Source organism: Eubalaena glacialis, chromosome 4 (genome assembly GCF_028564815.1).
Source record: "Eubalaena glacialis isolate mEubGla1 chromosome 4, mEubGla1.1.hap2.+ XY, whole genome shotgun sequence".
Taxonomy (NCBI): domain Eukaryota; kingdom Metazoa; phylum Chordata; class Mammalia; order Artiodactyla; family Balaenidae; genus Eubalaena; species Eubalaena glacialis.
Genome location: NC_083719.1, coordinates 176,793,793 through 176,848,969, shown reverse-complemented (window position 1 = coordinate 176,848,969; position 55,177 = coordinate 176,793,793). Strand labels below are relative to the sequence as shown.

Below are 55,177 nucleotides of genomic sequence, written 5' to 3'. Positions count from 1 at the left end.
AGCAGGCAGACTCTCAACCACTGCGCCACCAGGGAAGCCCCCTAAAATTTTTATCATGTATTATGGTCATATTCATAATACAGTGTTGAAAACATTGTTCCATTTTTTTAAAAAAACCACTTACCTGTGATCATAGGCTGATATGCAGTTTCTCCAATTACGAGAGAGAAGCATACTGTATGGTAATGTAATTCTTTGAAAGCAAAGTTATAAAACAGTAATAAAATTTACACATCATTAATTTTATATTAAATATCACTCACTTTATACCTAGGTAAGGATAGGCTTTCCACTTCCATACAAGTCTTGCAGATGATAATAATTAAGAGATGATGACAATAATGACACAAAAACATCTCATACAGTTCTTGCCACACAGTTATTAGATTTTTCACATGAAGACATTCACACACATACAATAAAGTCAATTAACTGTACAGTATGATGAATATTTACTATTCATTAAGTGGAAGTGAATCATCATAAAGGGTCTTCATCCTTGTCTTCACATTGAGTAGGCTGAAGAGGAGGAGGAATAGGAGGGGGTGGTCTAGCTCCCTGAGGGATGGCAAAGGTGGAAGAGGTGGAGGAGGTGGAAGGGAAGGCAGGAGAGATATAATTTCATGGAAATACATTGTAATTTCTGTCTGACTCTTTTGCTTATTCATTTCTCTAAAAATGTTTCATTCATTTCTAAAAAAATGTTTCTATAGTACCAATTCTTCTTCCACCATTTGCTTTAGTTTCAGTGCCTGTATCATAGAAGGGTCCATGTCAAAAAGAAGTCAAAAGCAGTCTTTTTTTTTTTGGCTGCGTTGGGTCTTTGTTGCTGCGCGTGGGCTTTCTCTAGTTGCGGCGAGCAGGGGCTACTCTTCGTTGCCATGCGTGGGCTTCTCAATGCAGTGGCTTCTCTTGTTTTGGAGCATGAGCTCTAGGCACGCGGGCTTCAGTAGTTGTGGCGTGTAGGCTTAGCTGCTCCGCATGTCGGATCTTCCCAGACCAGGGGTCAAATCCGTGCCCCCTGCATTGGCAGGAGGATTCTTAACCACTGCGCCACCAGGGAAGTCCAAAAGTAGTCTTGAATAACTGAAAATCTTTGATTGTCTAATGTCAGTTTGTTTCTGGCACTGCTTCTTCTACATCTTCATTGTCTGGCAATGATTTGGAAGCACTCATCTCCATCAAGTTATCTGTTAATTCCTCTGGTGTGGTGTCTACTAGATCTCGAATTTCTCCAAAATTCATATCTTGAAACCCTTCACCCCCCCACCGAATTTTTTTTGCCATACCCACAATCTCTTTCATGATTTCCTTGATTTGCTCTGTCGTAAGTCTTGTGGGGTCATGCACAACATCTGGACACAGTTTTCTCCAGCAGGAATTTATTGTTTGGGCTTTCATGGCTTTTTCTATAACAATGATGGCATCTTTGATGGTGCAATACTTCCAGACTTTCATGATGTTCTCTCTTTTGGGGTTCTCTTCCATAGCTTTGACAATCCTTTCCAGAGAGTGGTGTGTATAATGAGACTTAAAGGTCCTTATGGGGACTTCCCTGGTGGTCTAGTGGCTAAGACTCTGTGCTCCCAATGCAGGGGGCCTGGGTTCGATCCCTGGTCAGGGAACTGGATCCCACATGCCACAGCTAAAGATCCCACAGGCCGTAACTAAAAGACCCTGCATGCCGCTACGAAGATCCTGAGTGTCGTAACTAAGACCCGGCACAGCCAAATAAATAAATAAATATATTTTTTTAAAAAAAAGGTCCTTATGACTGCCTGATTTAGAGGCTGAATTAGAGACCTTGTGTTTGGGGGCTAGTAGACCACTTTGATGCCTTCAGTGTTGAACTCATGGGGTTCTGGGTCATCAGGGGCATTGTCCAATATCAAAAGAACTTTAAAAGGCAGTCTCGGGACTTCCCTGGTGGCACAGTGGTTAAGAATCCGCCTGCCAATGCAGGGGACACGGGTTCGAGCCTTGGTCCGGGAAGATCTCACATGCTGCGGAGCAACTAAGCTCATGCGCCACAACTACTAAGCCTGAGTGCCACAACTACTGAAGCCCATGTGCCTAGAGCCCGTGCTCCGCAACAAGAGAAGCTACCGCAGTGAGAAGCCCACACACGGCAACAAAGAGTAGCCCCTGCTCACCACAACCAGAGAAAAGCCCACGCGCAGCAACAAAGACCCAACGTGGCCAAAAAATAAAATAAAATACAATAATAAGATAAATTTTAAAAAAAGTATTTCATAAAAAGTGCAAGATTTCCGTACCTGCTGGCATAGCGGCAGCAATGGCTTAAGGAATATCCTTCTCTCTTTTTTTTTACTATGGTCCTTATGCTGGACTCATTTATCTTGAAATGGCAAGCAACTGCAGCTACAGACCTAAATTACAATATATATCAAGCAATTCAACTTTTTCTTGTAATGTCATGATATAATAGGGAAGAACAAATCTGACTCCATATTGGATCTGTTTCTTTTACTTTTACCTTGCTATTCTATTGCTTCTGCTACAAGTTAATCACTAAAGGGATGTTGCCTACAAGCTTAAAGTATACATAATGGCCCATCTCTGGGAACCCTGCCTCCCATGTAATGAGCGTTAAGCTAAAATACCTTTGTTTAGCTCACAGAAAACATCCTGGTGAGGCTTACCTGTGAATGGATGCAGGAAGGAAGAAATTAACACATTCCCTTCAGAGTCTGACTGGAACCAGGAAACGTTTGAATTTATCCCCTTCCCTTTTCGTGTAAAAGAAGCCTGAATTCTAACTCAGGGAAGATGGTTCTTTGGGACACTAGTCCACCATCTTCTTGGTCTGCTGGATTCCCAAATAAAGTAGCTATTCCTTGCCCCAACAACTAATCTCTTGATTTGTTGGCCTGTCGTTCAGCAAGCAGTATGAGCTTAGACTTGGTAACAGTGACTTTTCTCTGCTTCTTGGGAGCACTTCCAGCATCACTAGTGGCACTTTCCATGGGTCCCATGGTGTTATTCAAGGTTTACAGTATTGCACTGAACACAATGAAAAATACTCAAGAACCACAAAAGAACACTTTTTACTGCCATATGCAATTCACTGGAGAGACGAACTGCACACGTGGAGATGATTAGCATCACATGAGGTTTTTTTTAATTTTTGGCTGCACCATGCGGCTTGTGAGATCTCAGTTCCCTGACCAGGGATTGAACCCAGACCACGGGTTCAATTCGTTGCAGTGAAAGCAACGAATCCTAACCACTAGACCACCAGGGAACTAGCATCACATGACATTTTATGGATACTCACACCACTTGAGCTCACCAAAATAGCATCAAGAGGTGGCTACAAAATTATTAGAATAGTATATACTACAGTTAATTTATGTAGTTTTGATTTAATATGGCATGTTTCTGTTTGTTTACATTCCTCTCAATTGCAAATGGTGCTATGTATGGTCTGTGTGTGCATAAGTTGTTTTTTTTTTGTATTACTAGTCTTTTTAAAAAATTTTATTGGAGTATGGTTGATTTACAATGTTGTGTTAGTTTCAGGCATACTGCAAAAGTTTTGATAAGTTTTAACTTTTTATAATAGATGTGTGTATATTTTGTGGTAGTAAATGATAAAATAGACTAGTACCTACATTTAATACATTCGTGACATACCTAGCTTTTCCTTAATTTTTTCAATATTTCCAGGCTACATGGTTCATTTGCAAGTTTTTTCAAATTGTTGCAAATCTGCAAAGTTTTTTCCAATATATTTTTTGGAAAAGATCTGCATATAAGTGGACCTGTGCAGTTCAAACCTATGTTGTTCAAGGGTCAACTGTACTTTCTATGAGTCTACTGAGGTGATCATGACATTTTTGCTTATTACTGTATTAATACATTATATTGCCTAAGTTTATTTTGAGATATTAACTCAACCTAGCATCCCTGAAGTAAATCCAACTTAGTCAGGCTGTATATTTGTGGTTAGATGATGCTGGATTAGGTTTTCTAGTATGGTTGATTTTTTTGGCATCCATTTTCACAAGGAAAATTGGTTTCTTCATTTTTTAGTAATACCTTTGTCTGGTTTTAGAGTAAGAGTAATACTGGTCTGATAGAATGAGTTTGAAGTGTTGTGTTGATTCTATTTGTGGGGAGGGTTTCTGAAGAATCATATTAAACCTATGAATGATTTGGAGAATTCTATGGTGAAGCCATTTGGGCCTGGGCTTTCCTTTTGAGTAGTTTTTGCTTAGTAATTCAACCACATCACTTGTATAGTCAGAAACTCTATTTTTTTCTTGAGTTATTTTCTGCAGGATGTATATTTCTAGGGATTTGTCTAGTTCATCTAAATTATCTAATTTGTTGCCATACTGTTCATTGAATTCCTTTATAATCCTTTTTATTGCTGTAAGGTTGGTGGAATAGTCTTTTCTTCTGTCCGATTTTCGGAATTTGAGTCTTCTTTTTCTTTCAGTCAGTTTAGCTAAAGATTTGTCAATTTTATTGATTTTTTTCAAACACCCCACTTTTGATTCATTGATTTCTATATGCTGTTTCTATTCTCTATTTTCTGCTCTTTTTTATTTCCTTCATCTCATTGTGGGGGGGTGTTGGTGCTCATCCTTTCAAGTGTGATAAGGTGGAAGGTGAGATTATTGGTTTGAGACCTTTCCTCACTTCTGTATGGATTTCTTCTTTGACACATTGGTTATTTAGGAGTATTTTTTTTTTCATATTTGTGAATTTCTCCAGTTTTTCCTAAGTTATTGATTTCTAATTTCATTCCATTGTTGTCACAGAGCATAAAAGTATTTATTCTTAGTATTTTAAATTTATTGAAGTTTATGTCCTAGCATTTGTTCTACCCTGGAGGTTTCATATGCACTTCTGAAGAATATATATTCTGTTGTTGTTGGGTGAAGTGTTCTGTAGACGAGTAAGGTGTACTTAATTTATAGTGTTTTACAAGTCTTTTATTTCTGTGTTGATATTTTGCCTAGTTGTGTATATAATATTCAAAGTGATATACTGGAGTCTCCATTTACTGTTGTTTTTCCCTTCATTTCTCTTTTGCTTCATTTATTTTGGCACTCTGTTATTAAATGCACATATAAATGTTATAGCTTCCTGATGAATCGAACTTTTTCATGATACAGCCTTCTATATCTCTAGTAATATTTTTTCTTTTAAAGTCTTTTTCCCTCCTGGTATTATGAGAGTCTCTCCAGCTTTCTGGTGGGTGTATTTACATATATATCTCTTCCTGATCCTTTTACTTTCAATCTTTCTTTGAATTTAAAAGCATTTCCTATGGAGAGCATATAGTTGCCTCTTTTTTTGTCTTAAACATACGGTGATAATTTCTGACCCTTGATTGGATTATCTTACCCATTATATGAATATTATAGATATAATTCCAATTATACCTGCATTTTACCTTTTTTCCCCAACAGTTCTCATGACTTTTTCAGTCCCAACTTCGCTTCTTTATTGATTTCTTTTCCATTAGGTTGAATATGTTGAATGTAGTATTTTACTTTTTAAAATAAATTTTTCCTAAACAAACAATAGGACAGGCTTCACATAGTCCCTGAGGCTTAGACCAGTGAGTGGGGTTGCAAGGTCTGGAGAGAAGAGGTGAGGAGGTAGGTGAGCCAAGCCTGGGGACCAAGTCTAGAGGCAGCCTTGGAGTCAAAGGCACTGCTTTGGAAATGGTCCTTTATGAACACAGGAAAATGGAGAGATTTAGTGCTGTAAACAAGGAGGAAAGAGACTTAGGGCTTTGTGGCATTTTAGGGTCCAATGGGGTCTGTGCAGTCCTGTGGCTTTTCCCCCATGTTTTATTATTGTGGTAAAATACACATAACATAAAATTTACCATCTTAACCATTTTCAAGTGTATAGTTTATTGGCATTTACATTTATACTGTTGTATGACTATCACTACCGATCTCCAGAACTCTTTTCATCTTCCAAGATTGAAATTCTATGTCCAGTAAACAACTACCCCCTCCACTCTGCTCGCTCCCCTGCAAACCACCATTCTACTCTCAATCTCTATGCATTTGACTTCTCTAGGTACCTCATATAAGTGGTATCATACAGTATTTGTCTTCATATGAATGGCTTACTTCACTTAAAATAATGTCCTCAAGCTTTATCCATGTTGTAGCATATGTTGGAATTTCCTTATTTTTTAAGGTTGAATATTATGCCATTGTATGTATATACTACCTTTGATCATCCATTCATCTGTCTATGTACATTTGGGTTGCTTCCACCATTTGCCTAGTGTGAATAAATGATGCTAAGAAGATAGGTTTACAAGTATATCTTAGAGATTCTGCTTTCAACTGTTTTGGGTATATACCCAGAAGTGAAATTGCTAGATTATATGGTGATTCTGTTTTTAATTTTTTGAGGAACTACTTATCTTTTTCCATACTGATTGTACCATTTTTATATTCCTACCAACAGTGCACAAGGTTTCTAATTTCTCCACATTCTTTCCAACACTTCTTATTTTCTGTTTTAGTGTTTTCTTATATTACTCATCTTAATGTGTGTGAATATACCTTTATTTTAATAGGAATCATTACTGTTGCCCTCACAAATGCTGGATGGTGTCTGTATCACACCTACTATTTATATTCATACCTGAGCAATTCCTGAAACAGTGTTAATTTAATTTGTATTAGACGGTGGAAACATAAATAATTCCTGATGACATCCTTAATCATGGAGGCCTCTACCCTCCATAGAGGAAATACACAACACACCTCTGGTTCCCCTGTTATCTTACATTCATTGTGAACTTTCCTTCAAAGCTCTTATTTCTGATTGACTGACTGATTGATTGGATGCTGTTTTTTTCTTTCCTTTATTATGCTTCCAGGAAAGGGAGAGCAATAGATACAAATAAGGCCATGTCTATAAAGCTAAAGACAAATTGAACTGGCTCCAAAAATTCATTTTAATGACATTGCAACAGAGTCAGATGTTCAATGGGGCCATAACAGTCCATCCACATGTTTTCATAAGGTTTTTGCCCAGGGCTTGAAATGGGAGAAAGAAAATATCACTGGTTTTAACAATAAATCTCTTCCAAATGCAACTTCTTATTTTTTAAAATTAATTAATTAATTAATTAGGTTGCATCAGGTCTTAGTTGCAGCAGGTGGGCTCCCTAGTTGCGGCTTGCCAGCTCCTTAGTTGTGGTATGCAAACTCTTAGTTGTGGCATGCATGTGGGATCTAGTTCTCTGACCAGGGATCAAACCCCGGCCCCCTGCATTGGGAGCACGGAGTCTTAACCACTGCGCCACCAGGGAAGTCCCACAAATGCAACCTCTAATTCCCTCTTTTAAGTAGCAAAAGCTATTATCTCCTTTTACTTTCTACTCCTAACCAAAAATATCTAAACAAGTTGTAATTACTGATAACCCCAACTGTATCATGCAGATAGACAATGCAATGACAAAATCCCAGCATCCACAGAAGCTTCTGAGCAAACCAGGTTCTTCCTCACCCTTAAATATACACAGACCCTCACAAGATGTTGCCAAATGTCAAACATTATATGGGAGTCAGAGTACGTTACTTTCAAATAGGAAAAGAGATGAGGCAAAATATTAAAAATGAATATTGTATGTGGGGATACTGAATCTTTTAATATCTTACTTCCGATTTATAAACCAAATTTTATTGTTTGTTAACAGTATTTCTTTCCCCACAAACATAAAAGCACCAGAATTGTAAGAACTTGTTTCATGCTACTATATCCAGACCATAGAGGGTCTTGATTAATTTTGTGCTTAATTACATAAGTTTTGACTCTAGAGTGACGGGTGGAAGAGGGATCGTCAAAAGTTAACATTAAGACTAGGTCCCTCAGCACTGGACAGCTACATGTAAAACAATGAGATTAGAACATTTCCTCACACCATATACAAAAATAAACACAAAATGGATTAAAGACCTACATTTAAGATCTGAAACCATGAAACTCCTAGAAGAGAACATAGGCAGAACACTCTCTGACATAAATTGTAGATATATATTTTTTTGGATTTGTCTCCCAAGGCAAAAGAAATAAAAACAAAAATAAACAAATGGGACCTAATTAAACTTAAAAGCTTTTGCACAGGAAAGGAAACCACCAACAAAACGAAAAGACAACCTACTGAATGGAAGAAAATATTTGCAAATGATATGACCAACAAGAGGTTAATATTCCAAATATATAAACAGCTCATACAACTCAGTATCAAAAAACCCCAAACAACCCAATCAAAAAATGGGCAGAGGAACTAAATAGACATTTCTCCAAAGAAGACATACAGATGGCCAAAGGCACATGAAAAGATGCTCAACATCAGTAATTATTAGAGAATGCAAATCAAAACTACAATGAGGTACCACCTCACACCAGTCAGAATGGCCATCGTTAAAAAGTCTACAATAACAAATGATGGAGAGGGTGTGGAGAAAAGGGAACCCTCCTACACTGTTGGTGGAAATGTAAGTTGGTGCAGCCACTATGGAAAATAGTATGGAGGTTCCTTAAAAAACTAAAAAGAGAGCTACCATATGATTCAGCAATCCCACTCCTGGGCATATATCCAGAGAAAACTCTAATTTGAAATGACACACATACCCCAATGTTCATAGAAGCACTATTTACAATAGCCACGACATGGAAATAACCTACATATCCATCGACAGATGAATGGATAAAGAAGATGTGGTACATATATACAATGGAATACTACTCAGCCATAAAAAATGAAATAATGCCATTTGCAGCAACATGGGTGCACCTAGAGATTATCATACTAAGTGAAGAAAGTCAGAAAGAGAAAAACAAATACCATATGATATCACTCATATATGGAATCTAAAATATGACACAAATGAACTTACCTATGAAATAGAAACAGATTCACAGACATAGAGAACAGACTTGTGGTTGCCAAGGGGGATGGGGGTGTGGAGGAGGGATGGATTGGGAGTTTGGGATTCGCAGATGCAAACTCTTATATATAGAATGGATAAACAACAAGGTTCTACTGTATAGCACAGGGAACTATATTCAATATCCTATGATAAACCATAATGGAAAAGAATATCAAAAAGAATATATATATGTATAACTGAATCACTTTTTACTTCTGGTGATTTCAGCAGAAATTAACACAACATTGTAAATCAACTATACTTCAATTAAAAAAACCCCCCCAAAACAAAAAAGCAAAACCCCCAAAGAAACAGCCCGCTTTCCTCAGCTACTGCTAAGGCGGCTCAGCCCTTCAGAGGAAGCTAAGGTCCGCATTGGGGACCAGCGACTAGCATCAGGCCGGGCAGCACCACACCTAGCACTCACTTGCACTGTGGCCTCCACTGCCTTGTAGCCTACCTGCACCTACTCCTGCACCTACTCAGGTGACGATCACGGAGGATAAGATCAATGCCCTCATTAAAGCAGCTGATGTAAATGTTGAACCTTTCTGGCCAGGCTTGTTTGCACAGGCTCTGACCCATGTCGACATGGTGAGCCTCATCTGCAATGTAGGGGCTAGTGGACCTGCCCCCTCCACCACTGCCGCCCCAGCTGAGGAGAGGAAAGTGGAAGCAAAGAAAGAAGAACGTGAGGAGTCTGATGATGACATGGGCTTTGGTCTTTTTGACTAAACCTTTTTTGTAACATGTCCAATAAAAAGCTGAACTCTTAGAAAACAACAAAAACAGCACAATCAAAAAATGGGCAGAAGACCTGAACAGACATTTTTCCAAAGACATACAGATGGCTAACAGGCACATGAAAAGATGTTCGGTATCCCTAGTTATTAGATAAATGCAAATCAAAACCAAAATGAGATATCACATCATACCTGTCAGAATGGCTACTGTCAGAAAGGCTACAAATAATAGGATGTAAAGAAAAGGGAACCCTTGTACACCGGTGGTGGGAATGTAAATTTGTGCAGCCATCATGGAAAACAGTATGGAGGTTCCTCAAAAAATTAAAAACAGAGTTGCCATATGATCCAACAATTCCACTCCTGGGTATATATCCAGAAAAGATGAAAACACTAATTTGAAAAGATACATGCACCCCAATGTTACAGTAGCACTGTTTAAAGTATGGAAGCAACCCAAGTGTCCATCAACAGACGTATGGATAAAAAAGATGTGATATATATATATATATAATGGAATATTACTCAGCCATAAAAAGAATGAAATTCTGCCATTTGCAGCAATATGGATGGACCTAGAGAATATTATGCTTAGTGAAATAAGTCAGATAAAGATATATACTGTATGATATCACTTATGTGTGGAATCTAAAAAATAATACAAATGAATGTATATAGCAAAACAGAAACAGACTCACAAATGTGGAAAACAAACTAGTGGTTACCAGAGGGGGAGGAGAGGGGGGAGGGGCAACTTAGGGGTATGGAATTGAGAGATACAAACTACTATGTATAAAATAGATAAGCAAAAATGATGTATTACATAGCCGAGGGAATTATAGACATTATCTTGTAATAACTTTTAATGGAATATAATCTATAAAAATACTAAATCACGATGTTGTACACCTGAAACTAATGTAATATTGTAAATCAACTATACCTTAAAAAAAAAACACTAGGTCCCTCAGCAAGGAAGGCCTGGTTTGAATAGTGGTCAGCCTTTGTCCCTTGCTAGCATGTATGTCTGACATTTAATCTAAACGTGTACACCTCAGTTGACTAAATGTGTTAAAATAATCAAAGAGAACAGTTTAGTTGATCTAAGCAAATTTATTTCATACATCATGAAGCAGGCGGTCTCTACTCTCAAGAGTCCAGAGAACTGCAAACCAAGGAACAGGGCTGCAAGCTTTTGTAGAGGAATGCATTCAGGGAATAAGGAAAGAGTATGTATGTTCAGTTCATTGGCAGGGCTTGCGTATCTGAACTTATATGGAACAAAGTAATCGTTATAGATCCTTGGCAGTTAGAGATTGGCTGGCTGGCTGTACTGCATTTCCAGTCAAGTAGCGCATTTACAGGAACAGGAAAGTTATCTCAGTTTTGGTTTATGTTTTGATGTGGCAGCTCCAAATTGGGCCTAGAAATTTACTTCCACAAAACATAATGAAAGTACTATGGAGTCTGCTAAGGAGTGAATTTGTGTGTTATGACTAAGCTACTGTTTGGAAACACTTAAAAAGTGTCAACTACACAGTAAGAAACATTTAAATGTTTAGATAATATGTGAGAAAGGAAAAACAGCACTGGACTGGTCCACTCAACAGTAAACCAAGTCTTACTCTGTCGAAGGGAAAAATGTCACAAACCTCCACCATCAGACAATGCTGTTGCGTGACCATGCTTGATAATACAAGACCAAGGAAACTTTATAATCATTTCTCTAAAATGGTAAAAGAGAACATAGTATCTGCAACAAAGATGACCAAATTCTCAACGATTATGATCACCAATCACAGAATTACATTTACCTTCTCACAGCATCCAATAGAGAGCAACGTCTTGCTTCATCAAACATCAAATCACTAACACTAGTCCAAATGCTATAAGGGTGCTCAAAGCACCCTCTTACCTGTACACATAGTCATTTATCGCTTGTGGTCATGCCTATTACTGCAAGTCAACACATAACTCTCTGTGACTACAGGTGTGTCTTGGTTTTCTTTGGCAAGAGGGTACTGACAGAAACATGTCTGTGATATTATGAGTGAATTAGAAGTTAGGTTAATCACACAAATTTAAACTGTATAAGAACAAAAATAAATTTTCCTGAGAATAAATTTCCCGAACTTGTATTACATACTAGTATTGACTCAGAATGTATAATGATTAAATGAAGAAAATTAGAGTGGATCTTAAAATCCATAATTGAAGGGGGATATTTCAACATATGCTCCCAGTAAGTGAAAAATAAAGATAACATTTGTTAGTATATAGTAATTTGTAAACACAGCTAATAGAATATTTATAAGAAACATCCACATAAGGTTTTGACCAAAAAAATTGCATGTTGTTATTGGTTTTTTTACAGTATGAGAGGTAAGTTGAATTATTCTTATGATTTTGAATTTTGTCCCAGGCTTTTTAAAGCTTTTTTCTTGCATTTTTACTTATTTATTTATTTACTTTTACTTTTTTTTTTTTTTTGGCCACACTGTGTGGCATGCGGGATCTTAGTTCCCCAACCAGGGGTCGAACCCATGCCCCCTGCAGTGGAAGTGCAGGGTCCTAACCACTGGACCGCCAGGGAAGTCTCTCAGGCTTTTATTTTTGCAGCTTATCTGCTTATAACGTTTGAAGCATATATACATTTTCTCTTCAAATGTAGATGTACATATAAAATGTCTATCCTTAATGCTCAAATCCAACACTTACCCATCTTCTGGTTGAAATTCCAAGGTTCAGATAATGTCTGATCAGGGAACTTGAAATTTGAATATTGTTTATGGAAAATAAGATGCATATGGTTTATGGAAAAATGAAACCAAAATGCATATGGTTTATGGAAAAATGAAACCAAAACAATTTTAACAACGTGAAACCAAAATGTTTATGGTTTATGGAAAAATGAAACCAAAACAATTTTAACAAAGAAGTGAAACAAGGGAGCACATGTTATTTAATTTCCACATTTCTCAATTTTCACAAGATTTGAGGTAAATAGGGCTTCAGTGTGACATTTCTTAAATAGGAATTTTAATGTTTGCCCTAGCTGTAGGTTGGGGGCTTTAATATCCTCCAGTGTCCTTGTGTTTTTCTCCCCTGCTGTGTTTGGGTATCTCTAGAAACTCATTAGTAAGTAGAGTCTGGGTCTAGTATCTGTTTTTTTAATCCACTGTTTTTCTACTGGAGCCTTGTTGATATGGTGGGAAGGTATGCGGGTGGGAAAAGGTTCTTTTATGTTAGGATTAAATCTGTAATGTTTTGGTGGGACAGAATCCCTGGACTATGAACTTCAGAACAGGTTCTTAGCATGTATTCCTCCTTTTTGTCGGAGAAGAAACCTGAAGGGTCAGGGAGTTGTCTGACTGCTCTTTCTCCAATCAGATTAGGCATTGGCAAATCAGTTTCCTTTGAGGAACCACCTAAGTTACAGAGAATGGAACGCTTTGTGAGTATATCAAAATGCTTCCCTCCAATTCCTGCATGAGACAATTTTTGCCAATCTTCTCAGGAGAACCTATTTGGACTCCTGCAAGAAAAATTCACAAACTTTGTGTGGGGGGGAGTGGTCCCTTAACTTCCTCCTCTTAGAGCTCAAGCTAGTTCATATTGTGTCCAGCAATTTATCTATTACAGTTTATATGTTCCCAGAGGATGCTGGCTCCAGTGGCTTCTCTTCTCAGTAATGTAATTCTCTATATCCACCAATCACTTGTTTTTGGAGCACTGGTTTGCCATATAACCTCAAATATCTCATGGATATATGAAGAGGTGTTGATTTTCAGTTTCTTCAGCATTTTTTTCTTGTTCTAAAGATGAGAATGTTGACTCCAAGGTCTTTTCAGAACAGAAACCATTCATTCACTTGTGTTGCTCTGTATTTTTCTCTTGTGAGATGATACCATTTTCACATAGACTGTACTGCAAGTGACCACGTGGATGGTTTCTTTTGTGACCAATGCATTCAAAAACATTATCACACTGGGATCTCTGTATTTGGATGTCTTATCCTCATCTTCTCAAAATTCCCTCTCCTGTCACCTCTGCATCAATAAAGACATTTTCCACGGGTTACCTTCTGTTTTACTATTGCCCTTTTGGGGGGCAGGATTAATACCCTACTGAAAATGTCACCACATGCATCAAGGTAATAGAAATATGTTTATTACTCAAAGGTACTTACTAAGGAGAGTAGGGCAAGGGTAAGTGGGTTGAGGTGGCTTGTGCAAAGGTTAATGGCTTGGCCCTTTAAGGTGTATAGGGGTAGAGGCTACAGGTCTTCACAGTTTGACCCTCGTACCCACTTACACAAAAATAAAAGGGGCATGGGTCACCTTTCCTAATTTGTTTACCCCTTGTGGGCCAAGCAGGGTGAGCAGGTATCTGGAGCCAATTAAGAGTCAAACAACAAAAATGAGGTCAGGGTCTTTATTAAAGTTGACTCTTAGCTTTGTTAACTGAATGATGCCACATCTCATTTAAATGATTTTGAATCTGAATATAAATTAAAAGTACATTAATATGTACTTGTGTAAAGCACAAGTACATATTACAATTAAGATGACAAAGCTTCAAAAGAACATTTGAATCCAGTTGTCCCAGTGTATGGAGAGCTCCAGTAAAGTGTTTAAGTATGATTCCAGAACTACATTCAAATATTTTCATAATGTTATTTGTCTCATTTGTTGTGTTATTAGTGGCACCTTGCCAGTGTAGCCAACATACACACTGCAAGCGGCCCTTTTAGGGCAACAGAATTCTCTGGCTAATAAACAGTCCAAAGCCAAGTGTTCATCAGCTACCATGGCTGCTAGAGAGCTGTCCTTCATGGAAAACATCTCAAACATTACCTGTATGTTACATGTATTTTGAATAAGTTTTGGACATTTCACGATTGGCATTAACAATGTATTTGATATCATGTGTGCATAGGTCAGTACCAGTGCCTCCCATGACATTGAGCATGTGAGTACAAATGGTAGGAAAACAGCACATTTGTGTTGGATGGGCCAGAGGAGTTTTAAAGGAGGGTGCCCAAAATGAAATATTGACCTGCAGGGTACACGATACAGGTGATGTTGGGAGTGGGATATAAATGTGGTGGCCAGGGTGCACTATTACAATAAAACAAAGACAGAAATGTCTAGTATAGAAAGGCCTCTATTTCTCTACTTAGAAGGTGCCAGTAGATTTAATGATCAGAATGAAGTAGTTGGCTCCAAAGACTGGGGATTGAATGTAACTAAAGCCTAGCACAGCAGAAAGACCTATTTAGAAGAAAGTAAGATTTGTCTAGGTAAACCATTAGGCCATCTTCTGAGGGTTGTAGCTGGGGATCTTAAGAGAGGTACAAGGTCCACTGAATACTTTTTTCAAGAGCCCAGTGCTTTGTATTTTGAAAAATGAGTCGATACTATTCAGTATTTTCTAGAGTGTCTTGGTGAGTCCTTATGTTTTGGCTTCAGCAGGTTATTTATAATAGAATGAATAATTTGTCTATATACAGTTTCTTAAATGGTCCCATCAGAGCAAGTAGTCCAGCAGAGGCAGTAAGGGGCCCTACAAAGTCTATTTGCTGTCAGGTGTAGGGAACACTTCCTCAGCTTGGACAGTAGATGCATCAAAATTATATTAGCAGTGGTGCCTTTTCTTTTCTTTTCTTTTATTGAAGTAGAGTTGATTTACAATGCTGTGTCAATCTGCTGTACAGCAAAGTGTCAGCAGTGGTGCCTTTTCCTACATCAGGTGCATTAGTCAGTCACTAAGTTAGCCACGGCAAAGGAGGGAAGTCTCTTGAATTTTTTTTAAAAATTTATTTATTTATTTATTTTTGGCTGCGTTGGGTCTTCACTGCTGCACCTTAAAGGCTTTCTCTAGTTGTGGTGCATGGGCTTCTCCTTGTGGTGGCTTCTCTTATTGCAGACCATGGGCTCTAGGTACGCGGGCTTCCGTAGTTGTCGCTCGCGGGCTCTAGGCGCGCAGGCTCAGTAGTTGTGGCGCACGGGCTTAGTTGCTCCGCGGCATGTGGGATCTTCCCCGACCAAGGATCGAACCCGCGTCCCCTGCACTGGCCGGCAGATTCCTAACTGCTGCGCCGCCAGGGAAGTCCTGTCCCTTGAATCTTGCTTAAACTTTATGCTAGAGACCTCTAAATGGTTACTGATTACAGGAGCTCACATGGCCAAGACTAATACTGTAAGATCTCAGGTGTAGGTATGTGTCTCAGAAATACGAGTCAATTTGTCATCCTGAACAATGAAATGAGCCTCTGCAGATTGAAGCAGTATGTGTAGAGTAAGCAGTGACCTTGATTTGTACTTGGGTATTTGAGGTGATATAGTCCCAGAGTTCTTTTGCTCAAAAGGGTGACCTTGGATAAGTTGTTGCTATTGGATGGATGAGACAGCTAGATCATTGTCAATGGCCAAAGAATCTGTAATAATGTGCAGATGAGTTTGATTCTTGGCCAGGGAATTCTCTAGTGCTAGTGCAATGGCCTGGTGCTTGACTAATCCATCTGATGCCTGGGTCCAGTTTTTGATCAGAGGTGCCTGTTTGATCTAAAGACAGAACACAGCATCTCTGTAGTAGACTCCATCAGATTTGGTGGCAGCACAATGTCCATAAAAATATGAACTCCATGGTAACTCACGTGCTTCTGACTGATTCTCAAAGACACCAGTATGTCTAGAAAGGTGACATCTTCCAGAATGGATTACATCAATCAGAGGACAGGGGAACACACATCCTCTTTGGGTGGGATTATGTTGGAGGTGCCAATTTTGGCTCTGTTTTTTAAGTACCAATTTATGTTCAGTGAAGAGGCTTCTGATTAGAAAGCGTGAGGAGTCCTGCATTTATGACCCAAGGACAAGCGAAAAGCTGACTTTGGAGGATCAACTCCGTTTACAAAAAGACTCTGTCAGTAGTAGTGGCTTCTGTACTTGTGTGCAGCACTGGCTGAGAATAGTTTCTGGTACAAGAATGCCTTTGGCAATTTAAATCCACCATGGGTGATTTAAAGACTCTAAGATGCATAACAGGAGGCTGCAAAAGCCTCTATGGTAAAGGAGTGTGGGGAGGGAGACATGAATGAACTGTTAAGTTTGAAAAATACTAGAGCCATTTATTTCCCAACTGTAAGTGTTTGTGAATAAGTAAGCAAGCAGATCTGATAAACATGCAATGCCTGTGGTCTCTGTGGCTGATGCAATGTGCCCATGACATGGGTTCTGCCAATTGCTTCTGTCACCCTCGCAACTCACAGCCCCAGGTATTGTCTCAGATAAATTTTCCAGAGTGGAATACGCATGGATTTCTAAAGATGTTTCCAAGTAGGCAGGCACAAGTAGGCTTGAGTTGGGAAACAATGATCTGGAAATGGTCTATGGATGGCCAAGGAAGGAAATCATGCTGGTTTACACGAATGAGGATGTCCCCAGGCAGATCCCACTTGGGACACACCTTTATGTTTCAGAACCACAGTATTTCCAAAGATCTGTCTGAGGAATCTGACTTACTCAAAGATAGATGCGGGAGCCCTCTCTCTTCACTCTTAGTTATGTGAGGAGGTGATGAGAGGAGGACGGGTGCAGCCCTAGTGAGTGTTAAGACAGGGTTGTAAGAAAGGCCTGTTGTGGCCCATGTCCTTCTTCCCCAGCCCTTCAATTCTTCCTGGAAGGATCCCAGAATGGTGGGAAAAAAGGCTGAACACATAATCAAAGTTCAGGAGAGTTTAACCATCTCCTAGCATATGAAGGCATTTGTGTTATTCATTTCCTCCCTCCCTCCCATCTATCAATCTATCTATTTTACATATTTATAAAACTTTATAAAAACTCACAGCTATTAATTTTTTAAAATTAAGGTATAGTTGATTTGCAATGCTGTGCCAATCTCTGCTGTACAGCAAAGTGACCCAGTTATACACATATAGACATTCTTTTCCATCATGGTTCATCACAGGATATTGAATATAGTTCCCTGTGCTATACATTAGGACCTTGTTGTTTATCCATTCTAAATGTAATAGTTTGCCATCCACCAACCCCAAACTCCCGGTCCATCCTCACAGCTATTACTTTTGTCTCCTACTCTTACACAACACATGCTGGAAGTCCAAGCATATGGAAATGAAACCTCTGAATAGCAAAATGGGCCAATGGATCACTGATGCACAAGACTTTCAACCACTCCTGCAATAAAAAGACATTGGAAAATTTCTCATTTCTCCTTTTATACTAAACTAGGATATTACCCGAAATAATACCCTCTCTCTACAGCTCACCTCAATTATTCCTTGGATGACTGCCTCTAAATATCCACAGCTTTTTTTCATGTTTCCACTGGGAAACCACAGCAGACTTGCACAGTTATCACTCTACTCATAGGATAAACTCAGGATGGGCTAGAACAGTGCATATGAATGTGTTTCCCTAAACGGGAGGAACTCCGTGATTTAATGGGGTAAACACTGTGTTGCTTAGTGTGTAAAGGAGCAAAATGAAAATGCCAAATACTGTAACATTTTAGAAAATGTAAAGGTAAATGAAAATTCCCTCAAATGACGTGGCCCAAATTAATAAGAAGTCCCAAGATCCAGGTAACAATGTCCAAACTCATGAGCACATATTCTATATACAAAATGTTTAACAGTTGCAAAAACGAAGATGAAACATGTCTGTATCTTTATCTTTATGGGGAATCTTTACTGTGAATCACAGGAATACAGGATTTCTATACTGGTGCAATCTATTTAATTACACAGCCAAGCAGTTCTTGAAAGAGTGTTTAAGATGTATTATATGGTAGAAATTCAGTGATCAATAATGACATCATCATTCACTGAGGCACCTACCCTCAGAGAAAAGATATATACACACCGCAGGTTCCCTATTTTCTCACATTATTGTTTTACATTCCATCAAAGCCCTTATTTCCATCTATAAACCAAAGCTTTACCATTTACCATATCTCTTTTCCCACAAAAATGTAAGCACCAGGACTGCAAGAACCTGTTTGTCTCATGCTGCTGTATCCAAATCCTACAGTGCCTTGATTATTTGTGCTAAATGGGGTACGCTGACTCTAAAGTGCATGGCAATGAGGGATGTTGAAACATTAGCATTAAGAGTATAGTCGACCCAGCAATCCCACTACTGGGCATATACCCTGAGAAAACCATAATTCAAAAAGAGTCATGTACCACAATGTTCATTGCAGCTCTATTTACAATAGCCAAGACATGGAAGCAACCTAAGTGTCCATCATCAGATGAATGGATAAAGAAGATGTGGCACATATATACCATGGAATATTACTCAACCATAAAAAGAAACGAAATGAGTTATTTGTAGTGAGGTGGATGGACCTAGAGTCTGTCACACAGAGTGAAGTAAGTCAGAAAGAGAAAAACGAATACCGTATGCTAACACGTATATATGGAATCTAAGGAAAAAAAAAAAAAGGTCATGAAGAACCTAGGGGCAAGACGAGAATAAAGACGCAGACCTACTAGAGAATGGACTTGAGGATATGGGGAGGGGGAAGGGTAAGCTGGGACTAAGTGAGAGAGTGGCATGGACATATATATACTACCAAATGTAAAATAGATAGCTAGTGGGAAGCAGCCACATAGCACAGGGAGATCAGCTCAGTGCTTTGTGACCACCTAGAGGGGTGGGATAGGGAGGGTGGGAGGGAGGGAGATGCAAGAGGGAAGAGATATGGGGATATATGTATAGGTATAACTGATTCACTTTGTTATAAAGCAGAAGCTAACACACCATTGTAAAGCAATTATACTCCAATAAAGATGTTAAAAAAAAAAAAAAGAGTATAGTCTCTGAGAAAAAAAGGCTTGATTGCAACAGTGGTCCTGTCTTTCTCTCTTGCTAGGTATGTGTTCTCTCATAAATTACCTAAACTTACAAACATCAGTTGAGTCATAAATAAGATATTAAAAAAGACTTGAACTTCATAGTAAGGGGTGTCTAATACACTGTAAGAAATACATCAGGGTTTGGATAACAAGTAGGAAAGGCAAAAGCTGTTCCAAAGGACAGGGAACTGGCCTGCATTCTTTGCAAGGCCAAGTCTTTTGCTGGTGAAGAGAAAAATGTCACACACCACCTTCATCAAAGGTATTCGTTGGGACTTCCCTGGTGGCGCAGTGGTTAAGAATCTGCCTGCCAATGCAGGGGACACAGGTTCGAGCCCTGGTCTGGGAAGAGCCCACATGCCGCGGAGCAGCTGGGCCCGTGAGCCACAACTATTGAGCCTGCGCGTCTGGAGCCTGTGCTCTGCAACAAGAGAGGCCGCGATAGTGAGAGGCCCGTGCACTGCAATGAAGAGTGGCACCCGCTTGCCGCAACTAGAGAAAGCCCTCACACAGAAACGAAGACCCAACACAGCCAAAAATAAATAAATAAATAAATTAATTAAAAAAAAAAAAAAAAAGGTATTCGTTGACTATGATGGACCAAGAAAAAAATTAGGGTATTTTGTAACCATATCTCTAAAAATGATAAAAGATAAAGTTCCAAATAATAAAAATGACCAGTATACCCCTCTTCTTTCTAATGTAACTGGGGCTTCTTATGAATTAAGTTTAGCTCCACTACACTGTTTTTGCCTTCTAGAAAACAAGGATTATGATAACGAAAGAAAGAATAAAGCTACCCTCCTCACGGCACCCAATACAGAAAAACGTCTTGCTTTCTTGGGTAGCAGTCAAATCCTCTAACACAAGCCAAACTCCTATAAGAAGAAGTCCTTCTGAGCATCCTGTACTATTATACCTCACATCACTTAATGGTTTGTGCTCATTCTTATTAGAATTCATTACACCCCTCTCTTTGACTACAAGTGCAATCCTGTAGGTCACTGACAAGAGGGGGCTTAAAAAAAAAAACATGATTTAAGTATTTGGTACTAAGAATAAATGAGAAATTAATTTCATAGTAAATATCATAACTACAAAAGAATAAAAAGTAAAATTTGCCTGAGGAAAACGTACCTGAACTTGTATGTACATAATCATTTATATTTTAAGTCAATTTTAAGTGAAAGAAAATTGCAAAGTTTATCTGAAAATACATAATTATAAGGGGATATTTTAATATATCCTGTCAGGAAATGAAATACACGATAATATTTGTTAGCATTGGACAGCTTAGAAAACAGTTAATAATATATTTCTATGAAAGAACTATAGAAGCATTCCTGTAACAAAAAATATACATAGTTTAGTCACATACAATCAAACAAAATTGAAAACACTGAGGTATTACATTGAGCTCCAAGAAACAAGAAAAACTCAGTCTCCTGACAGGAGAAAGGTGCTTATTCTCACATGGAAAGACCAAATGAAGGCAGCCAGTGAACACTGCAGTAGAGAAAAAACTCCCATGTCATTCTTTTTGATTACACCATTGCAGATGTCATGGTGAATCAGGAAAACATACTCACTAGGACTGTTAACAGCACAAGGTGTTTCCTACACAAATCAGACCTTATATGGATATAATCTAGAGAAGAGGGGAATCAAAGAATACTCCCAAGCACGACAATCTGATTAGTTTCCTGGTGGACACAAGAGGCCCTGGAGAAGCTGAATTTTTGATGTGGATCTTGGGAAGACATCAGTTGAAACCAGAGCTCTCAGAAAAACTGATATCATACAGTTATTTGTGGTTTTGAGGATACTCTTGACTGGAAGGGCAAAAAATATGGAAAATGGGCTGGAAGATGGTATACCTGAAGCTCCTGTGCATCTGTCTCTCTCTATATGTGAAATCTGACTACTGCCTTCCTCACTTCTGCCTTCCAAATCTCATGCAAGTCAGACTATTGGTGGATTCTAACAAGGAACCACAAAGGGGATGAGTTCTGGAAAATCTAGTTCCTAACATTACCTCCATGGGGGATAACTCCAGCTCTAGATTTTGTTGCCCTATCAGGCCTCTCTTCTTAATTCAAAGTCTATTCACCAAATTATAGTCAGAAGGAAGGACATAAAGCAAAGGCCCAAATACGAAAATAATAATTCACATGGAAACTATATTCTTTTATAAGTGAGGCACACATAAGTATTTATTCAACTGTTTATTAGTATGGAAAATGGAAAAAGGCTCTTATACTCTTCACCCCCCCCCAAAAGGAGCTTTGTCAGTAAGAAAGGTAAATATATATACTGGACTAGGATATCCAAGAACTGCCACAAGGCCATTAGGAAAATCCAAATACCAAACTGTCATTTTTCAGTGGCCCCTTAACATAGAATAAAACATTATAAAACAATGTTAACCTAACTGCATTATTAGAAATACACTTCAATTCACCTATGATCCAACAGGTTTCAAACAGGAAAGAGAAAATATAATTAACTGATTTAAAGAAAAAGCACTACCTATTAATCTTATGTACTGCTATGGAAACATATGACTTATAAAATCATCTCACCTTGTATTCATTTCTGAGAGTAATTACTAGAAATCCACTGTCCAATGGTGCACTCTAAGAAAAGAGGCTTGATAAAGACAACATATTTACAACTTTAATAACAACTCTTTCCTATTTTCTGGAACGTTACACATAGATTAATTTCCATCAAGTTTTCTCATGTTACTTACATTTATATTCTTTTTCACATGTAAAGATGTGGGCTCACTGAACTCTTTCCCAGGCTGTTTAACTCAAGAGTTTTTGTCCAGTGAGTCCTTTCATCCTTTCAGAACTGGGATGACTCAAGGCTTTCCAACATTCTTTACATTTATATGGTGCCTCTCCAGTGTGTGTTCTCACACGTCTTCAAATGGTTTGTGACAAATGAAGGGTTTACCACATTCCCTCCACTCTGATCTTTTTCACATCTTCAAAAAAAACCTCTGATAACATCTGAAGGCTTTCCCACATTCCTTACAGTCACAGGGTTTCTCTTCAGTATGAGTTCTTTTGCGCATTTCTAATGAAGTGTAATCTCTGCAGGATTTATCACATTGCTTACAAGGTTTCTCTTCTATGGGAGTCCTTTCATGTGTTTTCAAACTTTGAAAATATCTGAAGGCTTTCCCGCCTTGTTTACACTGACAGGCTTTCTCTCCAGTGTGGCTTCTTTCATGTTTTCAAAGTGAAGTTGATCAACTAAAGGCTTTTCCATATTCCTTATTCATAGAATTTCTTCTCAGTATGAACTCTTTTGTGCTTTTGGAAGGAAGTGTAATATCTGAAAGCTCTACCACATTGTTCACATTCATAGGGTTTCTCTCCAGTGTGCAGTCTCATGTGTACTCTTAAGGTCTGGTGATGGGAGAGGGCTTTCCCACATTCCTTGCATTCATAGGGTTTCTCTCCAGTATGAGTTCTTCCGTGTGACTGTAAGGAATTGTAATAACTGAAGGCTTTACCACATTGTTCACATTCGAAGGGTTTCCCTCCAGTATGAATTTGTTTGTGTTTGTGAAAGGAAGGGTAATATCTGAAGGCTTTACCACATTGTTTACATTCATAGGGTTTCTCTCCAGTGTGCAGTCTCATGTGTATTTTTAAGGTTTGGTGATGGGAGAGGGCTTTCCCACATTCCTTGCATTCATAGGGTTTCTCTCCAGTATGAGTTCTTCTGTGTGATTGTAAGGAATTATAGTAACTGAAGGCTTTACCACATTGTTTACATTCATAGGGTTTCTCTCCAGTGTGAATCCTTTGATGTATTCGAAAAGAACTAGGAGAAATGAAGGCTCTCTCACATTCCTTACATTTATAAGGTCCATCTCCAGTGTGAGTGATCATGTGTGCTCGAAGGCTTGAGAGACCTCTGAAGGCTCTCCCACATTCCTTACATTCATAAGGCTTTTCCCCAGTATGAATTCTTTCATGTTTTCGAAAAGAACTGGGACAACTGAAGGCTTTACCACACTGCTTACATTCATAGGGTTTCTCTCCTGTATGAGTCCTTTCATGTGTTCGAAAAGTATGATAATATCTAAGGAATTTTCCACATTGTTTACACTGATAGGGTTTCTCTTCACTGTGAGTTGTTTCATGTGTTCGCAATGAAGAGGAACAATTAAAAGCTTTCCCGCATTCCTTACAAGTATATGGAGCATCTCCAGTGTGTGTTACCATGTGTCTTCGAAACGCTGTGCTCCACATGAAAGCTTCCCCACATTCCTTACATTCATAGGGTTTTTCTCCTGTGTGAATCCTTTCATGTGTTTGAAAGGATGCGCGGGAATGGAACGCTTTTCCACATTCCTTACATTTATATTTTTTCTCTCGATTGTGATTTTTTTCATGTGCCTCCAAAAATTGGAGATAGCTAAAGGCTTTACCACATTCCTTACATTTATATGGCTTCTCTCCATGTTTCTGACACTCATATGGTTTACGTTCAGTGTGACAGCTCATGTGTCTCTTAAGGGATGAATGACGCGTAAAGACTTTTCCACATGTACTGCATTCACGTGGTTTCACTCCAGTAGTTTTCTTGTTCAGATTGAGATTTGGAATAAGGCTGAATTTTTCTCCACACTGACTACCCTCTTTACTTTCACAGAGTCTCTCTACCACATGACTTCTGTAAAAAACAAGGAGTATATTATCAATGAGGTCTTTATTAACAATTTTATACTTAATAGTAGGATATTTGAAGTACATTTTTATCACTTATAGCAATAGTGTAGGTTTTATGCCTTGTCTGAATTGTTTCAAGTTGAATATAAGAAATGCTCTTGCAATCATCAAAACAGTGACATTCATATAGAGTTTATTTATAGTGTTGAACTATTTTGCAAACCCTGAACATCTATGTCACATAAGAAAGTAATTTTGGTGAAAATTTTCTAAGAATAACTAAGTTTGGAGCATGCATTATTTCTTTTATTTCCTTCTTTTAAAATTGCATAACCTAACAGGATACTCACATGAGGCACTATTTTATATTGTGAGTGTGACTTACCTTAGTTTTCTCCCCTGGTTTTTGTACTGATCTTCAATGTCATGATCTTCCCATTTTTCTCCTAAATTGCAGACCAAGAAAAATGATCCCAAAATATTAGAAGTTATAGAAAAACTATCTAAGTCCATTGTTGGCTGTGACCATGCCTAGTTTATTTAGCAACATCCTGCATTTCCACATTCAACATCTTGGAACAATGTTAACGAGCAAGAAACATGTGTTCTCTAATTGACAAAGTAAAGGTAAGTTGTCATCCTCACCTACTGAGGCCAGGTTCCTCAATGTTTCCCGCATCACATCTCTGTAGAGTTTCTTCTGTGAAGGATCCAGTAAAGCCCACTCCTCCAGGGTGAAGTTCACAGCCACATCCTCAAAGGTCACTGAGTCCTAAAACATCCCAAATATGTGTATAGTAGGATGTGTGAGACTAACAGCACTGGACATCTGTACACCATTTATACAAAGGTTACGTATGATCCTGTCATCTCCAAACATTTATTCTATGACTTGGTCATCAGAAACTTACTCTCTGTCCACACTTCCTCATAAGTTTAACAGCATCGTGAAAACATGCAAATTATTTACATAGTTTTATTGTGATCTCGTCACATCTTATTTCTCTCTAATTGCAGGGTCCAGAGCATGTCGGGAAATGACAGAAATGCTACACACATGAAACAAATATCATTTTAAGATCATGGATTCCTTGTGAGGAAAACTCTTCCCTCGCCCTTATTACCCACCATTTACAGCACACCATGAGCCAAAGGGTCAAATTTGCATAAGATTTTACTAAATAAAAACAGAGTGAAAACTAAAAGCTTTTACTTCTATCCCTATCACCAAACATGAGAATCCAGAACACCTGTAGAAATCCAGCTTTTAATAAGGTCCAGCTGGCTATTTCATCCCTAAGTACTCCAGGCCTTTAGAAGTAGTGTGGTATGATGTAGCTGGTGGAATGAAAATATCCTTGTCAGGAAGTATTGCTTTTAACTTGTGTAATACTTACCACAGGCTCAGTTTTCCCTTTCTCTCTCTGGTTTGATGGACTAGAAAGTTATTTGGAACTTAGAGTTCAGATACTAGGAAGAAGATGTCACAACTTAGACCACAAAGTCCCTATACTTGTGCGCCTTGGGGCTGCTTGGAGGCACACAAAGTGCGATAATATGCCAGAAGAGCTCTTTATGGCAGAACCAGAACACTGGGCCCTGTGCCTTGCTGACCTTGAGGAACAGCTGCAGACTGCAAGCATGTTCACTGAAAACCACAATGGATTCATGGCTAATTTGCCCATAAAATATATGAAGGATTCAGCAGTGCTTTGCTCCAAACGACTCTAAAATCTCCATTTTCAAACAGCAGGAAGAAGTGTTTCCCAACCAGCCATTCTAGAGGCTGTTCTCCCAATTTCTCTAATTCCCAAGCTCCTATCTGGTCTACAGAAGTATGATGGTTTGACCACTGAACATACGAATTCCTTAGTTGATGACACCACATACTGCCAATAGTGAATGAAAGGGTTTACTTCCATAATTGAGGTCTCTGGGGAAAGTAAGGCATACTTCTCCAGCTGTCATGAAATGGCTTGAGAGAGAAAGGAAAGGTGCCTAGACTCTTTTTTTTTTTTTAATTGAGGTTAGGGGGTGGGTTTGGGTGAGGGTTCACATGCAAGAACAGGATCTTATGAGGACTGACTGTTTTGCTACTGCCAAAGGAAGGAGCACCAAGGCACTCTTATCACTTTGTATAGATGTGGGTCAAAGAGAAATGAGGGGGGATGAGACTTTAAGGTTGTCAGCAGCCAGTCATCAAAAACTGGAGTCAGAGAACTCTGGTTTCTGGTTTTGGATGCCATCATTCCCAACCTCATAGAAAAAAGTGAAAACACTTGAAATCAACAACTCTTCTTAGTTCCATCAGAGCTCTGAAGTCACAGGAAACCACTGTTTTCAAAGTTGGGAAACAGAAAATAAAGATACAAGGCCTATACTGAAAACAATCTATTTCACCAGAAGCTAGTTCAAAGACAAAAGAGAGCAAACAAAGCAGAACACAATATCCATGAACTGTAGGACAATGACAGAATGTATAAAATACATACAGTGGAAATACCTTAAGGAAAAGAAAGACAGAAAGGAACAGAAGAAATAAGCAAAATAATAATTACTGAGATTTTTCAAAAATTAATCATTGATGGCAAACCACAGATCCAGGAAGCTCAGAGAACACAAAATGAAAACACTAAAAAATGTACACCCACGACACAGTGGTTAAGAATCCGCCTGCCAGTGCAGGGGACACGGGTTCAAGCCCTGGTCCAGGAAGATCCCACATGCCGTGGAGCAACTAAGCCTGTGCACCACAACTACTGAAGCCCGCGCGCCTAGAGCCCATGCTCCACAACTAGAGAAGCCACTGCAATGAGAAGCCCGCGCACTGCAATGAAGAGTAGCTCCCACTCGCCACAGCTAGAGAAAGCCCGCACACAGCAACAAAGACCCAATGCAGGCAAAAAATAAATAAAATTAATTAAAAAAAAGCACACCCAAGTATATCATATTCAAACTGAAGAAAAAGAGAATATATTGAAAAGAGCTAGCAGAAGAAACACCTTAGTAATAGAGAAAAAAAGATTAAAAACATTTCTTATTTTATTGAAGTATAGTTGATTTACAGTGTTGTGGTTTTTAAAAAATATATATATATTTTTATTTGTTATTTATTTTATTTACTTACTTATTTAGGCTGCACTGGGTTTTAGCTGCGGCATGCATGCAGGATCTAGTTCCCTGACAAGGGATCAAACCCGAGACCCCTACATTGGGAGCTCAGAGTCTTACCCACTGGACCACCAGGGAAGTCCCTACAATGTTAATTTCTGCTGTACAGCAAAGTGAATCAGTTATACATATATATTCTTTTTCATATTCCTTTCCATTATGGTTTATTACAGGATATTGACTATAGTTCCGTGCTGTACAGTAGGACCTTGTTGTTTATCCATTCTATATATAATAGTTTGCATCTGCTAATCCCAAACTCCCAATCCATCCGTCCCCCACTCCCTCTTGGCAACCACTAGTCTGTTCTCGGTATCTGTGAGTCTGTTTCTGTTTCGTAGATAAGTTCATTTGTGTCATATTTTAGATTCCACATATAAGTGATATCATATGGTATTTGTCTTTCTCGTTCTGACTTACTTCACTTAGTACGATAATCTTTAGGTCCATCCATGTTGCTGCACATGGCATTATTTTATTCTTTTTTATGACTGAGTAGTATTCCTTTTTTTTTTTGGTGTGTGTGTGTGTATATTTATATATATGTATATATATACACCAATCTTCTTCATTCATCTGTTGATGGACATTTAGATTGTTTCCATGTCTTGGCTATTGTGAATAGTGCTGCTATGAATATAGGGGTGCATGTATCTTTTCTAATTATAGTTTTGTCTATATGTCCAGCACTGGGATTGCTGGCTCATATGGCAACTCTATTTCTAGTTTTTTAAGGAACCTCCATACTGTTTTCTATAGTGGCTGCACCAACTTACATTCCCACCAACAGTGTAGGAGGGTTCCCTTTTCTCCACACCCTTTCCAGCATTTGCTATTTGTAGCCTCTTTAATGATGGCCATTCTGACCAGTGTCAGGTGGTACCTAATTGTAGTTTTGATTTGCATAGCGAAAAAAAGGCTTGAATTAAATCAGACTTGTTTACAGAAACCACACAAGGAAGAAGAGAGTGGCGTGAAATACTGTACAGGCAGGCATACTTCATTTCATTGTGCTTCACTGTATTGTACTTTGCAGATTTTGTGTATTTTACATATTAAAAGTTTGTGGCAACCCTACATTGCCAGATGATAGTTAACACTTTTTAGCAATAAAGTTCTAAAATTGAGCTATGTAGATTTTTTTAGACATAATGCTATTGCATACTTAATAGGCTACAATATAGTATAAACATAACTTTTATATGCACTGGGAAACCAAAAAATAAGTGTGACTCACTTTATTGTGGTGGTCCTGAACAGAATCCCCAATCTCTGAGGTATGCCTGTATTTAAAGTTTTGAAATAAAAAAAAACACTCTCTTGGGACTTCTCTGGCGGCACAGTGGTTAAGAATCTGCCTGCCAATGCAGGGGACACGGGTTCGAGCCCTGGTCCGGGAGGATCCCATATGCCGTGGAGTGACTAAGCCCGTGCACCACAACTACTGAGCCTGCACTCTAGAGCCCACGAGCCACAATTACTGGGCCCGTGTGCCACAACTACTGAAGCCTGCGCTCCTAGAGCCCGTGCTCCACAACAAGAGAGGCCACTGCAATGAGAAGCCCACGCACCGCAACAAGGAGTAGCCCCCACTTGCCGCAACTAGAGAAGCCCACACGCAGCAACAAAGACCCAACACAGCCAACAATAAATAAACAAAATAAATTTAAAAAAAAGAAAGAATAAAGTATGGTTCTTTAAAAAAAAACCCCAAAACTCTTAGTTTTCAAATCCCAAAGCTAGTCCTTTGAAAATATTAATTTAATAAAAATGATAAACATCTAATCAAGACAACTGAGAAAAGAAGAAAAACAGAAATTACTAAATCAGAAATAAAAGGAGGAGGAAATAACCATGAAAAAGGATTTGACACCATCCAACATCCATTTATGATAACAAACTAGAAATTGAGGGGAAGGCTCTCTTCTTAAAAAAGAACAACTATACAACACCTGTAGGTAAGATCATACTGAGTGGTGAGAAACTGGATGCTTTACTGTTAAGAGGGGAACAGGGCAAGGAAGTTTCCTTTCACTGCTCCTATTAAACAATGTACTGGAAGCCCTAGCCAATGCAGTAAGGTAAGAAAAAGAAATAAAAGGTATACAGAATGGGAAACAACAAATAAAACTGTCTTTGTTCCTTATGACACGATTGTTTATGCAAAACATCTGATAGCATCCACAACAACAGAGATAACCCCTGGAATTAGTAACAGTGTATAGCAAGGTTGAAGGATACACAAGTCAATTGCTTTCCTATAGACCCACACAAATACAGTCAATTGATCTTTGACAGAGGAGTAAAGGCAATTCAATGGAAAAAGTAAAGCCTTTTCAACAATGCTGTAAATAATGAATATTCACATAGAAACACACATGAGCATACACAAAATGGAAGTCGACACACACCTTACACCTTTCACAAAAATTAACTTAAAACAAATCATATATCTAAATGTAAAATGAAAAAGCAAAAACCTGCTAGAAGATAACATATGAGAAACTATAGGTGACCTTGGGTTCGGTCATAAATTTTTCGATGAGACACACACACAAAAATCCACAAAAGAGAAAAAATGCTAAGTTTCACTTCATTAAAATGAAAAACTCCCGCTCTGGAAGAAGTGTTTAGAGAATGAAAAGGCAAGTCACACACCAGGAGAAAATCCTTTGTAAAACACTTATCTGATAAATAAGTGATACCCAAAACATCTAAAGAACTCTTAAAGCTCAACAATAAGATTACAAATACTCCAAATAAAAATGGGCAAAAGATGTGAACAGACAACTCACCAAAGAAAGACAGATGGAAAATAAGGAATTTGAAAACATGCTCAACATACGTCACTGGGGAATTACAAATAAAACAATGAGCTATCACTACATACTTATTAAATGCTAAAAATTTTGAGACACTCAGAACACCAGCCATTGGTGAAGACGCGAAGCTATAGATAATCCTTATTCATTGTTGGTGGTAATGAAATTTGATATGCCTGTATTGGAAGACAGGAATTTTCTGTCAAAACTAAATACACTCTTACTTCTCATACTAAGATCCAACAATCACACTTGTTGGTATTGACCTAAATGAGTTGACCTCACGATCTCACATTTTCACAAAAACCTACATATGAATGTTTGTAGGCACTTTATTCATACTTGGCAAGGGTTAAGAGTTAAGCAAGATATCTTTCAAGAGTCAAATGGGTAAGTCAGTGGTATATCCTTACAATGAAATACTGTTCAGTGATAAAAGGAAATGAGGTATCAAGCCATGAAAACACATGGAGGAACCTTAAAAGTATACTGCTAAGTGAAAGAAGCCAATCTCACAAGGCTACACACTGTATGATTCCAAGTGAACGACACCCTGGAAAAGACAAAACTATGGGCCAGTAAAAAGATCTCAGGCTGTGAAGGATTTGAGGGTTGGAGGGAGGGATGAATGAATAGGTGGGGCATAAAAGATGTTTAGGGAAGTGAAACTACTGTATGTGATACAGAAATGAAGGACACAGGTCATTAAACATTTTCCAAACCCACAGATCTTATAACGCAGAGTCAATGCTAATGTAAACCGTGCAATTTACTGTATCAGTATTTGCTGAGCAGTTTTAACAAATGTACCAGTTAAACAAGAAGTAAAAAATAGTGCAAACTGTGGATGCAGAGGGGTTATGTGGGAATTCTCTATACTTTCTGATCTATTTTCCTGTAAACCTAAAACTACTCTAAAACAACTGAAGTGTATTAGAAAAAAAAAGATGAAGACAAACTAATTACAATTCACCCCTGATTTGACTGACTGATGACTGAAACAGGACACCTTTCATTCAACTGATTTGAACTTATTCAATAAGGCAGTATGGTGCTCCATGAGCCTGAGACCAGTAAGAGAGGTAAAACTTCCACTGAATGCCATGTTGAAGAGAACTGCACTGCATATTCTGAGAAGTGCCATGGTTACTATCAATAGTGTCTAGAACTCCAACATGGATGAGGACTGTCCTGGCAAGACAGTGTGTTCTGGACCTAGGGCATGTTAGATGAGATTTACCTTGATTTATATTTTTGGTATCTCTTGAGTTCAGAGGTTCCTAAAGTTCTTTTACCACAAAGGGGCAACTCTTAGACAATTGTCCAAAAGTCTGTGAATACAAGTAGATGAGGCCAATTTTGGTCAGTAGTAAGACGACTGCCTGATGTTTGGTTAGTGTGACCCTGGGGTTTGGTCATTCATCAGGGATATCACAATTAAGGGATGAAGAGCAGCAACTTTCCACGGAGCTCATCATGTAGGAATGCATATTGTCATCCTTAAAGTCTATGCACACCCAAAAGCTGTGCATTCCGTCAATCCCAGGGAAGCCTCCATCTGGGGAAGTGGTGACCTTTTCCAACACCAAAGCAACTTTCAAGGGACTGAATAGGGAAGAGGCCACCCTCCTGCAGGAGGCATAGGCCAGGACAGGTTTGACTCCATCATGTCACATGGCGGTGTTGGTAGGCCTGCCGACCCGATGGGGTGCTATTTCTAACGTCAAAGGCATAATGGGCAGCTCAGCAGAGGATCGCATGCTCAGCACTTGTGAGAGCCTCTATTTTCAAGAGACCCCGGTACATGGTGATAATTGAAGTTCTAAGGCAGTTCCTTGCACCAGAAGCCTATAGACAACTCAAGGCCATCATGGGTAATTCCAGGAGGCATTAGCCTCTATACTGAGGGAGACTTCAAGGGAACTAACAGGAGTGCCTGTTGTATGGCCATTTAAACACAGTCCAGAGCCTTCTGTAGTAGGGGTGCTCTCAAGGTAGGGGCCAATTTCCAAGTAATAGTAAAAATGGGCTCAGGTAAAATTCATAAATAAGGAATATGTTGTCTCCCCAACACCAAAAGAACCTAGTAGCTCTTGTGGGTGCTGAGAGGGACTACAGATATTTCTTCACATTGTCAGGGAGGGAGCAGCTGTCTAATTACCAAAAAACATTCAGAAACTTAACCAAGGGCCTCACATATGTGTAGGGTCAATGGCCCATACACTTTTTGCAAGCTCCTTTTTTCAATAATTGTATGTTCTGAATGAATGAGAAATGAATGTCCTCAGGGGAGGATGTCGTTAGTGTGATGTCATACCTGTGCTCCTGGAACAAAGTGCATGCAGTTCAGATCTTCCTGCAGAGACTGTGGGATGGCCAAGCTGCTGAGGTTCCCTGAGGGTAACCAGGTAAAGGTGTATCATGTCCCTTCAGAGGTGAAGGCAACTGCAGCTGAGAGGGTGTTGAAATAGGCACTGAACAGAACAGGCTTATCAAATCTGTGAAAGCAGGATATTTACCAGCCGCTGATTGGATGGAGTAAGTAATTTCCATAACGTTGGAGACTAGGAATAGGGGCTAATTTGATGCAACCACAGTTCGGGTTGCTGTAATCCACTATGAGGTGTCATTCATCCTTTCCAGGTTTAAGGGCAGACCAAATAAGGCTATTAAAAGAAGAAAATTGGCGGTAATCACTTCTCCCTAAATACATTTCTTATAATGGTTTTCAATAATTCAAGGCCTTGTTTAATTTAAATCAGGCCATATTAACTAATTGAACTGATAGCTAAGGTCTCTCTCTGGAGTCTCATTTTGTCTAGTCAATTTGGAAGTAGAAGACTTAATTTAATTTTACTTAATGAACCATGGGTTCAGAGCTTCCCTGCTCACTATGGGATATTTTGGGACAATGGGCCCATTGAGAAACACGCATTCGCACTGGCTTGTTTTTATATAAAGAAACATTAACAGGATGATCAAGAAGTAATCAAAAACTGGTAATTTGAGAGTGGGTGGAGTAAGAGTACAGGAGTGGAAGAGGATATGTAGGTAGGGAGTCATTAAGTTTCTTATTTCAGGAATATTTTTTAACCCTCATGTGCATGATTTATTTAAAATCAGGAGAGAAATTGATATACGTCATATTTTCCCATGCTTAATCATTATTTTAAATTAATTTTTGCTTTTTAAAATGAATTTTAACTTTTCTACATAGGAAACCACTCCAAGATTTAATCCTTTAAATGCTAACAGATATAAAACTGCACACCGTCAAAGATTTACAAATCCCCTTCTAACTAAAAGGACAAGAACATTATAGTTTGTCCCTCCACTACATTTCACGCTGGGGATATTTTCAGGAATGAGTGGCATAATATAAAATATTAGGGGTTTGCAATTAAACCCTGAAATAGACTAGGAATTTAAAAGATGTATATAAGCTTTGAGGTGTTTTCTTCATATCAACAGAAATATAAATTCAATTGTTTTTTCCTCACATCCATTAAAATAAGAATTCATTTGCTTTAGGAATAGCATGGCCTTTTAAATGTCAAAGTTCCCTAGGGACAGGAGGGCATTATGCTAAGTGCAATAAGTCAGAGAAAAATAAATACTTAATAACTGTAAATGGAGTATAACCTTTAAAAATTGTATAATAAATAAATAATTTGTTTTTAATGGAAAAAGCACCTGAGCACTTAAATACACCCATCTCATGTTGAAGTTCTTTTGCCTAAATGGAACAAAATTCTAATTGGTTCCACAATTTTCTTGCTTTACTCACATCGTATCTCTCAATCAACTTACACACTAAAAGCCCCAAAGCTAATGGAAACTAGAGTCAAAGAACTGCAATCTTCAGTTGAGAAAGAAATCCAAAGAAAGAAACACATATTTGAAATGACTGTGTGATTTTGAGGATTCCAGTATTTATGTGAAAAATTTAACAATTTTTGCAAAGTACTTGGAAATTGATATTGGCTTAGTAAACCTCCTTAAGGTAGAATTTTAAAGCTTTTCACACACTGGAACTCTACCTGGTTTTGGACCAACCCCAGAACAAAACAGAGCCACCTCTTACACACACACACACACACACACACACACACACACACACGCACGACTGCAATAAACCTGGAGAACTTGCATGAGGGAACTCACCTTAAAAGGAGAAATTGTATAGTTTTTAAAACTGTATAAAATAAAATTGTTTGCTCTGCTATAAACCACCATTAAAAATCACAGTGTTTTAATTTGGTACTCAAATACCATTTTTGGATTAAAAATTGTCACAGAAGTAATAAAAGATTCCAACAACAACAGCAACAAAAGAAACACAAATACTGGAATCAACACAGATAAGCAGCCTTCTAGCTACAGTTCAGAAGAAAAACCCACTTTCGGAAATATGACCAAATTCCCAGACTTGGGGTCTAAGATATAACCCCTAGAGTGGGTTAGTCGCTGGAGAAGGAGGGTAGGGACAGCTGAGGAGCCACATGAATGAATTCTGGGAGCTCCACATGCCCTCCCGCGTCCTGTAAGCATGGAAGTCTTGCCTCCACTAGGTTCTAGTTTCACAAGTGAGGAAACTGTCAGCCTGATCCAATTTAAGGTTCTGACCCAAATTCATAAACCCTTTGTCCACAAGACAGAGGGTATGATCGTAACAGACTCTCTCAATGTGCACAAATTACACTGAGTGCACCTACACTGTGGATGCACAACTCAAACATGACGTCTAGAAATGTCTAGGCCTATGGAACCACAACTACAACCTCAGAAAGGGAATCAATCCCACCTCCTTGCAGGTGCACCCCCAGCTTTCCAGGGCTCTGTAGCTTCTCTCAGCGTTAAGTCTCCTTGTGTGATGGGTGTAAGCAGGTAGGACACCTGCAGGGGAGGCTCCCCAGGAAGAACAACTGGGCCTGCAAGTCCTTCTCTTTACAGGCTCAAGGAAGTGTGGATCACTGACTATAGGCCTCTGCTCTGCACTGGAGTTGCTTTGGAACACGGTTGATGTTTTAACTGACACAAACCTGGTGTTTGAACAATCCAGCAAAATAATTTAAACCCATCGTTTATGTGGAAAGGAGATAAGAAAATTGTAAGCCACTGTTACTAGTTCAACCAGAAAACACAAAATATCTACTCGTTTCAGAAGACAAGATGTCAGTTAATGATTATTTCCAAGGCAAGAAACTGGTTTGAAAATAATTAATTGCACTTGAACACTTGGTCTTCAAGTCTCAGCAGACACCACACAATCTGAGAATTTCATTTGAAATCACCCAAAAGTAAAGAATAGTCCTCAGAAACTTACTACACACGCTTGGGGGAAGAAAAAAAGCAAAACAAGAATTTGTAAATGGAATGTAATCCTGGAATATTTTATTTTTTCTGAAATTCACCACTTTTGCCTCTTTGGAAATATTTTATACTACTGTCTTTGAAGCTGTATTGATTAAATACATTTTATCTGATTGAAAAACGATGTTTAAATACATGAATAAATCTTTTAAAGGTGACAATCCCAGGGAGGGCCAACGCTGACAGCACATATCACCCAGGAAAGTTTTAAAGAGGAACCTCCACCCATAGGATGTCTGTGCCCAGGAATGAGTCTGGGAGGAGAGGCACAAGGATTTTGAACAACCTAATTCCAGGAGGTTATTCTTTGTTTTCTTCTCATGGAAAACACCCACAGACAGAAGTAAACTGAAAAAAAAGGGCCATCCATGGCTCTGGGGGAAAATGATAAACAGTTAAAATACTGGGTCTGTTTGAAATGTACCACGGAGGACAAATAGTTGATAACGATGCTGTGAATCAGAGAAGGAAATGGCTTTGGGAATGTGGGGTGCATTGTGAAAATTTAGGGATTTATTACCCTAGAAAGAGCTAGGCTGAGGGGAATGGGTCGTGGACTTGAGACTCTGCTACCCAAATAATTGAAAAACTCAAAGAGAAAACGGGTGCCCCCTGGCAGAAAGTAAGGACTGGGGACCCCCCAGACCACAGCTCCTCTCACGCACGAACCACGGAGACCGAGTCACGATGGTCCCCTGATGACCCTCCCGGTGGTCACCACACAATCTGGGGCGGACGTGGGGCTGCGGGGCCGGGGCCGAAGCCGCGGCTTGCAGTGACGGGACAGGACACAGGGATCCCGGCTGCCGGCCCCGCCCCCACGCTGCCGGACGGAGGGGACCGAGGTCCGAGCGGCGCCACTCGCGTCCTCAAGACTCCGGAGTTGACAGCGGGGAGGCCCGGTACCATCACAGCTGGTTCGGGTCAATTCCAGCCAACGCCTCCTTCCCTCCCGCTCCAACTCCGCACCCTGGTAACCCACACTCACCATTTTTAGGTTTCCTGGGTCTCTCTGAATCCTTCCTACGACTCCCACGACCACCGCAGGTCACAGCGCGACAGACTCTGAGGCACTGCCACCACCGTCATTTAAGGATAGGAAACCGGATCGCTAGCCCGGCCTGAGGGAGTGAAAACGCCCGAGCTAGAGCGGTGCGTCGCCCCACCCACCTGCCCAAGCGGCGCCCCTGATTGGACAGTTTGCAAGGCCGCATCCCCCAGTGCTTGAGTGACAGCTGGGCGGGAGGACGTGTGACTCTTGGAAACCAGCTTCCGCCCCGCCCCTGCCCCGACCGGTGCTGAGGGCAGCGGGTGGGGCGGAAACCTGACCCAGCCTGATTCCTTTGCGTTGAAACAGAACTTTTTCGCCCAGCTCTATATGAACACATGAGCGCAGGGAATTTCTGACTGAGTTTCCCAATGGAGCAACTAAGCACAGAGCATGAGGGTAGCCCAGGCAGGTGTATGATCAGGCCACCCAAGATGGCTGTTCTCTTGCTCTCTGTACATGCCCTGCTCTACCAGGCCCAGCTTCACCTACACCCTATTCACATGATCGATCCTCCCTCTTAATCTTGGAGCCTAATCAGTAAATGCTTAGGTGCTTGCCCCCGGTTACTGATTGTTCTAATCTTCAGATCAGACTATCTCCACTTTCATAGTTTATCAAACGGGTGGTGAGGTTTCCTGGTAACTGATGAGCCAATCTGAGGTCAGTTTCCTCCATAACTGGTACCTCCCACCCAACGAAGACTGCTCCTTGTCCTGCCTGACATCTGCTGTCTACCGTGGGGTGTAGCTCCAGGAGCCTTCTGCTTCGGACATGTAAGATCCCCTGTTAAACCATTGATTTCTCTACGGCTGATTCCGGGTTCTTTGGTCTTGAGACTGGGCAGTTAATGGGTTTGCAAACCTGCAGGGTGCAACCCAACACCTGGCCACACTGGAAAAGAGGGTCTTGTGTTCTCTAGGGGCCAAGGGTGTCGACTAAAAAAATATTCACCACCTAAAAGTTAAGAGTTATGTTTTATTCGGCAGACATACTGAGGACTTCAAGCCTGGGAGGCAGCATCTTAAGCAACCCTGAGAAGATTGCTCTGAGGAGGCGAGGGGGTAGCTAGGATATATAGGAGTTTTGCAACAAAGGGCAGGTAGTAGGAACAAAAGATTACTGTTAATAAAAGAAAACTAGATATCTCAAGTTAAGGAATTTAGCACTTTTCTATATATGGGAAGATGCAAGAGTCTGGACTCACTGAAATCATTCCTTTGATGTGTACCTCAGCTACAGTATCCTATGTTTTCACATCCTGAGTTTCCTCAGGGCTCACCACTGTTGGGAGTGGCTGCAGTCTGATGGCTGCTAGATGGCAGGTATTCTTTGTTTCCTTCCTGAGTTCCCTCAGGGCTCCCCGGCTCACTGCAGTTGCTGATAAATGTAACATCCTTTGTTTACTGACATGGCAGGCAGGCAGTATTTTATTTCTCACGGGTTTGGTGTAAGGCTGGGAGGCCACTCATGGAACTGTGACCCTGTTTCAGAAACACAGAAACTGAAATGTGACCTCACCATCTGTAATAAAAAATCTGGCTTCATCTTAATCTTCAGTTTTAAGTTATTTTTTATTTTTTTAAAATTTGGCTGTGCTGCGTGGCTTGCGGCATCTTAGTTCCCTGACCAGGGATTGAACCTGCACCCTCGGCAGTGAAAGTACGGAGTCCTAACCACTGGACCGCCAGGGAATTCCATCCATTTTAATCTTTGATCCTTGACAGCGCTGAGCCTTCTTCCATCCATCCGTGGTCCAACCCCACTCATTTGGTACTTAAGAGAAGGAATCCCAAGCACTTGGCTCTGGTGGGAAGTTTGAACCCTACAGTCCTAGTTGGGCTCAAGGACTCTCTAGAGTCTAAGCACAGGGTGTGAGATGTATTCATTAAATTCTCAGGTAAGGAAATTTATTTTAGATTAGTTTTTGCCTTTGTCCCTAGAGAACTTGAAATGTAAGCGACTATAATATCCCTAAGACAACTGATTCCTATTTTCACTAATATAAGAAAACAATAAATCGTTATGTAAATTTGAGATGCACCTGGAACCTCTTCCCCCGCCCCCAGATTTGTTGAGGTATAATTGATTAATAAAATTGTCTATATTTAAAGATTACAATGTGATGATTTTCTGATCTACATATACTATATTGTACATTTGTTAAGACGGTGGATTAAGAATTCTCACCACACATACACACAAACAATGTGAGGTGATGGATGTGTTAACCTGGAAACTCCAAGATGCTGAAGAGACTGGATTGCAAAACTCTTGCATTGCAAAGTGCTTAATGCATTTATTTACTTATTTCAACAGCTTTATTATGATATAATGTACATACTATACACTGCACCACTTTAAAGTGTATAATTCAGTGGGTTTTGGTATATTTACAGATAAATGCAATCATCACCACAATTTTTGAACATTTTGGTCACATCAAAAAGAAAACTGTCTCCCCTTTATCTGTCACCCCCCAATCGTCCCATCTTCCTCCTCCAAACCCCAGCCTTAGGCAACGCCTAATTTATGTTCTGTCTCTATAAATGTCCCTTTCCAGGGTTTTCATATGAAAAGAATCCTAGTATCTATGGTTTTTGTGACTGACTTCATTGATGTAGCATAATTTTTTAAAAAGGGACAACTGTGTTGTAGCAGGTATCAATTGTTCATTCATTTTTATGGCTGAAATATATTCCATTGGATGGATAAAACATGTTTTGTTTATATATTCGTCTGTTCATGGACATTTGGTATGTTTTCACCTTCTGGCTACTATGAATAACATCGCTATAAATTTCATGTACAAGTTTTTGTTCCAACATGTATTTTTCTTGGGCATATACCTAGGAGAGGAACTAATGGATCATATGGTAACGCTAGGTTTAATTTTTGAGGAACTCCAAGACTGCTTTACAGAGTGGCTACACCAGTTTATATTCGCACCACGTTTATGAGGGTCAAATTTCCTCCCATACCCCTGACATTTGTTATCTCACTTTTTGATTCCAGCCATCCTAGTGGATTTTTTTTTTTTAATAAATTTATTTATTTATTTATTTATGGCTGTGTTGGGTCTTCTTTGCTGCGCGTGGGCTTTCTCTAGTTGCGGCGAGTGGGGGCTACTCTTCGTTGCAGTGCGCGGGCTTCTCACTGCGGTGGCGTCTCTTGTTGTGGAGCACGGGCTCTAGGCGCTTGGGCTCAGTAGTTGTGGTTCGTCGGCTCTAGAGCGCAGTGTCAGTAATTGTGGCGCACGAGCTTAGTTGCTCCGTGGCATGTGGGATCTTCCTGGACCAGGGCTCAAACCCGTGTCCCCTGCATTGGCAGGCGGATTCTTCACCACTGTGCCACCAGGGAAGCCCCAGTGCCACTTTTTTTGATCCATTCATCTGTTTATGGACATTTGGGTTACTTCCACCTTTTGGCTATTGTGAATAATGCTAATAGACACACGAGTGGACATATATCTGTTTGAGTTCCTGCTTTTAATTCTTTTGAGTACTTACCCAGAAGTAGAGTTGCTAGATCAAACAGTAACTCAGTTCCAAATTTTTGATGAACTGCCATGTTGTTTTTCATCCTGGCGACACAATTTAATAGTCTCAGCAATAGCACACAAGGATTCCTAAGGGTGTTTTCACTTTCTGGATGGTGTCCTTTTTTTTTTTTTTTGGCCGAGCAGCATGCGGATCTTAGTTCCCCAACCAGGGATCAAACCTGTGCTCCCTGCAGTGGAAGATCGGAGTCCTAACCACTGGATGACCAGGGAATTCCTCGATGGTGTCCTTTGAAGCACAAAAGTCATTAATTTGATGAAGTCCAGTTTACCTATTATTTCCTATTTCCTACCTATGATTGCTCTTGGTGTCATATCTGATAGTATTTTGCCAAATCCAAGGTCAGAAAGTTTTCCCTACGTTTTTTCTAAGTATTTTATTTATTTATTTTTTAACATCCCTATTTCCTACCTATTATTGCTCTTGGTGTCATATCTAACAGTATTTTGCCAAATCCAAGGCCAGAAAGTTTTCCCTACGTTTTATCTAAGTATTTTATTTATTTATTTATTAACATCTTTATTGGTATTATATGGTTTTATGTTTAGGTCTTTGATCTTTTTTGGTAAATTATTGATTATGGTATGATGTAACGGTACAACCTTTTTCTTTGCATATGGCTATCTAGTTGGCCTAGCACCAATTTATGAAAAGAATATTCTTTCCCTATTTTTGGTACCTTTGTCAAAGATCAGTTGACCACAGATATAGGGGCTTATTTCTCAGTTCTCAGTCTGTTCCATAAATCTGTATGGTCTAGCCTTGTGTCAGTTTCACACTATCTTGATTACTTTTGCTTAGTATAATGCTTTTGTAACAGGGAAGAGCCAAATCTGACTACACGTTGGATCTATTTCTTTTACTTTAACCTTTGTTTTCTGCTGCTTTTGTTCACTAAAAGGATACTGTCTATACATAATGGCCTGCCTCGGGGAACCCTGCCCCTCTGCCTGAATGTTGAACCAAAGTGCCTTTGTTCAGGGAAACATCCGGAACCTGTCCACCTGTGGATGGCTGCAAGGAAGAAGAAATTAACACATCCCCTCCAGGTGATATTTGCAAAACTTATGGCCTTTTTACTTTACTTCCTCATCTCCTCCCCCTCTCTGTGTTATAAAAGAAACTGGCATCCAAACCCCAATAAAATGGTTATATTGAGACTTTGGTCTGCCATCTTCTCTGTCGGCCGGCTTTCCAAATAGAGTCGTGTTCCTTGTCTCAACACCTCGTCTCCGATTCATTGGCCTGTCGTGCTGCGCGCAGAGCGAGAGCTTGGGCTCGGTAACACTTTGATGTCAGGAAATGTTAATACTACTACTTTGTTTTTTTTTCTTTTTTCTTTTTGGCCGCACTGAGCAGCTTGTGGGATCTTATTTCCCTGACGAGGGATTGAACCCAGGCCTTTGGCAATGGAATCTCGGAGTCCTAACCATCGGACCACCAGGGAATTTCCTGTTTATCTTTCTCAAGATTGGTCTGGCTATTCTAGTTCCCTTGAAGTACCACATAAATTTATGAAACAGCTTGCCAATATCTATAAAGATTACAGCTGGGATTATGATAGGTATTGTGTTGAATCTTTAGATCATTTTGTGAAGTAGCAGCAACGCTACAATGTGAAGTCTTCTGAACCATGAAATTGGGAGTTTTCCCATTTATTTATACATTTCTTGATTTCTTTCACCATGTTTTGTAGTTTTCAGAGGATTTGTTTTGTACTTTGAGTTTAGTTTGTTGTTCTTTTTCTGGTTCTCTGAGGTGTTAGGTTGTTAATTTGATGTCTTTCTTAATATAGATGTTTATCACTGTAAACTTACCTTTTACTACTACTTATACTGCATACGAGTGTCCTGTTTGGGTATCCCTAGAAAGCCTATCTTAAGTAGCCTGTGTCTAGCAACTCTCTGTTTCAATTCACTCTTTTTATACTGGAGCCCTGCTGATATGGTGGGAAGGTATTTGGGTGGGAAAATGTTCTTTTATGCTATGATTAAACTTGTAATGTTTTGGTGGGACAAAATCCCTTGACTATAAACTTCAGAACAGTTTCTTAGCAAAAGATTTATTCCTCATCTTTTGTAGAGAGGAAATTTGAAGGGTCTGGGAGTTGTCCTCTTTCCCCAATAAGATAAGGTTTTAGCAAATAAGTTTTCTTTAAGGAATGGCCTGAGTTACAGAGAACAGAATGCTTTGTGTGTTTATCATTTTCTGCATGAAGAATGAGGTCACTTTTTCCAGTCTTCAAGGTGAGAACCTGCTTCGGATCCTGCAGGAAAAATTGATGAGTTTGTGGGGTTCTTTAAGACTGAACTCACTAAAGCTTTTAACTCTCAAGCGAGTCCAATCTGGGTCTCCAGTAAATTCATTGTTAACAGTTTCTGTGCCCCTAGAGTTTGTGGACTCCAGTTGTTTCTCCTCCAGGTAAGTGGTTATTCTCTGTATTCACCTGTCTCTCATTTTTGGGAGCATTGGTATGCCATGTAATCTCAAATCTCTCTTAAATCTAAGAACAGGTATTGCTTTTCAGGTTCATCAGGTATTTTCTTGTTGTGAAGACAAGAATGATCACTCTGAGTTTTTATATGTTGGAACAGAAATCATCCATTCACTTGTGTTACTCACTTGTGAGACTACAGCATTTTTACTTATTCATTCTACTGCTAGAGCCCATGTAGGAAGTTTCAAAGGTTTTCTTTTGTGACCAATGCATCTAAAAACATCATCATACGTGGATATCTGTATTTGGATTTCTTTTCCTTGTCTTATAAAAATCCCCTACCCTGAATGTGTGTTTATAACCCAAAAGACATGTTCCATTGTAACCACTTTCTGTTTTATCACTGCCCTTTGGAGGCAGGATCAACCCCCTACCTAAAATGAATCAGATGTTAAGACTGTTGTCGCCACATGCATCAAGCAAATTAAAAAAAAAATTATTACACAAAGGTACTTTCTAAGGAATGTAGGGTAAGTGGTTTGAGGTGGCTTGAGCAAAGGAGAATGGGTTGGCCCTTTAATGTGTACAGGGGTAGAGGCTGTAGGTTTTCAAGTTTGGACCATACTACCTGCTGACACAAAAAAGACAGGGGCATATGTCAACCTTCCTAACTTGTTTACCCATTGTGGGCCAGGCAGGGTGAGCAGTTGTCTCAAGCAGATTGAGTCAGATATGAAAAATGAAGTCAGTGTCTTTCCTAATGTTTACTCCTTAGGTTTACTGACTGAATGATGACACATCTCTGTAAAAAATAAACAAATAGAAACCACAATTAAAATAGAGTTGAGAGACCAGAAGGGGGAGTTCTCACACTCTAGGACATAGCCAAGCCCAACAGGAAAAAAATAAAGACTCCTCTTGGTTCCTGGCAAGGACTCATTCAATGAAAAGCCATGGACTCTTTGTTTCCTACAGCCGTCCCATCTTCCTTTCCCTCTCTCTGAAAGTGTTCTTTCCTTGCTGTGTGGGGACTTGCCTATGGCTTGCCATAGTTCCAGACCCTGAATTGTGGTTCTCTGCTGATCCCAAATAGACCCATCTTCGCTGGAGAAATATGTAGCACAAGCAACATAATTCAGATGACAATGCCTGCAGAAAATATTTGAATTCAGTCATCCCAGGGTGTTGGAGAGAGCCAGGAAAGTGTCAGTATACTTCCAGAATTCTGTTCAAATATTTTAGTAATGTAATTACTTATTTTATTTTTTGCCCTTTAAAAACATTTTTTTATTTTACATTAGAGTACATTTGGTTTACAATGTTGTGTTAGTTTCAGGTGTCAGCAAAGTGATTCATTTATACATATACATATATCCATTCTTTTTCAGATTATTTTCCCATATAAGCTATTACAGAATACTGAGTAGAGTTCCCTGTGCTATACAGTAGGTCCTTGTTGATTATTTTATATATAGTAGTGTGTATTTGTTAATCCCAAACCCCTAATTTATCCCTTCCCCCCACGTTTCCACTTTAGTAACCATAAATTTGTTTTCAAAGTCTGTGAGTCTGTTTCTGTTTTGTAAATAAGTTCATTTGTATCACTTTTTTTAGATTTCACATATAAACGATATCATATGATGTTTGGTTTTGTCTGGTTTACTTCACTTAGTATGATAATCTCTAGGTCAATCCATGTTGCTGCAAATAGCATTATTTCATTCTTTTTTATGGCTGATTAATATCCCATTGTATATATATACCACATCTTCTTCTTCCATTCCTCTGTCGATGGACATCTAAGTTGCTTCCGTGTCTTGGCTATTGTAGATAGTGCTGCAATGAACACTGGGGTGCATGTATCATTTTGAAGTACAGTTTTCTCCGGATATATGCCCAGGAGTGGGATTGCTGGATCATACGGTACTTATATTTTCAGTTTTTTAAGGAACCTCCATACTGTTCTCCATAGTGGTTGTACTAACTTACATACCCACCAACAGTGTAGGACGGTTCCCTTTTCTCCACACCCTCTCCAGCATTTATTGTTTGTAGACTTTTTGATGATGGCCATTCTGACCAGTGTGAGGTGATACCTCATTGTAGTTTTGATTTGCATTTCTCTAATAATTAGTGATGTTGAGGATCTCTTCATGGGCTTCTTGGCCATCTGTATGTCTTCTTTGGATTTAGATCTTCTGCCCATTTTTTGGTTGAGTTTTTTTTTTTTTTTTTTTTTGATATAGAGCTGCATGAGCTGTTTGTGTATTTTGGAGATTAACCTCTTGTCAGTTGCTTCATTTTGCAATTACTTATCTTAATTTGTTTCATTTGTTGTGCTCCTAGGGCACCTTGCTAGCGGAGCCTACCCACATGTAGCCAGCAACGCTTTTAGGGGAACAGAGCTCTCTCTGACGGCTAATAGTCAAAAGCCAAGTGGTCATCAGCTACCATGACTGCCAAGGAGTTTTCCTTCAAGGAAAACATCCGAAGTGTTAGCTGTCTGCCACCTATAATTAGAGTGTTTTGGACATTTCACGATTGGCATTAATGGTGTGTTTGTTGAATGACATCATGTGTGACCAGGTCAGTGCCAGTGACTTTCACTACAACAAGCACCTGAGTGCAAATGGTAGGAAAACAGTACATTCGTGTTGGATGAGCTGGAGGGATTTTGAAGGAGGGTGCCCAAAATAATACTGACATGCAGGGTACACAGATTACAGGTGATGTTAGGAGGAAGAGCAGGGAGTGGGATAAAACAGTGGTGGCCAGGGTGCACCATGACAATCAACTGAAGACCTGCATGAGTGACCAGTCTGACAGAAATGTCTGGTATAGAAAGGCCTCTACTTATAAGGTGCCAGTAAGCCTGATGATCAGACCAAGTTATTGGCCCCAAAGACTGGAGGAGTGAATCTAAGTAATGCCTTAAGCAGCAGGAAGACCTAACTCTAAGAAAGCAAGGTTTAAGTGGGCATTAAGATAGCCTATGAGCGTTGTAAACTAGGGTTGTAAGAGAGGTACAAGGTCTACCAAATGCCTTTTTCAAGAACCCAGTGTTTTGTTTTTCATAATTCAGTTGATAATATCAATAATATATAGAGTGTCTTGGTGAGTCATTTCATTTCGGTTTCAGTAGGTTCACGTATGATAGAATGAGTAATTACTCTATACAAGTATCTACCATAGAGCATAGCAAGTAGTCAGTAGAGGGGGTGAGGGGCCCTAGAAAGTCTGTTTGCTTTCTGACTTCCCTGGTGGCGCAGTGGTTAAGAATCTGCCTGCCAATGCAGGGGACATGGTTTCAAGCCCTGGTCCGGGAAGATCCCACAAGCTGCAGAGCAGCTAAGCCTGTGCGCCACAACTACTGAGCCTGCTCTCTGGAGCCCATGAGCCACAACTACTGAGCCCACGCACCACAACTACTGAAGCCCGTGCGCCTAGAGCCCATGCTCCGCAACAAGAGAAGTGACCGCAATGAGAAGCCCGTGCACTGCAACGAAGAGTAGCCCCCGCTCGCCGCAACTAGAGAAAGCCCACGTGCAGCAATGAAGACCCAACGCAGCCAAAAGTAAATAAATAAAATAAATAAATTTATAAAAACAAAACAATGGATCTCCATTTCCTTAAAAAAAAAAAGTCTGTTTGCCATCAGCTGTAGGGACCCTTTCCTTGGTCAGGAAAGTATGTCCCTTGATTATATTATCAGTGTTGTGTTTGTTCACATCAAGTGCATCATTGGTCGGTCACTAAGTTAGCCATGGCAGAAGAGGGAAGTCCTTTGAATTTTGCTTAAACTTTAGAAGTCTCTACATGGTTATGGATTACAGGGGCTCACAGGGCCAAGGTTAATACCATCAGATCTCAGGTGCAATGATATGAACCTCTGCAGACTGAGGTTTAATATGTGCAGTATAAGCAGTGGCATTGATTTGTACTTGGGTATTGTGAGGCAAATTATTCTCAGAGTTCTTAATGCCAAAGGGAGCGACCTTGTTTTTATTGGTGAGACCAGACAGGTAGATCATGGGCAATGGCCAAATGATCTCTAACACTGTGCAGGTGAGTTAGATCGATTCTTGGGCAGCGACTTATCTATTGCTAGCATGGTTGCCTGGATTTTGACCAGTCTAATGCCTGGGTCCAGTCTTAATCATGCATGGATGGCCCATTTGATCTAGGGACAGAATGCAGCATCTCTGCAATGGAACCCATCAGAACTGGTTATGGCACATTGTCCATAAAAAATATCAACTTCGTGGTCATTCATCTGCTCCCAAGTGACTCTCAAAGTGGATAATGTGCCTAGAAAGTTGGCCTCTTCCAGAATGGATTGCATCAGACAATACGGGAACACACTTTCTTGTCTAGGTGGGATATGCCAGAGGTGCCATTTTTGACTCTATTCTGTAAGCACCAATGTATATTTAATGAGGAGACCTTTGGTTGGAAAGCCTGAAGGGTCCTGCATTCATGACCAGCCCCAAGACCACTGCAGCCCTGCAGCCTTCTATGGCAGGACCCAGCCCACTCACTAGCAGGCTGGCACCAGCCCCAGGACTCCCTGGGCCCTGGCCCTGCCCACCAGAAGGCCAACACCAGCTTTGAGCCACTTTGGGCCCCTCAGCCAGCTGCCACGGGATCCAGTTCCACCCACCGGCAGGCTGACACAAGCTTTGGAACACCCTGAGCCCTGCAGCCAGTTGTGTGAGGAACCAGCACTGCCCATCAGCAGGCCAACAACAGCTCCAGGACCCTCAGAGCTCTGCAGCCAGAATTCTCAGGATAGGGCTCTACACACCAGTGAGCCAGCACTAGCCCCAGAAACCCTTGGGCCTTGGTCCTACCCACCAATAGGCTGACACCAGCTCTGGGACCCCTGGACCCTTCAGCCAGAGACTCCAGGATAAGCTCTGCCTGCCTGTGGTCCAGCACCAGCCCTAGGACCTGATTTCACCCCCCAGTGGATGGGCACCAGCCCCAGGATCTCCTGGGCACTAACCCCGCCCACCAGCGGGTAGACACTAGCACAGAACTACCATAGCCCTATAACATGCTGTAGCAGGGCCCAGCCCACCCACCAGCAGGCCAGCACCAGCTCTGAGACACCTCAGGTCCCTCAGCCACCCGCCCAGGGATCTGGTCCCACCACAAGCTGGCTGACACAAGCTTTGGGAAACCCCAGACACTGCAGCCAGCTGTGCCACCAACTGGTCCTGCCTACCAGTGGGCCAACACCAGCTCTAGGATCCCCAGGGCCCTGTAACCAGAGATCCTGGGACCCGGCTCTACCCACCAGTGAGCCAGCACTAGCCACAGGACACCCATAACTATATCTACTTGCTTTAGACTGTCATATAAAGTCAAACATATTCTAAAAGATCTATTAATACATTTTTTACTGCCCTCCTCCACATTTTGTGATTTTGATATCCTATTTTACATCTTCACGTTTACCCTTTTGCTGTTAATTGTAGTTATAATTGCTTTTACAAAAATTTTTTGTTTTTTAATCTACGTACTGGCTTATTAAATGATCTTCAATCCCTTTGTATATTTGCCTTTCCTATTGTGATTTTCCCTTTCCTATAGATTCATGCTACTTTTCTATTTAGAAAAGACCTTTCAATATTTCTTTTAGGTTAGGTCTAGTGTTGCTGTATTCTTTTAGTTTTTGCTTGTCTAAGAAATTCTTTATTTCTCCTTCTATTCTAAATGGTAATCTTGCTGGGTAGAGTATCCTACGTTACAGGTTTTTCCTTTTCAGGATTTTGAATATATCATGCCACTCCTTCCTGGACTGCAAAGTGTCTGCAGAGAAATCAACTGATAGCCTTATGCAGGGTCCCTTGTAACTGACTCTTTGTTTTTCTCTTGCTGCCTTTAGAATCCTCTATCTTTAACTTTTGCCATTTTATTTATGATATGTCTTGGTATGGGTCTGTTTGGGTTCATCTTGTTTAGGACCCTCTGTGCTTCCTATACCTGGACATCTATTTCCTTCTTTAGATTTGGGAAGTTTGCAGCCATAATTTCTTCAAATACATTTTTCAATCCCCTTCTCTCTCTTTCTTCTGGAAACCCTATTATGCACAGGTTGGCATGCTTTATATTATCCCATAGATCTCATATGTTGCTTTCATTTTTTAAAATTTGTCTTTCTGTCTGCTGTTATGATTAGGTGATTTCCATTATTCTACCTTCCAGATCACTTATTCGTTCTACTGTGTTATTTAGTCTGCTATTCATTGCTTCTAGATTGGTTTTTATCTCAGCAATTGAGTTGTCTAATTTTGACTGTTTACTCTTTACAGTTTCTAGTTCCTTGCTACAGTTATCTGCATTTCTATAAATAATCTTTCTTAATTCCTTTAGCATTTTTATTACCTCCTTTTTGAACTTGGGGTCTAGTAGACTAGTGAGATCTGTTTCATTATTTGTTCTTTTAGGGGATTTCTCTTGTTCTTTTTTTTTAAATAAATTTATTTTATTTATTTATTTTTGGCTGTGTTGGGTCTCGGTTGCTGCGCGTGGGCTTTCTCTAGTTGTGGCGAGCGGGAGCTACTCTTCGTTGTGGTGCGTGGGCTTCTCATTGCAGTGGCTTCTCTTGTTGCGGAGCACGGGCTCTAGGCACGCGGGCTTCAGTAGTTGTGGCTCGCAGGCTCAGTAGTTGTGGCACACGGGCTTATTTGCTCCGTGGCATGTGGGATCTTCCTGGACCAGGGCTCAAACCCGTGTCCCCTGCATTGGCAGGTGGATTCTCAAACACTGCGCCAGCAGGGAAGCCCTCTCTTGTTCTTTTAATTGGGAGTAGTTCCTCTGCTTTTTCATTTTACTTACCTTTCTCTGCTTCTATGAATTTAGGAGAAACAGTTACCTACTGTGGTCTCAAAGGACTGTTTTTATGTGGGAGAGTCCCTGTGTAGATTGTGTGAGTCCAATATTTTTGGTTTGAGGGCTGTCTTTGGTACGGATGCCAGCCACGTCTTTCCTCAGAGTGTGCTGGCCGTTATCCCCTTGTTAGGGGGTGTGACAGGTGTTGTGGCGACCAGCACCTGCACTGGATGTTGGGTTGGGCCTCCTCTTTGCTAAGTGCTGTCAAAGCCCTGTTGGGGGTGGGGTCTGCTTAGCAGTTGTTGGAGTAGAAGCCCTAAGGGTTGGGTTCAATAAGGCTCTGTTGCCCTTAAATGTGTGCTCTGTTCCCGAGGAGATGAGCACTAAAGCAAGTGAGGCCCGTGTGGTCACAGTGAACCTATGCATCACCCATGAACGCCTCTGCAGTTCTGCCCAGAAGCAGCCCAAGGTCACATCCCTTTCTCCATTGTCTGTCCCAGACCTAGTGCTAGGCTGGCGCTGGGGACCAGGGTGTTGTGGCTTCAGGAGATGGTTGTGCTGCCACTTGGGACCTGGGCTGCTTCTGTGGTAGGGCTCTTGCAGGACCTGTCTGCCCCAGATGCAGCTCCAAGCTGTGGTGTAAGGTGGGTGGAACCAGAGCGCTCCCTCCTGGAGACATGTGATTCTGTGACACTGCCACCCACCGCCTGGTGTGCGGCCAACAAAGTCCTCTACTGCTGGACTCACTCCTGCCTTTTTTTTTTTTTTTTTGGCTGTCCCTCTCGGCTTGTGGGATCTTAGTTCCCTGACCAGGGATCAAACTCGGGGGCCCCAGACTTACCCACTGGACTGCCAGGAAGTTCCCAGACCCACCACTGCCTTGGACAGCTGATAATGGGCTCCTATGCCAGCCCCGCCCCTGCCACGTGCATGCTGGCAACGGGCTCCAGACCACATCCCTGGCCCTCCAGGCTGTTCCCCGAGCAGCTAGGCAGAGTCCTCTCCCAGGGCCCATCGTGCTTACTAGCAGACCGGACCGGCGTGGGTTTTGGGCTGGGAAGTGCAGCCCTCAGCGCCAACCTCTCCACTCTGATTGCTGTCAAGCCAGCATGCACATGCCTTGTGAGCAGAGTCCAGGCTCCTCCAGCCCCTCTCTCTGTGCCGGTGCACCTCCCAGCAGGCAATGGGGTTTCACATGGTGAGGCCCTGCCTGTGCGGACCCTCCCTCCTTCACAGATTCCCTCCTAGGAGAGCCAGTCCTATCTTGATGCCTATTTTTTTCCCCCTTCCTACCCGGTTATGTGGGGACTTTTTTTTTGTTTTTGTACATGCCACGTGGCATGCGGGATCTTAGTTCCCCGACGAGGGATAGAACCTGTGCCCTCTGCAATGGAAGCCAGGAGTCTTAACCACTGGAACGCCAGGAAAGTCCCTATGTGGAGATCTTTTTACAGGTTTAGTTGTATGAGATCTTCTGGGGAATTCCCTGGAGGTCCAGTGGTTAGGACTTGGCACTATCACTGCAGGAGCCGGGTTCGATCCCTGGTCAGGGAACTAAGATCCTGCAAGCCACGCGGTGTGACCAAAAAAAAAAAAAAAATAGAGCTCTTCTGCCAATTTCCATTTGGTGTTTTGTGAGAACTGTTCCTTATGTAGATGGGTTTTTTTTTTAATTTTATTTATTTATTTATTTATGGCTGTGTTGGGTCTTCGTTTCTGTGCGAGGGCTTTCTCCAGTTGCGGCAAGTGGGGGCCACTCTTCATCACGGTGCGCGGGCCTCTCATTAACGCGGCCTCTCTTGTTGCGGAGCACAGACTCCAGACGCACAGGCCCAGTAATTGTGGCTCACGGGCCTAGTTGCTCCACGGCATGTGGGATCTTCCCAGACCAGGGCTCGAACCCGTGTCCCCTGCATTGGCAGGCAGACTCTCAACCACTGCGCCACCAGGGAAGCCCTGTAGATGTATTTTTAATGTGTTTGTGGGGGGAAGTGAGCTCCACATCCTGCTACTCCATCATCTTGATCCACCTTCCAATCCATGTTTATTGTTTTTGCAGTTTATCTGTTTACAGTGTTTGAAGCATAAAGAAACCTATTCTCTCTTCAATTACTCAGCCATAGAAAGGAACAAAATTGGGTCATTTGTAGAGATGTGGATGGACATAGAGTCTGTCATACAGAGTGAAGTAAGCCAGAAAAAGAAAAACAAATATCTCATATTAACGCATATATGTGGAATCTAGAAAAATGGTACAGATGAACCTATTTGAGGGCAGGAATAGAGACGTAGATGTAGAGAACGGACATGTGGACACGGTGGGGAAGGGGAGGGTGGGATGAATTGGGAGATTAGGATGGACATATATACACTACCATGAATAAAATAGATAGCTAGTGGCAACAAGCTATAAAGCACAGGAAGCTCAGCTCCATGCCCCGTGATGACCTAGATGGGTGGGATGGGGGTGGGGAGGGAGGTCCAAGAAGGAGGGGATATAGGTATCCATATAGCCGATTCACTTCATTGTACAGCAGAAGTTAACACAACATTGTAAAGCAATTATACTCCAATTAAAAAAAAAACCTATTTTATTTTCTCTTCAAGTGTGCATGTACATGGAAAGGTATCTATCTCTCCTGCTCTCAAATCCAACATTTACCTGTTTTCTGCTTGAAATTCCCGTTGGCTAATACCGGACCAGGGACCATGAGACTATGGAAAATATTCAAAATGCTTGCTTATGGAAAAATTAAACCAAAACAATTTTAGCCAAGAAGTGAAACCAGGAAGCACATATGTTATATAAATTCCAGGACTTCCCTGGTGGCGCAGTGGTTAAGAATCCTCCTGCCAGTGCAGGGGACACGGGTTCGAGCCCTGGTCCGGGAAGATCCCACATGCCGTGGAGAAACTAAGCCCGTGCGCCACAGCTACTGAGCCTGCGCTCTAGGGCCCGTGAGCCACAACTACTGAAGCCTGCGTGCCTAGAGCCCGTGCTCCACAACAAGAGAAGCTACCGCAATAAGAAGCCTGCGCACTGCAATGAAGAGTAGCCCCCGCTCACCGCAACTAGAGAAAGCCTGCGTGTAGCAAAGAAGACCCAACGCAGCCAAAAATAAATAAATAAATTCCAAATATTATGAGTTTTCACAATAAGAGCTGAGGTAAATAGGCCTTTAGTGTGATGTTTCATGTTTCCTTTACTACGAATTAGACCGTTTTGTGTTTTTGCTTGTGTGTTTGTTTGCAGGATGTTCCCCAACCAGGGATTGAACCCAGGTCACGGCAGTGAGAGCGCCGAGTCCTAACCACTAGACCACCAGGGAACTCCAGAATTAGACTATGTTTAATATTTGCTGTAGTGGTAAGTGTCAGGGGCTTCAATATCCTCTAGTATCCTTGTATTTTTCTCTGCTACTGTGTTTGGGTATCCCTAGAAATTCGTTTATAGGTAGAGTCTGTGTCTGGTATTTGTTTTAATCCACTCTTTTTATACTGGAACCCTGTTGATATGGTGGTCAGGTGTGTGATGGGAAAATGTTCTCATGTTATGATTAAACCTGTTATGTTTTGGGGGGGGGGAGAATCCCTGGACTCTGTATGTCAGAGAGGTTCTTGGCTTTTATTCCTCACCTTTTGTTAGATCAAAAACCTGGGGGCTTCCCTGGTGGCGCAGTGGTTGAGAATCTGCCTGCCAATGCAGGGGACACGGGTTTGAGCCCTGGTCTGGGAAGATCCCACATGCCGCGGAGCAACTAGGCCCGTGAGCCACAACTACTGAGCCTGCGCGTCTGGAGCCTATGCTCTGCAACAAGAGAGGCCGCGACAGTGAGAGGCCCGCGCACCGCGATGAAGAGTGGCCCCCCGCTCACCGCAACTAGAGAAGGCCCTCGCACAGAAACGAAGACCCAACACAGCCAAAAATAAATAAATAAATTAAAAAAAAAATTCCCTACACTGAACAGCTGTTTGTCACCCAAAAGACATTATCCATTGGTTACTTTCTGTGTTATCACTGCAGTATTTGGGGGCAGGATTAACACCCTACCTGAACTGGGATCTGTTGTCCATAGTAATGTTGTCACATTCATCAGAAAACAGAAAAAGGTTTATTACTCGAGTACTTTCAAAGGAGAGTAGGGCAAGGGTAAGTGGGTTCAGGTGGCTTGTGCAAAGGAGAATGGGCTGGCCCTTTAATGCGTGTAGGGGTAGAAGCTGCAGGTTTTCAAGGTTTGGCCCTCCTACCTGCTGCCACAAAAATAAAAGGCTCACGTGTCAACCTTTGTAAATATTTAACTCAACTGTGAGCCAGGCAGGGTGAGCAGGTATCTGAAGCAATTAAGACTCCAATATCAAGTTGCGGCCAATGTCTTTTATTAAAGTTCACTCCTGAGGTTTATTGACTGATGAAACATCTCACTTAAATAAATTAGAATATTAATTGAAAAGCCATGTGTAAGGCACAAGTACATATTACAATTAAGATGATAAAGCCTCGGGAATTCCCTGGCGGTCCAATGGTTAGGTCTCTGTGCTCTCACTGCTGAGAGGCTGGGTTTGATTCCTGGTTGGGGAACTAAGATCCCACAAGCCATGTGGCGTGGCTAGAAAAAAAAAAAAAAAAAAGATGACGCAGCATCAAAAAAAAAAATTGAATCTAGTCATCGCAGGGTGTAGTAGAGATACAGGGATGTGTCAGTATGACCCCAGAATTATGTTCATATATTTTCAAAATGTTATTTTTTAATTTGTTGTCTCATTTGTCGTGTAATAGGTGGCACCTTGACAGTGTAGCCTACCCACGTGCAGCAAACAGCTCTTTTACAGGAACAGAACTCTCCCTGGCTGGCTAATAAATAGTCCATAGCCAAGTGAACATCAGCTACCATGGCTGCCAGGGAGTTGTTCTTCATGGAAAACATCTAAGACATTAGCTGTCTGCTACCTGTATTTTGAGTGTCTTGGACATTTCATGATTCGCATTAATGATGTGTTTGTTGGGCTTCCCTGGTGGCGCAGTGGTTGAGAATCTGCCTGCCAATGCAGGGGACGCGGGTTCGAGCCCTGGTCTGGGAAGATCCCACATGCCGCGGAGCAACTAGGCCCGTGAGCCACAACTACTGAGCTTGCGCGTCTGGAGCCTGTGCACCGCAACAAGAGAGGCCGCGATAGTGAGAGGCCCGCGCACCGCGATGAAGAGTGGCCCCCGCTTGCCGCAACTGGAGAGGGCCCTCGCACAGAAACGAAGACCCAACACAGCCATAAATAAATAAATAAATAATAATTTTAAAAAAATGATGTGTTTGTTGAATGACATCATGTGTGCACAGGTCGGTGTCTGTGTCTCCTATGATAATGAGCATGTGAGTGCAAATGGTAGAAAAACAGCACATTTGTGTTGGGTGGGCCAGAAGGGTTTTGAAGGAGGGTGCCCAAAATGAAATATTGACACACAGGTTGCACAGACTACGGGTGATGGTAGGAGGGGGACCAGGGAGTTGGATATAACAGTGGTGTCCAGAGTGCACTATGACAATAAACCAAAGACCTGTAGAGGTGACCATTCTGACAGAAATGTCTAGTATAGAAGGGCTTCTACTTATAAGGTGCCCGTAAGCCTGATGACCAGAACAAATAGGCTCCAAAGACTGGTGATTGAAT

The 55,177-nt window shown here is 40.8% G+C and overlaps 1 protein-coding gene across 1 annotated transcript; it reads right to left on the bottom strand.

The window, feature by feature from the left end:
- Nucleotides 1-22,201: 22,201 nt before the first annotated feature.
- Nucleotides 22,202-36,781, bottom strand: LOC133091247 (zinc finger protein 709-like). Its single transcript, XM_061190315.1, has 4 exons — nt 36,620-36,781; nt 24,911-25,037; nt 24,651-24,711; nt 22,202-24,269 (listed from the first exon to the last, which is right to left on the bottom strand). Exons 1-4 carry the CDS (start codon nt 36,620-36,622, stop codon nt 22,859-22,861), a joined length of 1,602 nt encoding a protein of 533 aa, XP_061046298.1. The 5' UTR covers nt 36,623-36,781; the 3' UTR covers nt 22,202-22,858.
- Nucleotides 36,782-55,177: the final 18,396 nt, after the last annotated feature.

Coding starts and splice junctions, on each gene's coding strand:
- LOC133091247 (XM_061190315.1), bottom strand. Junction 24,712..24,910: donor GAGGAACCTGGCCTCAGTAG/GTGAGGATGACA, acceptor TCTGCAATTTAG/GAGAAAAATGGGAAGATCAT. Junction 24,270..24,650: donor AACCAGGGGAGAAAACTAAG/GTAAGTCACACT, acceptor TGTTTTTTACAG/AAGTCATGTGGTAGAGAGAC.